Below are 69,349 nucleotides of genomic sequence, written 5' to 3' on the forward strand. Positions count from 1 at the left end.
TATGATTAAATTAAAGGCCGCAAGTGTCTTTGATCTGTGATTTGATGTGTTTGCAGGATCCTACACATGCTACGTTCAAAGAAAAGATGAAGGAGTTCATGGCCAACTTTGACAAGAACGCTGATGGGAGGATTGAGATGTCAGAGGTGAGAACTAACTGAAAACGACCTTTAGTGGTTGAGACACTTTCAGCATATCCACAACATCCCTGGTTTGGCTCTGGCTTTTATTGGGTGGAATAACCCTTTCGCTGTCCCTATATTTCTTCTGTGTCTTCACTGCCAATCTTCAATCAAGTCTCTGGAATAATAATCATTCTGTCTCTTTGTAGTTGGCTCAGCTTCTGCCCACAGAGGAAAACTTCCTGCTCTGTTTCAGAGAGTTTGTGGGATCCAGCGCAGAGTTTATGGCTGTAAGTTTGTATATATTCATATTTGTCTATTTTCTTTACCTTATTTATGCTTTTTATTTATTCATAACTATATATATATTAGCTATAGAGTATACTTTAGATATACACTCATCACAACTGATTCAATTTAATGATGGTCAAGAATTTATATTTTACAATGGATCAAAAGCACACTATTAGCCTTCTTCTTCTCCTGTTTCTCTTAATAAAACATTGTTTACAGACTAACTGCTTAACTTTACTGAGCTGTGAAATTTCCCCACGAATGCCTCAAGTCAGCAGCACCGTCTCAGCTCATCCTGTGAGAGACATGTTCAGCTGCCTCGCCATTCCTTTTGTTTCCCTGCCAAGTTAGGACGCCTGTTTCTTGTGAAAACAGTCCAGTAAGGCTGTAAATTGTTAATTGATGTGTCTGAAGTTAAAACACTGACAAACATGGTAGAAGTTGTACTTGAAACAGGGCTTCATTTCATATTTTGGTTCTGACAGCATGAAGTTGACTTAAATTGTCTTGTTTGAATTAACTGAATTCACCGTCCTTAATACCCGTAAAAAAAGAAAATGTTCAGTGTAACAGTTATTATCAAACCAAACATGAACTTTAGTCTTAAATAGTTCTCTGATCACTCTAAATCAAAGATAGTAGGACCTTTAAACAGCCGAAATGTAACGCCTTATCAGCGAGTAAACAGTTGCATATTTAACTATCGCTTCGTCTTCGACTGCATATGTTGAAATAATTAAAAAGAAATGTTGAGGCATCGAACATCTGGTCCACTGTGATTGAAAAGAACCACACACGCTTGGTGTACTCTTGGGTTGGGCTGATGGAAGGCTTCAGTGGTGTGATGTTCAGGCTGCTCTGTGTGTTAAAGCTATTCTCAGACAGCAATACATTATGAATGGACCACAGCTTTCTGCAGTGGAAAGGCAGTGAGTGCTGGAGGGGTTTAGGTATCTATCTTTAATAAGGGCTTTGACAAATTCTATATTTACACAATGTCAGATGACAACTGTGTTTTTTTCTGTAAATCAGGTAATATATAGAACGAATGTGGGCAGGTTTTTCCTCATGGTTATTGTGGTTAAAGTAGCACGCATTTTTTCTGACCTCTACTGAAAGTACATATTCTTCTCCTGCAGGCCTGGCGGAGGTACGACACTGACCGAAGTGGATACATAGAGTCAAATGAGCTGAAGGTAAAACATAATATGCCATACTCTGCAAGAAAGAGCATTAATGTAGAATCATTTGAAGTGCATGCTTAATAGGCTGCATAGCTGGTCTGACAGCGCTCTCACTGAGAGTTGTGGATTAATAATATCAAAACAAAAGATAGTTGTATGTGCACATTTCTCTTTTGTAAACACACCAGACCTTAGTTTAGATGATAAGTAGCTTCCGTGTAATGGCAGTGCTATAATTGGTGCTAATGTCTCTGCTGATGGAGCTACTCTGAACCCGTACACGTGTTGTACTCTGCATTGAAAATCCTCACGGTCGTGTGAAAAACCAAACCACGTAGCGCATTTAAAAACAACTTGCTTGCTTGCTTTCACATCCTGAGCTGTGTTGACGTTAACACCATTCATAGTCACCATAACTGCTAACTGCCATCATAATCACTGACGGATAGTTTTTTTATTCTCTCTTCAGGGTTTCCTGTCCGACCTGCTGAAGAAGGCTAACAGAAACTATGATGACAAGAAGCTTATTGAGTATACACAGACAATTGTGAGTATTATCAAACTCAACATTATAACTGCAAGACTCCAGTCTTTAAACAGTTGTATCAGACTTTTCACTATGGAACCATATTATTCTACTTATCCATATTTATATCAACATTATAGTGCAACCATATATATTTTAAAAACATTTACTGTATTTTAACTATGCCTTATTTATTAAATGATTCTTCAACGTTCTCAGTGCCTCTAAGAATTAACATAACATAATCAGTACTATGTTGAATAATATATTCTCACATACAGACATTTGGATATGAGGATATGAATTTAGTCGTATTTTTCTAATGACAGATTTGTGTAGAAAGAGTCCGACAACCATGTTGCTATATATTTGTTCACCCGGATATATATATATATATATATATATATATATATATATATATATATATATATATATATATACACACACACACATACACAGGAGTATATTACAGCTATGCCCATATGTTCAAAATGTAGCACCTGGCTGCCACATTTCTACATAATATAACTGAAATAACAACCCCGAAGGCTTTCATTTTAATACACTGAACAACATGAATGCCTGTTTTCACCCTCCAGCTCACCTGAAGTGCTGATACATCACTTTACACTCTCACTTAAACACGCACGACAGCTCATATCTTAAGACCTCCTGTTTGCTTTCTCTGATAAGTCCTCTTCTCTCTGTACAGCTGAGGATGTTTGATCTGAATGGTGACGGGAAACTGGGCCTTTCTGAGATGGCGAGGTGAGCGTGTCTCCTCTTTTACTTCTTCTGCGTGTACATTTTTAAAGGATGACATTAAGATTAAACCTTTCTTTTTGTTTAATTGCAGGCTCTTGCCGGTCCAGGAAAATTTCCTAATGAAGTTTGAGGTAACATTACTCTCAAATTGATTTCAGGCATAAAGTCACAACTACTCAGCAGCTGTCCCTCTGATGTTGAAAAGTTAGACAACACTGGGGATTCAGAATAATGCCACATTATTGGATTCACTACAAGAGGATTATGTTTAATCAAAATACTCAATGGACGTATGGTTCATTGAGTATCCTCTTATGTGTCTGGAAATAGATGTTATCTTCAATTTAACCCGTTTAAATAATTTGTATTTGCATCTTTATAAAGCTCATCCCCTAGCATAGTTTCATGTATATTCTTAGTTGGACGACATATTTGAGGGAATACATATTTAAACCATTCGTAGTTCAACATTTGTAGCAGAATGAAAATGCTAATCTACATATATGAACATCTTGAATATGTATTTTGGTCATATATGTTGCCATACGTACATGCTAGCTTGCTAGAGTAGATCAACGATTCCTTTCTGACAGCGGATTAGTCTAATCAGGATTAACTCTACTCTAGTCCCAGTTATCATAATCTGAATGGATTATTATTGGTTCTAGATCTGGTTGGGCTTTTACCGTTCTCTAGAAATGCCGTGCAGTTTCTAACAATTATCCATGTTTCCTATCTTTCTTTTACAAAGGGGATCAACCTCACAGTTAAAGAATTTGACTCCCTCTTCACCCTCTATGATAAGGTGAACACAGCATGTTTGTTTGTTGTCTTATACTATATCTGTGTTATTTTATATTTATATTTATATTTATGTTTGTTTGTTGTCTTATACTATATCTGTGTTATTTTATATGCATTTTGTGTGTGTTTGTTGCCGGGCGGTCCGATGTTATATTTCCACGTAATATCCCGTCTAATAACAAGTGTTTAGTTAGTTAGTTCTTTACTCCAACAACTACTTGCTGAGTTTTGATGACATTTTAGAGGCATTCATGGTGCACAATGGATGAATTCTCTTGACTTTTTTTTTCGTCTAAATTTCTCAACAACTAATAATCCATTTAATTTATATAGTGCTTTTCTAGATACTCAAAGACACTTTACATTATACACCGTAGACACAGCTACGGGGAGCAATGCAGGGTTAAGTGTCTTGCTCAAGGACACATCGACTAGGGCGGGGATTGAACTGCCAACCTCTTGATTGAAAGACGGGCATGCTAACCACTGACCCATAGTTGCCCCGAATGGTTTGATTGCCATGAACTTTGGTCGCCAAATTCATGTCTCCCTCAGGATTAATTGTAATAACTTGGGTGATCCTCTGACTTTTTATCCATTATCATCATCAGGTCAAACATTTAAATGTATCCATTGCCTTATCTAGCAAAACTAATGACATACATTGTGTGCAAGTCAGCAAATATTAGCATGCTAACATGCTAAACAACCATGGAAAATAGTATGCATTATAGCATTTAGCTCAACGTGCCATGTACATGCTCAAAGAACTGCTCGTACGTCTGCAGACTCTACACTGTTATTTCATGGTATAATTCCAACCTCGTTTCGTCTCTCTCACCAGGATGGGAATGGGTATATTGATGAGCAGGAGCTGGATGCTTTGCTGAAGGACCTCTGCGACAAGAACAAAATGGTAATGAATAGTTAGCCCATTGATTGATCAGTTCAGATTACTTTTCTACTCTCCAAATATAGAGCAGAGATGGAACAGCTGCCTGAGATGCCCGTGCACTGGACTGCATGTTCTGTCCACAGATGACTTTGTGCCTGCTGATTTTCTGTGCCCTTGTCCTTTGTGGCAGGACGTGGCCCCCGAGGACTCAAAAGGACTGGTGGGGTACAAGAAGAGCATCATGGCTCTATCTGATGGAGGGAAACTGTACCGCACCGAGCTGGAAATCGTCCTCTGCCGGGACTCCACGCTGTGAGCTCCTTGCCTGGGACCCTGCTGTCCTCCCCCACTGCCTCCTCCTTCCTACCTCCTGATGTAACCTGGTGCATGTGTGACCCTTAACCTTGCTTCACCACTTAAGTGAAAACAAAAGTGCTCCTGAGAGCACACGGTGTACCGCTGGCCCTGCTATTTTAGCTTTGTACCCCTCTGAGTTGTATTTCTTTTTTTGGATCTTAAAAGGCTGTTCCACAGTGACAGAGCCATAGCAATGACTACAGGAATATACTGTGTATTTATTCATTTTACTTCCCGTTTTTATTATGCATTTTTTTTACGTTGACCTAATATCTATATGTTTCTCTCCCAATGAATTTTAAATGAATACTTTTGTTTTGTAGCATCTGTTTATTTATTTATATTTATATTATATAATATTATTTGATGAGGCTTGTACTGTTCTATTAAAGATATTGAGAGAATTAATAAATATATGATAACAACTCGTGTCCCAGTTATTCTTTTGAATTATATCTTCATCTAAACAATGTGCAGTTACACCTCAGCTATCAGGAGGATCTCTCCAACTGGGCCACGGCCTCTCTCAGCGCCACTCAGAGAGTTATGTTGTTTTGGTGAAGATTACAGCTTCAGTACAGATGCCCAGAGCAAGTGTTTTCCCCAGAGGGCTCCACCTTCACTTTCTAATCTCCTGGTAACAGAAAGTGTGATGTAGAAAAAGCTTGTGCTGCTCCATTTTTCATAGAGGAGAGTCTCCAAAGCCTCAGTGCCACTTTGAGATGAAGTGAGCAGAATAGGACGAGCTGAGGGATCCGGGACAACAAATATATAGCAGCAAGTTGTTCGGACTCTTTCTACACAAATCTGTCATTAAAAAATACGACAGTGTTCAGTGTATTAAAATGAAAGCATTCAGGGTTGTTTTTCAGTTACATTATGTTGAAATGTGGCAACCGGGTTCTACATTTTGAACATATGGACGTAGCTGTAATGCACTCCTGTGTGTGTGTGTATATATATATATATATGTATATATATATATATATATACAATTTAAATTCATATCCAAATGTCTGTATGTGAGCCTCCTCAACTCCCCCAGATTAAAGATATTTTTCAATATAGTACTGATTATGTTTGTCTTTATCATGTCTGAATGACAATTTTAGTTTATATATTTACAACTCACTGTAATTACACACTTTTTTAAACATGCTATACTAGTTTACTCAAAAGGGCATTTTCTATTTATTTCTTGAGGAAAGAGGAAAGAAAGTGAACACCCCCCCCATACTTCAGCTTCATGGAATCAATTAATAATAAGCTCTTTCATCTTTAATTAAACTCACTATCGTTAAAGCACAACCCTTTCACAAACCACCATCACTGCAGCCACACACACACACACACACAAACAAAACTGTATGCACATCCTTCTGTGAATGTTCAATGTTAGACGCGAGGGCAAACAAATACACACATACACGTAAATACACAATGGCACACAGTGAAACACTGTTAACTGCTGACAACAGGGAAAAAAGAGAGTTATATTCGCTCTGATTCCTTCACACACATCAGTCCTACTCACTGGGAGCAATGAGACAAGCGAGGGAAACAGACGATGAACAGAGATGAGAGACCCTCTGTACAGCCACACACACACACACACACACACACACACTCGCACACACACACTCGCACACACATACTTTAGTCACTTCTTGATGAGTGTTTTGAAGCTAAAAACAGATACTGTGCTGGTTTCTTTCATGCAACATATTCACTATAAGGATGTTGACCAGCAGCTCAATCAGCAGTGAAACCATTCAGAGATAATAAACATTTATTCTGCTTGTGACTCAAAACACGCCATTATGCTTCTTTGTAATCGTTTTCACATTATACTGTGTGTTCTATTAATTAAGTACTTTAGACCTTGTTGGTTGAAAGTTCAACTCTGATAATTGTGGAGATTGTGTCACTATTTTCTAAGATATGAATGATGTTTCTGAAAATGGCTGTTGCCCTAGAAATTCTGTGGAGATGTTAGTAATATTTATGGATCTCAGTCTAATTGTGTGTCTCTTCTGACGTTCAATATAGAAGCCACAGAAATCACATTGCAGCATCCAATTTATACACTTAAATAAACTATATTAAATGTGTATGTGGGATTCATTGTTTGGTACTCAGCACCATATAGAGACATGGGGTCACAACATAATTACAGTACAATGTATAATGATTAATAATGAATAATGTGGGAACCCCTATGTAAAACATTTCTTATGATGATTTGTGTTCATCTTGGTGGCCCTGAGTAGAAGCACAGTTGCCTACATATCAAACAGTATTGTTAAAGGCCCTGAAACATTGCAGGTGTTTTCACTTATTCTAACTGACTGGAGAAATAGTGGGAATTACATTTGCTTCTGTGATAATCAGAATGATGACAGTAATATTTCCTGCTTAAGAGCAACAAATATAAAAGAGGGAGTTTTTCAATGAAGACATGTTGACAACTCACAGTAGTAAAAACACAGGTGTGAATAATTAAATAAATGATGGCTAAATTCCATTTAGCTGCTTTAGTTTTAGGGTCAAGGTATCGTATCACACTGTCGTAGCTCATTAGACTCGAATGCTATTAGTACCTGTGCTTTACTACGACTCATCAACATTATCTGCTGTGAAAAAAGTAAATACAGAGAAATGGTCTAATCAGCAACAATCGAAGGAAAAAACTGTGTGGTTGTAAAAGTCTCGTATTCATCCTCAGATTGCTGTCAAGCACCACTGGGTTTAGCCTGAGTGACAGTCATGTTCACTATCTTTGTAAATGAAAAATGTGATTCATGAGGACTTTCCCTTAAGCTTGACCGTTGCCATAATTTCTCTATGCAAGAAGTTGAGAATTCCTGTTAATGCACTGGATGTTCTCTCAGTCATAAAATACACATCAAAGATCTGGTCATCTGGTGTGCAGGTCTGAACCAAAAACACTCTGATGAAACAAGTATCATTGCAGCATATATCACTATAAGTGATATATGAAATAACATCTTTTGCAACAACCTATTAACCCATAATCTCACATGATTGGGTGGAGAAGGGACATTTACATAATGTCATGTGTATGAAAATAGACAATCTTCATTTAAATAGAAGGCAAAATGAGGGGTTGTCGATTTATTTTAGAAGGAATAGCAATACCAGTGAAGACACATATGCACGCACGCACTCACACACACACACACACACACACACACACACACACATACATGCACACGCACACACACACACATCACACACACACATCACACACACACATACATGCACACACACACACACACACACACACACATCACACACACACACATATACTGTACAATGGGTATTAAAGAGGCCTGTTCAACCCAAAGTTAAGCTGTGAGACGTTTCTCAGCATTACTGTCAGTAACACTTCTCTCTTATCAGTTTTTATTCTTTTTCTGCTGCTCTTTCATTTTCATGCTTTTCAGCTCAGCTCTGTTTGCTCAGTTCCTCAACCTTCAGTTGCTCTTGTTATTTTGCTGTCATCAGTTTCTTTCCACAAAGTAGTTAAAGGACAAATGTAGAATGATTGAGATGCAAAACCGTACAACTACAACTGATACTTGTAAGGAAACATTGCACAGGGTTAACATGTTCCTGAATAAACAATAGAAACTTTAACGGGTATGTTTTCATCTCTGTTCCACAAATAACTGTTTTGTGTGAATGTGCGCTCTCTCTGACATGATTAGTTTGTTGCAAACGGCGATATCTCCTTCATACACTGGCAGTACAATGTAAGCCAAGTATGTGTCCCGCTCTGTCACTCTGTTGGGGGGCCATGAGTCTGAGTCTGTCTAGTTGCAAGGCAATATTTCATGGGCATCCAGGTCCTGCTGTGTGATGTTATTCCAGGTTGATGCTCCTTCTGCACAGACTGATGGACAGTGAGCTTGCTGTTCTTGTCAACTTGTATAATAGTGAAGCTTCAATAAGGAACAGTGAGAGTGTGTGAGCTGTGTGGAGTTAAAGGTAGGGAAAGTACATCAATCATGATATTGCTAAATAATCTGACAGTTGCCTTTTGGTCAAAACACTTTTTCTGCCATGACTCAGGTACAATCAAGCATTTAATTGTTAAGCAAAGACAAAAGCATATTTAAATCTGACCTACATGCAGGTGGGATATCATCAGCATTAGAAAATCAAAGTCTCAATGATGAACTAGGTGAAGACAGGAATGGAGCCGCTATAAAAGCAGGTGTCGCTGAAATGTATTGTGTGACATTGCCCTCATGTGGAAATATCAGGTAACTGCAGCTGCCGGGGATTGGCATCACATTCTCGTTTTAGAGGGGGCGTGGCTTATCTCCGCGGCTTTACTCCGTGGAAACAGTTATCATTTCCGCCATCCACCATAGAAGAAATAACCACTATCTCTGCTTTATACTTGTTGTGGACATCCCACAAACGTCGGAACATCTAACGCCCTCGTGTTTGGGTTCATAACAACATCCGTGGGCTCACACAGATCGGTGAATTTCACCGACTACGTCTCGATAACTTCCGCTTCCAGCGCCACCAGAGCAGCAGCAGCCAGTTAGATTCACCAACGGCGTGACGTCAGTGATGACGGGTGGAGGGTCTCAACGCTGATTGGCTTTCGCAACTCAGCGTCGGGCGAAGTTTCGCGCCGCTCGGGTATCTTTTCTACAGCAGATAATTATCTCCTGTTGTTCTATTTTATATTTGCGTTGGAGGCCTTTCTTTGCTATGAGTGACAACTCTTCATGTTAATGGTGATTGATCTGAATAATTTAAAATACAAAGTGTATTTGAATATGTGAATGTGGATTTATGTGTGTGTGTGTTTTCTCTTCTGCCCTCTCTTCACCACGCCACTCTGGGCATTAACGTGAGATTATAGTCTAGAAATCTGTTGCGCGTGTCTCTGACGTCATCGCGTACTCAGGGCGTCGCATCGTGATCGTGTCTGCCCTTCACATCCGTCCACATCCTACGAGGCTCTGCTCCCAATCGCAGCACGACGATGGCCCTGCTCAAGTCTAACAAGGTGATCTACTGTTTGGGGAACATCTCCCCGGCCCTGGGAGTCCTGTCCACCCGCAACAGGTAAATAGCGAGAAGACACCCAAAGCCAACAGCGAGAAGACATTTAGATCAAAGTGGACTTGGTGATCTCGTCTGCATTTGTTTTACAGCTAATTTTATCTGAACCAGCAGACAAGCCGTTATTTTTACTTCAATGGGGTTGTCATCCATCACGTGCATTGAAGCTTCCTTGCTCTGTGATCACTTTAGCGCACTAGCTGTCAAGCTAACACACAGGGGTCAAATGATTTCACAGGCCCCAGGGTGCTGTCTCGGGTTAGCTCCTGTGCCGAGAGCCCCCATATGAAGGCGAACGTCACTGAGGCAAATGCATTCCGGGTTTATGACCTGATAACCTCACAGGTGACATCCTCTCCCCTAACGTCTAACACTGACCTCGGGGGTGGCTCGTGTGTCAATGAAGCCCGCTGCTGATTAAGTCACGTTGGTTTGACAGCAGCCAGAGTTACGGTGAAGTAGTCGCCGGTGTGTATATTAAAATAATAAAGCCAGCGTGCTTTGGTTCCTTACAATAACTTGTTTATGGCGTTTGTTTCTGCTTCGCTTTGGTTTCTAAGGAATTTTTCTTAATGATTTTCACGATCGCGTTGGCTTCAACCGTCAAATCTACGCACAGTTTGAGCTAAGCGACTTGTCGTAGTTGAAGTCGTGCGAGCTGATTGGCTGAACTGTCTCGCCTTTAATCGCCGATTGGCTCATTTCTGGCCTTGAAACTGAGATAGTCACGGATGCCCTTTCAGAGTCTACTTGGAGGGCAAACTCGTTTAGACCTGCAGCGGTGCCTTTTTATACATTATTTTACATGCATAAGATATTGAACATGTAGCGTGTGTAAATGTAGACAGTTTAATTGGTAGTAAAGTGCTGAACTCTGGTCAGTCCATTCTGTGTCCACACAAGGAGTAACTAGATTTTGTTTAGCTAGCTGGTGCTATCTTATTTATGTCGGTGTAGGTGTGTTTCAAGGGTGTTTGTCTCATCCTGGTGTGTCATGTCGAAGCACATTGGTTTAGTTTCAAAGAAGAAGAGCAAAATGTACCTTTTATATATGTTAGGCGTTTACCTTTCAAGCTCAGTAATGCTGCCCTGTTGCCTGTCAAAAGGACTTTGGTCTATTGATCACTGCTAACTTGTCTGTCAATGTGATGTGTACATAAATGCTGAAGTTCAGCTGTTCAAATGTTCTGTGTGAATGTGCATACATTGCAGGCAGAATGAGGACACATAAACCCTTGAAAATATTATACATTTTAACTCCAGAAGTACAAATCCGTTTACAATGCAACGGCACCACAAATTACAAAATGCAATATAAATATTAAATGTATAGTGCTCGGTTGTATTCGAGTTTACAGTTGCATGGCTGGACTCGAACCAGTTCACATTTGATTTTCTGGCAATAAACATGTATGTCAGTGCGCTTTAGTCACTATTTAATAAACCTATGTGATCTTTTTTTAAATGTATTATTAGTAGGGGTTTGGAGACTCTTGCCCTTTGCAAAGTGCCCAGTCCTAAATTTAGCTGCAAAGTTTAGAGGGAAACCTGAGACAATATGTGCAAAGCAGTATCGTTAAGGTCGCTATACACAACTCTCATTTATCAAGCAGACGTGTACCATAATGCATTTAATTTGTTTGTCTATAGCCTACAACACACAAGTGGTATCGATTAATCCACCACAGTTCAGTTTCAGTAGACTACTTTTTACTGCATTTTGTATTCAGGATTTATTTACTATACTATACTAGGATTTATTTACTATAGTTATACTTATTTGTAGTTGCATAAAAAAAAAAGTAATGTTTAAAAGAAATAATCACTGCATTCATCTTTGCTTTGATATCTTCAGTGATTCTTTTTGAGTTTTAAATGCACATAATGTACAAATGAGATTGTGTTTTCCTAGATAGATCTGTGTTGATGTTCCTTATTCTGAGTTTTGGATGTTTTTGCTTGCTCCTTTCCACTTTCTTCACTCATTTTTAGATATGTTATGACAATGCATGAAAGTAAAGTTTACCACTCAAATTTAAATTTGGTAGACACAATTATGGTATGTTGAACACGTTTAAAGTGTCTAATACATTGTTACAGTCTACAATAGGCATGTGCATGATGTACTGACCAATTTTACATTTACAGCCCATCACCAAGCTAAATTATTTATATTTTGTATAAGTACTTGGCAAAAAAACGTTTCTGATTTGCGCTCTTAATCCTAGTTTACACACTCCTCTGCCATCTATTAACTCATTTTATTATGATGGGAATAGACTTGGTGAACAAGGGAGTTTGTGTATCAGACCTATATCAACTGTTACTCTAGTTTTTGGACGCTGGACACTCTAAATGGATTATGTTTTTATGTAACTTGTGCCCATTGACCATGTGTTCATGAGTCTTTACGTCAGTCACATGAGGAGTTCAGTACAAGTATTCGGTCCACAGCAGGTCACAGGAGCAAGCCTAATACATCCATCCCATTAGTGGGACCGGTGTTGTATCAGGGCGTGAACTTGAGAAGCGGCTCATTTCATGACTTTGTCAGGAGGTATTGGTGTTTATGAGGGGGATAACTGTTTTTCAGTGCAGTGTGCACATATTAACTTTTGATTCTCTTTAATGTGTGCTATCACATCCTCATCCCTATTCATCTGATTGTGTGTCTTTGCAGCTCATGGTGGGGTGGAGTGCAGATGGGTCCCCCTGATCCCATCCTAGGGGTGTCCGAGGCCTTCAAGAAGGACACCAACCCCAAGAAGATGAACCTGGGAGTCGGAGCCTACAGGGATGACATGGGCAAGCCCTTTGTGCTCAGCTGCGTCCGCAAGGTTTAACTGTCACCAATCCCTCCAGTGAATCTACTAATGCTATGGTTTTCTCATGTCACACACATGCACACATAATTTATTTTCCCAATGCAATTCAGAGGTTTCCCTTTTACTTAAGTGTTGAAAGCCGTCATATCATTGATTTTGGATTTCTTATGATAATGAACTCATAAGAGCCGCAGTACGGGGAGATTTGTGTTTGAAGGGGACGTTCTGTCTTATTACCACGAGAAAGTGTGTCTGCATTTGATATGTGTCTTCACACACTAAATCATAGAGGCAGGGAATACCAGTCAAGCAAATTTGAGTAGTTGTGATTTATACCGTTTTGATTGTCATGCGTTCCCTTTAGGCAGAGGCTATTATCACAACCAAACAGATGGATAAGGAGTACCTCGGCATTGGTGGTTTGGGAGAGTTTTCCAAGTCCTGCGCCCAACTTGCTCTCGGTGCTGATAATGAAGTCATGAAGAGTGGGAGGGTAAGTTAACTACTCCAAAAACAATCTAGTTCAAATCAGTTCTGACAGTTTTTTTTAAAGTCAAAATCAGTGCAGCGGGTCTCTTCTCCAAACAGTACATCACTGTCCAGACCATCTCAGGAACTGGATCTCTGCGCATTGGAGCCAACTTTTTGGTGAGGTCCACTTGCATTGATCATTATCACACAACAACACTTTGGGTCAGGCTGGTTATCTTACCAGAACTTTTTTTGTCACAGGCTCGATTTCATGGAGGTCCACGTGATGTGTACCTGCCCAAGCCATCCTGGGGAAACCACACACCCATCTTCAGAGACGCTGGCATGGAGCTCAAAGCATACAAATACTACGACCCGTCCACCTGCGGCTTTGACTTCAAAGGAGCTCTCGATGACATCTCTGTAAGATTTAAATTATGAAGTAGTCCGGAGTGAGTGAGGGACATGTGTGAAGAAACATTTTAAAGTCCAATTTTTATTTGTGTATTTTGTTTATGTTTTTTGCCCCCATTGTTGTTTACAAGAAAAATATTATGAGTGGTGTTGACATGTGGTGGCTAGACAGACCATTGTTAATCAGGTTCTGGGTAGAGTCCACATTGTAATCAGTTACTGCAATGAAAACACTGTCAACTAAGAGTCTGTATTACACTTACATATTGTAAGTTGACTAACCAAAACCGTTTTGTTTCTTGTCAAAGAAAATCCCGGAGCATAGTGTGATCATGCTGCATGCTTGCGCCCACAACCCCACAGGTGTGGACCCTAAGCCGGAGCAGTGGAAGGAGATTTCTGACATTGTGAAGGTGAGAATGCATCATCTCAGTGAAGCTCTGAAATATACGGTGTGTTCAGGACACATTTTATTTTATCCCTAAATCAGGAAACCTTTGAAAGTTCAAAAGCCACAATTGATAAGTACTGTACTCTATCAAACTGTTGTACTTGAATGATTAGAAACTAATTGTCTCTATTTGCATCTCTCTCTTGTGTTCTCCCCGTTTCTTTTACACCTTTTTATAGAAAAGAAACCTGCTGGTGTTTTTCGACATGGCCTATCAGGGCTTTGCAAGTGGAGACATCGATCGTGATGCCTGGGCTGTGCGCTACTTCATCGAGCAGGGACACAACATCCTGCTGTCCCAGTCCTTCGCTAAAAATATGGGGCTCTATGGTCAGTCAGAATTCACTACATGCTCTTAAATAAACATTTGTGAAAATGATCTGCAGGTATTGGTGCAGAAATTAGATAAAACCGGTGATTATGTAATTATATCTGGTTAACTGTGATCACACAATTGTGGCTGCAGAATCTATTTACATTTCTGTTGCTTGTGTTTTACCACCACCCAGTAGTAAAGAGTAGAAACAAGTAGATGGTGGAGCAGGATTTATTCAAATAAGCATTCAGCATTACACTATAATGTGAGGCAGATTAGTTAAATTCCTCTTGCCCTTCAGCAGTCATCTAGTGAACAGTCATTAGGGGGTAAGTGTTTGTCTGGAGAGTGGCTTTTTTCTTCACCAAACAATGTTTCATAATGTGAACACAGTGACATCTAGTAAGTCACATTGACGGTGAGATATCAGTTAGAATTTAATTTTGAGAACTGAAAGCTGAAGGAAATAATAAAAGTTGCAGGTCTCATTTTATGAATAGGTCAACACGTGTCTATTTTGTGACTCGTGTAACCTTAATGTTCTACAATGCGACTTACTGGTTACAAATTTACAATAGGATGTTCTTATTTTTTAATTTTATTTTTTAAATATATGTAGTGAGGCCGTCATTGTATTGTTCTTTGATTTAAGTGAGGAATTATAGCCTTTTGCCCATTATGACGGCTGCTCCTCATGGCTGAACTTGATTGAAAGGGTTAATTCATCAGTTTTTACAGTTTCTCAGCCCTGACTTTGTCATACTTTGTGTTGATATTTACAGGTGAGCGTGTGGGCGGCTTCACTGTGGTGTGTAACGACGCAGAGGAGGCAAAGAGGGTGGAGTCTCAACTTAAGATTCTCATCAGGCCCATTTACTCCAACCCACCAATGAACGGCGCTAGAATTGCAGCAACCATTCTCAATACACCAGATCTGCGCTCACTGTGGTATGTGTTTATAGATCATAAATACGCACATATTACCTGAACCGGAGGTGTAGTCTGGATACTTGTAAAACACTTCTTCATCTTCCATATTCACCAATTAGATATGATCCCAAATCTCTTTCTTGACCTGTTGGACCATGCTGTCATTTATTCCAGGCTGGAGGAGGTTCATGGTATGGCTAACCGCATCATTAAGATGAGAGAACAGCTGGCGGCTGGTCTGATAAAGGAGGGCTCCTCCAAAAACTGGCAGCACGTCATCGACCAGATCGGGATGTTCTGCTTCACAGGCCTCAAACCCGAACAGGTACTAAGCATTTTTTAAATATTCTTAAACAGAATTGTTCATTTGCGACATTGTTTATAATAGAGTTTGTGTTCTTACCATGGTTTGAAAGGTTGTTGTATAGAAAAACTCATTACCTTGTCATCTGTATTGAGTAAAATTAAATATCTGACGGTTTGCTTTTCTCTCAACATCTCTACACACATCAACAGATGAGCTTGTCATCTTAAACCACATGAGCTACATCAGGAAAACTGAAACAAATTGTTTCTCATTCAATATTTCCTTGATTGAACCGAAATAATTGTATTAATGTTTGTCAAATGACACATTGATCATTGATCATGAGTCAACAGTTATCTCAGGTTATTTCACACAGGCCTTGAAAACTGCTGCTCTTAATAGAAAGAGAAAAAAAAGTCTCACTAAGGAGCAATTAATTATAGGCCCATATCAAACATCCCATTTTGAGTAAAATTATTGAAAAGTCTGTTTTCTAACAAGGGTTATCAATTGTCATTAGGAATGTTTGTTTGATTACTGTCATGTGGATTTTGAGTTGTGTGTGTGTGTTAATTTATTTAAATGTTTTCCTTCAGGTTGAGCGCCTGACAAAGGAGTTTTCAGTGTACATGACCAAGGATGGCAGAATTTCAATGGCGGGTGTGACCTCTGGGAATGTGGGCTACCTGGCACACGGGATCCATGCGGTCACCAAGTAGACTGGATCCTGCTGACAGAGCTACATAATCAAAGCAGCAGTGTTACTGAGGAGCATTGCACGTCATTTATTCTGTTTCCTCCATTCCACCGTTTAGAAAAGAGCTCTATGTTCAGTTAGACATTTTCTTAATTGGATTTCATCATGAGTTCAACTTTTTAGGTTTCTGAGTCACATTTCACTGAACAGACTCCCCAAATTGTAAAAGACAGAATTTCTCCCACTACTGACAGATCATCTTTGCTTATTTATGATGTGGAATCGCGTGTTGGCTGTGCATTAACGTCCTCCTAAACCTGCAGTGGGCCCTCTCACTGTAAAACATCCAGGAATCAACATGGCAGTAAGACTGTGCACAAGTTGAGATGTCTTTTGCTATGTGAAAGCCCGTTGAGAATGTGAGTTCTTTTGTTTCTTAAATATAATGGTGAAGTCGTAGCACTTAAAAATTTGAAAGGCACCGTTAAAAGTTACAAGATTAGACCGGCATTCAATCAGGGAATCAATTAACATACAGGCTAACCTGCAGTTGTCCATCTGAACTAACTAACCATCCAGTAATTTCCTCCTTATCTTTGTTTGCGACGTCCCAATCGTTTTCCCTTGTATTCGCAACTTTTTTCAGTGGGATCTTGAACCATCTGTGGTTTTTAATCTAGTTGGTGGCAGGGCAGCGGTCCTTTTTTAATGCCTGATACACACAAGCCAAACACTGTTAAACTTAAGCGGCTTTGAATGAATTCCACCAGAACCCTAAACTCAAAGTCCGATTTTTATTTATTTTTTCAATAAAAGAAAATACAAATCATGCAGTCTTTGTGATTTAATATAAATGAGTAGGGCAAGTGATCATGGTGAACTAAAGAAGAAATATGCACCTACTGCTCAGTCACACGTGTATGTGTACAGTGTATGAGTCTGTTCATCAAGAAATGTGGGGTTTGCCCCCAGCCTTCTCATACTTCTGAAACCTCTGGCACTACGCCTCCATGTTTTGCATTCTGTCATAAAATAATGGCTCATTGGGCATGTATCTTATTGAACAAACAATAAATGGTTATAGAAGAATGATCTGTTCTAATGTGCTTTTTGTTTAAGTCTGAGTTACTGTTATCCTTTTCCTTACAATTTACCCACCTTTCCATCTATATATTTTATTTTATTCATCCCCAGGGGGGGATTTGTTTAAAGCAGCAGCAAGCGTGTTTACAATAAAATAAAATAGCAGGACATATTACATTTAAGAATTTATATCTAATTGCACTTGTCAGGAATGTTCTCTGTGCTTACACCTTGCTTATGTCAATTGACTATTTTAAATATATACTGTATTTTAGTTGTATAGGTATACATATATATTTAAGAAATGTTCCCCCATATGTCATGCTCTTCTGATCTTAAAAACGTGGTGTAATGATCAAGATTTGCATTGTCGTCCTCTGTATCGGTGACTAGAGGTGTTTGTGAGAACATGGGCCCATATTGTTCATGCTGAGTTGTGGGATCCTACATTTTGATGCGGGGCCCCTCTACAACACTGGGCTGGAGGATGAGGTAATAAAGCAGAATGATGAGTAGCAATGGCTCGTCGTTTATCAGACATTTAACTAACTGTATTAACTGCCGAAACATCACATGAGACTTCCTATACATTCATTTCCAAATGTCCATATATAGGATTTTCCTGTCATCGAGGAGTAATCAACAGAGAAAACTACAATACCCACAATTCCAGTCATGTGACGTGTCACGTGCCCCTCCTCGTTCTACCGACAGGCTCCCATATCCCAAACGGCTCATTCACCAACTGGAGACTTCAACTCAAGGTACTGTGATTCATTTTCAGCTTTTCGCTAAACGGCGACTAAACTAGAGCGAGTGTCGGTCACGTGACGTGGGGATGTGTGTGTGTAAGTGTAAGTGTATGTGTGTGTGTGTGTGTGCGCGCGTGAGGACTTGGTGAAAAGACCTCTTGTATCCAGCTACGGTTAGGTTTGGTGTAACGTTGGCTAGCTAGCTATTGGACACCGTAACAAAGGGGTTGACTGCGTTGACAGATGTTATTGTTATGTTCATGAAAAGCAATAATCTCGTCCCATTAAAAGATGGGGTGTTCAACCAGTAACTTACCTCCTGGTGCAGCCGAAGCAGAGCCACCAGCAGCTTCCCTCGTTGACAGTCACGTTAGTGTTACTTTATGTTCTGCATTCCTCGTTTAATTAAGCGTTTTAATGAGAGATTCAACTGTCGGCCGACATGTCTTTATTGTTTGGGATTCATGTTTGTTCTTGAGCTCATTGTTTGTGACACTTTTCTTTACAGATGATGTCAATAAATAAAGTGGCATAGGATACGTGTCAGGGTCTTCACAACGAAGAAAGAATGATCTAATTACCTTTACCTAGTTTGACTTGTATGAAAGGCTTAGCCATCTTCCACTTGGGGTGTATTGTTAAGATTCAATGCACATCAGCATTAATGTCAGCTATCATTACTGGTAAATAGTTCACTGTGTCTCCTTTACCAGCCCTCCATGCCTCTGAGTCCTGAGTACGTACTTCGTTTGTTATCGAAGATAAGATAGAAACAGTTTAGGAAATGGCTCATTAAAATGTTGATATACTCACAAAGTTGACATTAACATGAAACATGTTAGAAATGGTTTACCTACCTTGACTTTCCACATAATATTATCTGTAACGGTAATTGTTGATTAAGAGAAGAACACTATGTGTGTACTAATGTTTCCTCAAGAACAGCCTACAGAAAATTGCTGTGCTTAAAATGCTTGACATTTTGTTCACAATAATCTAAAGTAAGTCAAAGAACCACGTTACAGTAATGGACGTGTTGTATCAGCACTGTGCATGTTTAAAAATAAATGTATTTACCAATGTGACTATCTCTAAATGCAAACCATATCTAATTACAGATTACTGATTGGATCCACCATCATACTGATACTGGTGATAACGTTGAGATAGATCCGCTGCCCCCTGACTGCTGTGGTATTTAAGATACCAGATTTTTCTGATCAGAATTTCCTCCACTTGGATCCCGAGAGTTGGAGACACATTTTCTGGGTTGTTGACTCATGGCGATTAATACAGATGTCGAGGACTGGGGCGCCATTGGGAGTAATGACTCTGGAGAAAGAGCTTGGCTCTTGCAGAGCCCCAGCGTGGATTCTGTCCGGCACCTTGAGACGGAAAGGAGTGGGAGCGGGGGCGTGTCGTCTTGGGCAGCGGTCTTCATCGTGGTAAACGCAGCCCTGGGAGCTGGTCTACTCAATTTCCCTGCAGCCTTTAACCTGGCAGGAGGAGTGACTGCAGGAGTTATGCTTCAAATGGTGAGGAGATCCCCGTGAGGCACTTAATACTGACTGAAGTAGATCAAATATCAAATACCTCAATATCGATATTGTTGGGTTGAATATCGGTGCTCTCACAAAATACGATTTGTGCTAAATAACAGTCAGTAATGTGGATATAAGGACTAAGTGGGTAAAGACAGATTTGAAAAATGCTAGACAATTCACACAATTACAGATTTACTGTAATGCAGCTTTTAATATTGGGCAAGACGACTTGTGTTATTTAGATATCCAAAGTCCAAGACCATCTAGTCTCTGTCACCATATCAAAATAATATTAATGTATTGCCCAGCCCTACATAAGTACTCAGACTATTAACATCTAGTGTAATGTGATCAAATGAGCTGCAACCCACAATTCTAATCATTGTTTAGCTCGTAAAATGTGATGACAAATGATAATCAGACATTTCAAGAGGCCAATAAGAGTTTTATATTTGATTACTGTATCTACCAACATATACCTTAATAAAACACAACAGAGGAAATATTAAGAAGAGATGAAAGGGAAAAAAAGCTGGTTTGATAATCTAAATTGGAATCTAAGACTGAACCTGGCTTCAACAAAAGATCAGGCACCCGTTCTTACACACGACTTTGCCCTGAATGTTCGCGCTGATAACTGCTGATCATCTGAATGTATTTTCTAAGTTCTTGTGACCAACTTAGAACTGCAGAGAGACAACATCAATCTGGAACTATAACACATTGCTTCCCGTTTCTTTGTTTCAGTTTATGCTGATCTTCATAATCAGTGGACTGGTGATCCTGGGCTACTGCTGCCAGGTCTGTACCACTGAATCAGGAGCGTCAGATTCAGACTTCCTGAAAGTCTTACTATGCATCTGTTCTACAGCCTTCTAAATCTGAGTACCTTTCTTTCTCTCAAGTATTTCTCCCTCAGTAGCATTGTGCAATACCGTTGTGTGGTTGTATTCCTGAAGCGCATTGCACAACAGCTCAGAGTTCCACTTCCTGATGGCTCAGACTTGTGCTTAGATGTTAAAACACAATGGAGAACGAGTCCAGCCAAGTTTGAGTTTGTTGAAAACATTTTAGTTGTTTGTTCTAACTGAGAAACATCTGCAGAATATTTATGGATATAAATGATGTGGTACTTTGGTAATAGCTGACTTCATTGAGTATGATGGACTGACTGTACTCAACAGATTAGAACCATTACTTTATACTCTATATGCCTTAAACTGCAGGCGGTTACAGTCAACAGTGAGACTCCTAGTGCAGGTTTACTTGTGGATATATCCGATGAAAGGAAATTGCCATGGAACAAATACACTAGTAAATATTATACTTTTTTATTTTTATTGTTGGCAACTTATCTGATACCTTATTTGGACTGTTGCTTTAAACTCTGCTCATGCTGTTGTACAACTGCATTAAAAGATGAGCTTGCCATATCTTAAACCACATGAGCTATATCAGGAAAACTTGTCAGCAAAGACGAACTGAATCAAGCTACTGAGGGAACACAATTAACACAACGTGATCCTGGAGGTGTTTTAACAATGCTGGGGAATGTTTTCTTGACTCTGCATTGCATAAAAACCACAAGTCCCTTCAAGGGCTCAATAAATATGACCATAATTCAAATGAATATGCATTATCATCTCAAGATTGTCATATAAATCACAGTGACTAAGTAGCTAAAAGGTTTTTCTAATACATTTACTGCTGAATCCACTTTTTAATTATCCGATTGCTTTCTTCAGGTCAGTAATGAAAGCACCTATCAGGAGGTCGTCAGAGCCACTTGTGGGAAAGTAACAGGAATCGCATGTGAAGTCGCCATTGTTGTCTACACCTTTGGGACTTGTATCGCTTTCTTCATTGTCATTGGAGACCAGCTGGATCGCTGTAAGTATTGTCACACCTATAAGGTGAATCACCCATGAAGCTGCCCTCTTATTCGATAGGATTGGGTAGAACATATTTTCCTAAACCTCTGATGGTTAAAGATACAATTTCTCAGAGCACAGCTTTGTGTAATTGTCATTACATATTGTTCAGTCACCTACGTTTCCATGGACGTTTAACCACATTTAACTGTGACCTGTGTGTGTGTGTGTGTGTGTGTGTGAACAAAGGAAGATGTCTGTGGTGGTAGTGTGTTGCTGGGCCATCATTGATGAGGGCAAAGAGCACCAAGGATGACACCGCTCAGCTTTTCCTCTCAGTGAATGTGACCCTCATGTGACCGACTCTTACATATACTCACACTGAGACGCTGACAGTGGAGAAATACTCCTCTGGCCTTTTTTCTGGAAATGGACTGCGACCTTCCACCTATTTAGAGATTAAAAAAAATTAGTGGAGTGGTTGTGACTTTAATTATCTGCTTAGCTAAATATCTTCCATGTGTACTGCCGTTTACAATTACACTCTCTACTCTCGTCCAGCATACGTTATACTGCCTCCTGCTGGCTGGCTGTCTGTCCCATTTGTCTGTAATTCCTGTATTTTGTTTCAGTGGTGGCAGCAGTGGTTCATGACACAGATGATGTAGTCAGTGGCCACTGGTACACCGACCGCAAGTTCACCATCTCTGTTACTGCAGTCCTGATTATTCTTCCTCTCTCCATCCCCAAAGAGATTGGCTTTCAGAAGTATGCCAGGTACAAAACTGTGTTACTAACTCATTTTACTCTCTCACCAAGGATTGAAATTGGTTCATGTTTTCTTAGCTTTGGCCTCGTGTCATGATCATGTCTGGGTTGTTTTCTTCATTGTAGTGCATTGAGTGTGATGGGAACCTGGTATGTGACCATCGTGGTCATTATAAAGTACATCTGGCCAGATAAAGATATGATTCCGAGTCACGTTCCCGCCAGGTGAGTCTGCACACACTTGATGGCATTCTTCAAAATGTTTGCCTACTTACTTAAGCACTGTCCACCTACTCATTCAAGCAGAAACATCTGCGTACTCGTCGTCATGCTTTGCCTGAGTTGCTAAATCGTTGTGTTTTTTTTAATAGTTCTGCTTCCTGGACTGCAGTTTTCAATGCAATGCCCACCATTTGCTTTGGTTTCCAGGTATCTCTTCATTTGTGTCATTTGAGATCATAAAACTAAATGTCTTTGTTTCAAACAGAGTTTGATACTGATGACTGATTTTTGTCTTGCCTGCTTCCTCCTGATCTTGTTCTACAGTGCCACGTCAGCTGTGTGCCGGTGTTCAACAGCATGAGCAGAAAAGAGCTCAAACCTTGGGGAGTGGTAGTCACTCTTAGTATGATAATCTGCCTCTTTGTTTACACAGGAACAGGTACTGTCAATGTGTGACTTCAAATATAAATACCTGATAACCTGTCAATGCTATTTTGATAGCATTATACGGTCTAAACCATCCACTTAATTGGTTTTCTTGTCTCAAAGTAGTTCCTGGCTATCAACATGTGACTGGTCTTAATGTGTATAAATGTCAGTTTAAGTTATCCTGATATCAATAGTCAACGACTGTGTAATGTTGTAACAAGTCAGATGGCTTGTGCCTGTTTGTCAATACTTAAATGATTATTGTGTTTGATCAGGTGTCTGTGGCTTCCTGACTTTTGGCTCCAACGTCAGTCAGGATGTGCTGATGTCGTACCCTTCCGACGATATCGCTGTGGCCATCGCAAGAGCTTTTATTGTCATCTGTGTCATCACCTCCTACCCCATTTTACACTTCTGTGGGAGGTAAGATTTTGTACAAATGTGCACGTTTCATTTCCACACTTCTGGTCTCCCTATTCGGCTTATTGTGTCTGTCACAGCTGTTATTGTTATCTCCGCCTGGAGGAGAAAGCTATAGGTCTCGTGTGTGCTTGTGTCCCTGCGTCCGTGAGTGTGCACCTCTGTGTCCGTCCACAACTAATCTTGCATTCTGTTGCAGCATTATATTTTGGTTGGTGTTATGTTCTGGAGGTATGCTCACGGGCCTCTTGTGGTTGACTCATACTTTATCAAAACATTGATTCACTGATTTATACTCACATTGACTGCCTGCTGACTGTTAGGAGCAGCGAGTGATTACACAGCGTCAGTGTCTCCAGGCTCACAGCCGCTTCTCTGTGACACACAGAACCAACTGAGGTCATGTCCATGCTACTACCTTTACATTTTGCTGAGTACATCGCCGCCGCTGCTAGGTGGGCAGATAGCTTAATGAGTTTAATTTAGTTTTTGGCTTGATGGAATGCCGTGTCTTATGCGACCACTTCGAGCCGATTGCCTGCATTCTTCGCCGCTTGTGTTTTTAGTTTTAATGAAGTTTTTTTTACGACGCCTCACAATCCAACGATGTCTAGTCGTGAGGTTGGCCAATTGTGGGTTGCATCATTACATCTCACAATACAGCAGTGGTCGTTGGACAAATCTGCCCTCTACTGAGTGCACCTTTCTGGTTGAGATTGTAATTTTATATTTTTTTTAATTGCACTAGCATGAACAGACTGTTGCTGTATGATTATTTCTACCTATGGTGCAGTGATTTACAGCTACGGATGTGATACAGAATGCGATCAATGCAATACTAGTGTGTGATAAAGACAATTCAGACAATGCAGCATTCCTTCACCACACTCTGGTGTACTCATGTGTCCTCCCAGGGCAGTTATAGAAGGACTTTGGCTGCGTTTCCAAGGCGAGCAGGTGGAGGTGTGTGTGCGTCGTGAGCAGAGGAGGAGGATCCTGCAGACGCTCGTGTGGTTTGTTGTCACGCTCGTCCTCGCCCTCTTCATCCCAGATATTGGTCGGGTGATCTCGCTGATCGGAGGATTGGCAGCCTGCTTTATATTTGTCTTCCCGGGTAACACTTTCCTCATGGATTGCAAGGTTTCAGATTTCTGTCAGATTTGAATGTCACACTGAAATGTCTGTCCAATGTCTCTTTAACAGGTTTGTGTTTGATGCAAGCCAAGCTGTCAGAGACTGACAGCCGAACTGCAAGGTGAGATGCCTGCAGGTCTGTTTCTTTGCAAACGGATTCAATTATATTGTGCAACGTGGTAACAAGGTTCTCAGATCTCACCCCACGAGGAGCCTCTTGCTGTAACTGGAGGTGGTGGTTGCATGCTGCATTGTTCCTTCCTTTTTCTACTATTTAGTTAGAATGGTTCAAACACAGGATGAACTTTCTTCCAGGGATTAATGAAGTATAACTTAAAGATGCATTATTATCTCACTTTGGCCACAAGGGTCTCGAAAAACTCCTTGAAACAAGCTTCCACAATATCACTAATTTATGTTGTTGTTACATCCCACTTGATATAAATAGACATTCAGCAGACAAAGAGTAACATAGCATTAAGAGAGACCAGAGCTGCAACGATTAGTCAATTTAAAAGATTAGAAAATGAGTCTGAAATTATTTAGATAAATTAAAAAGAATTAAAATGCCTAATTTATTCAAAAGGGCTCGTTTACAGTTTAAAACATCAGTAGTTCCTTATATTCTCCAGCTCCAGTTTTATAGAAAATGTAAACTGAATATTGTTGGGTTTTGATTAATTGTTTAAATATTCAGCCGATTATCCAATATGACCAAAAGGAGAGATGATGATGATGAGATCCTTTCACGTTGACATTTGTTAAGTGAATCCACTTCCTTGATAAGGACTTTTCTTTAACGCTCGTCTCTCTGTTACAGCTGGCATGGATCAGTGGTCTTCGGTGTTGTCATGGTTACGATTGGAGCGTTCATCTTTGGCCTCACCACAACTAACTCCATCTATCAAGACGTCGTCAGCTAAAAGGAAGTTTTATCTGAGCCAGCGGTGTTTAAGACAGGGGGGCCCAGGGGCTCAGTCCTATGCTGCGATTCTGAACTACTTGAAAAGATGGAGAAGCATCTCATGACAGTCATTTTTTTTAAATCCTCTGCAGCATGTCCCATTCCTTGCTCCGTACTGAGTTAAAGCTCCACAGCTCTTTATTCAGTCAGGTCGTAAGTAGTCAGAGACACAATGCCGAATGACTTCAGACACTTTGCCTTTTATTTTATGTACAGTTTGAATTGCATGTTTTATGTTTTATGGTGCTTTTAACAGTGGAGCAGAGATTGGTTCCCCCGTCTCTGGATCCTGTACGGGCAACATATTCCTCTCCTGTTTACAAGAGCTGAAGGACTTTTGTATAAAAAGGTCTTACAATCAAATTGATTTTAATAATGAAATTGTACCAATTTGTCTATTTTAACTTGCATGTCAAAGTAAATGTTTCTTATTGAAAATGACATGCCATGGCTCCGAGGTCTAATCCGGGGCCAGACTTTAGGTTGCCACCGCTGATAGTTTGTCTGCATATTAAGAATTGTCTCTTCTCCAAAGGAACATTGAATCGAGTGATACGTTTGCACACACAATCATTGAGTGGTGTGATAACTGCTGGGACAGTTTGAGTCTTGTTACCTTTTTTATTCTTTGATAGTTTAACAATGAACGTGAATTCAGGAAGGAAGTACTATGATGATTTTATACTTGGCTTTGAGGTGAAATCTTATTTGTTTTGTGAAAGTTCAAAGTTACATACACTTAATCCTGCCGGCCTTTAATAAGATTAGTTATTGCGATGTGCACAACAGCTTCGACGAGAAGTACCGCCACATTTAGGACATGAAAAACACAATTCCCTGCAGAATGGGTTGAACAAGTATACGGTGTTAATGAATGTATGCAACAATTTATAACCTTCACAGAATTCAGTTTGTACATCATTTCAGTTGGACTTGGTGCTCAGGCTGCTGTCACTAGTTTTATTTACTTGAATCTGTTCACACCTCATGAACTAAGTAGTGAATACTTTATTTGCTCCTTTTTTTTTTTAAGATCAAAGTGTGAGCCTTTTTATGCCACAATAATCAAGACCATATCTACTTAACACTAAAGATGCTCGCAACAATGATTGTCGTATGTCGTTTTGATTGTGTTTCAACAAAGCTGCAAATGCAGCCGACACTTTTGAAATCACGAAAATGTTAAAAGGTTTAGTGACGTAATTGGTACTAAACTGAATGGATTTAATTATTGGTTTTACTTATGTTAAGCATGTTATAAAGTAAGATTCAATACAGCCTTTTGATTTACGTTATGAAACCCAGCAATATAAGGTGTTTTATTTGTGGACACGGGACAGTTTAGGTTAAAGGGATTATTTCTTAAAGCATTATATTGTCTTAGTCACTGTTTTACCATCACATTTACCATGTACAAAATAAAAAAAAGCTAGAATAAAACTTTTTTTTAAAACTAATGCCGTCTGAGGTACAAAACTTCAGACTCAGACCGTTATTTCAATAAAACATCTTTATTGTTGGAATAAGAATTTGTATTTTTGGTGCTGCAGACAAGAGTTTCTGGTCATTAGTGAATGCCGGTTGCATTTATGATTCGTCACTGATTTACTATATTTTCAAGACCCCCCCACCCTCCAAGGCATTTGATCATTAAAAAGTGTCCCTGTTGTCCAACACAGAAAGTCGACCTACAAAAATTTAATTTAATGGCAAGTTGTAATAGAAATATACTGTGATATTTCAATAAATGAACTACAATCAAGGCATGTGAAGATATGACAATCCATGCATCCATCACTAGCAGTTCAAAACATTTAATAAAAAGACAAATACAGCTTGGATTAAGACAGTTCTTTCATTAAAGTTGAGCAATGGCCCATTACTCGCACACTTCTGCCTAAAATAATGCCACAGAATATCGTTTCATTTGATCAGAGGCAGTTCACGTATTTGGACAAAGACAATTTCTGTTTACGTTTCAGGGCAATGCAGTAAACCCATCAAAACAAGACAAAGCCACCGACGAGTTTAAGGCTAAATAGAACATAACTTCAATCAACTGAGGAAGTGCTTTTCCCTGACTGAAACCAGACGTACAGCACAAAACCCCAAAAGCAGGAATCAAATAAGATTCATGTATTGATATTTGTATCGATCTCCTTTTCAGGAGACCACAAAGAATATCTAAAAATGGATTACATTTCTCAAAGCTGGCACTTGAATAGTTTAATTCCATATCTAATGTGGAGCAGAGCAAAGCCAACAACACATACGTCTCCCTCCGAACACTCAACACACTTCACTGCAGGTATGAACAATAAAAGATAAGAACAAGTGCCAACAGTCTCTTTCCCTCCTAAACCCTCTTCCCTGAGAACAAATTACCATCTAACAAGTGATGAGTGCAGGTATATTACAGGCAGCAGTTTCCATCATGGCTCAGTAGGAGCCATTAGTGATGAAAGACTGGAACATCTGGAAGGCCGGACCTGGAGCCCACTGAGGAACCATGTGACCTGCACCCTGAAACAGAGGACAGTGGAATTTCACTGAAATGCAACCACACCATCACAGTGAAATAGGACAGCCATGCTTCTTATGGCACACACCGTCGTATGCATTGAATGCGTTGCAACTGTTATGTGTTCCTTCTGTACACATGACATTTTTTTCTGTTCCGATGTGAGGGCCCCAAGAGGATGTCAGATGTGTACAGATTGTAAAGTCCTGAGGCAAATTTGTGATTTTGGGCAATAATAAATGGAATTGAATTAAAGAAAGTGGTGGTTACCTTGACTGTCAGGAAAGTGATGTTTCCATACTGCTGGTAGAAACCGGCAATCTGGTCATCATGAAGCCAGTTCTGGTACTTAGTGGTTGCCTGAGAACAACATTCATTTAAAGTAGTATTAAGAGGCGTTTGTGCTTGTAGTATAATCTTTCCTAAAATTAAAGTTCCTACTTTCAGGCCGAGGTCTTCCACAAACCACTGGTCTCCCAGGAAGTTGCAGGCCATGTCGGTGTCTCCGTTGTAGACGAGCGCCTGCAGGCCCAGAGAGAGCAGCTTCAGATACACCTCCTTCATGGTTGGGTACAGGTTGCGGTATTGCTCCCCAACGTCATCACTATCAATGAAGAAAAGGTTTAGAGTCCATTATGATCACGGTTGACGTGTTGTACACCTCCTACGCAACTCCACACATTCCCAAAAAGATGGGAATGTCGCCGTTACAAAGTCCTGGGAGCAGAAAATAGCTTTAGTGGATGTGCACATGTTGCCTTTAAAAACTTGTTGACAGCAGTCACACAATCTGAATGCTTGCTTTGGCCATGTACAATCCTTTGGTTTATGACCAAATATCTGCAAGACTAATGACATTACCATCAGCCTCTTTTGCAGTTTTTAGTTTATTTAACCAACCCAAGGAAACATGCTGATGTTAGCATTTAGCTCAAAGCCCTGCTGTGCCTCAGAGAGGCTTAGTCTTGTTTGACTGATCTGCACACTTTTTCCATTTAAAATAAATATTATATATATTATATATATATATATATATATATATATATATATATATATATATATATATATATATATATATATATTGGAGTAAAATGCACATGTACCAAACTGCTGCTTACAGATGCAAATGAGCAGTTGGTCATTTTGCAACTTTTCTATGAACACCACATTATTCCTGTGTGAGAGGTGAGATGGTCAGTTTATTGTGCGTATAGACTGATACAATAAATCGTTTTTGACATGCATGTTGGATAGCTATGGATAACCTACTGCCAAACATGTTTGTAATCTTTCCACAGACATTTGGTATTTTTAGTACCCCAATAGATTTACAGGAAACAATACTAACAACAAGGAGTCGCAGCTTGTTTAGCTGCAACATACCTGCAGATGTCCCACGCTGGCAGTGTATCTGGAATGTGCAACGCTTTCCTCACGTCGCCTCTATTCAGCCAATTAATCTGAGCCGTACTGTTGATGCAGGGAGGGACATCATGCAGAGACACGAAGGGAGACACTTCATCTGAAAACTTCATTAAAAAAAAAAGAAGATTATTATTGCCACGAGACAAGAATAATTTTAAAGCACAGGTGCATGGGCGAGCAGCACTCACCTTGTGGGTGTGTTGAGGTTTCCTGTAGTTCTTAAACAGGTGACTCATGGTCCTCTCATAGCCTCTGTGGAATCTTCTGCCGCCCTCGCAATCCAAGTAAAGGGCATACTCATTGAGTCCGCTATTATACACAATACCAAAGGCCACGTTAACCTGAAGGGAGACGAGGACAAAGTCAAATCTGAGTCATTTGGTAGCACCAGTAATGCCCAGCTGAAGCGTAAAGAAACGGTGCACACGTACCAGCGTATTGCAGAGCTCGGAGCTGGAGTTGTAGAAATTACAGGCCCCCTTGTCACAGCAATTTATGTTCAGATCTCGCCACAAGCTGCACGAAAAAAGAAGGGGAAAAAAAAGCGTTACAATGACATCCACGTCACCCAGTAGCATGAGGCACTCCAATACGCTATCAGTTACATTGATTTGTGTCAGAATTAAAACTACAAAAGTAAATTGTGAGATTTTTTTCTTTGGACTTCTGGCATTCACCAAAGAAAAGGACTCTTATGAGAACAATAACATACTCTGCTGTTCCTCCTTACAGACCGATTGTTTCCTTTTATTAACAAGTCATTTACAGTCCGAAGGCATGCGTTTAATGAGACTTTGTCTTTCAGTTCTGTCTTTGGAAACCTCATGTTTGTCCCAATGTTCCACTGAGTGTCAGCTGTCATTTCCAACCGGAGGTAATGCTTGTTGTGTGCATCATTGCTAAAAGGAACCAGGGAAACACACTAGCATCCGATTACATTTTAAAGTACCACTTACTCTTCTCCAAAGAGGCCGTGGTAGTAACCAAAGTAGATCAACGTTTGGTCATTCAGCGCATAGCTGCTGAGCCCATTTCCCACTGAAAAGCCCTGAAAACAAAAATGTAGTCACGATAAATGTGTGTAGCTAAAATACATGTCTTCTTTACTGTAAAAGTATTATCTGAGTTTCACAAAACAACATCTCTTTCATGAAACTGCATTCTGGTGATAGTACCGATACTGAGCAGGTGATGGTGCCGATGAATAAAACCTGAGGCTCAAGAGAACTTTACCCCAGAAGTGGAAGTAGTATTTTGTTCTATTACTTAAGAGTAGCAATATAACCGAGCATGTGTAGAAATACTTTTTTACAAGTAGGTCATATATTCAAAAGTTTTACTTATGTAAAAGTTGAAACGTATGACCATCAACATATGCTTTAAGTGCCAAATTTTTCTTATTATGCAGAATGGTCTATTTTAGCATCACATTTATATCAACATATATTATAATTATTGATGAAATATTGTGTTAATTAATGATGCAGCTGGGAAAGGTGTGGCTAAAGTTGATTACTTTATACAGACAGCTTGTAAATTCCAATAATCTTAGAATAATCCGAATTTATTTGGTGATTATGTCTTGTTTTATTTATAGTAACTGATTAAGTTATCAGACTAATTAATGTTGGCAAAAAGAATACCAAAAAGGACAACATTTAGTATAAAAAGGTGCAGATAAAAGGAAATACTGAGGTACCTCAACATTGTACTCACTTGAGTAAATCTACACTAGTTACCTTCCACCACTGCATCTCACCTTGAAGTTGATTTTTGCCGCTCCAGTAGCCACACGCAGGCTCAGGGTTGGTACATAAATTCCACCATAACTTTCCCCAAAGATGAAGAACTCATTTCGAGTGAAATGTGGGAACCTGGCATAGAAGCTCTGCAGGGCTCTGTAATTATCATCAGCAACCTAAGAAAAGAACATGTGAAACGGAAAAGACTGGTCCCAATGCTGTCCATAATGTTCACCGACAGTCCCTGAACTCACCTGGTCGTCGTCGGTGGCATACTGTTTGTCATCAGAGTAGGAATATCCCACTCCTGCAGGAGATTCTAGATACAGCACATTGGCAATCTTGTTCCAGCTGAATGTGTTCTCATACACTGTCGCTCCGTTATCATTTATCTGAAAAAGAAAGTCATCAAAGCCTATTCAGTACTTCGTGTACAAAACTACGTGCACACTAATGCAAAAGGTACCCACTCACATGAAATGGGCCATTCTCGGACAGGAAGCCATCAAGCGAGCTGCAGCCTGGGCCTCCGTTCAGCCAGAGCACCACGGGGTCTGTGACCGGGTCCCTCTGAGAAGTCACAAACCTGCAGGAGACCGGGGACCACGGTGAGTTCAGAACAAACCTCCGCTCCTGCAGAGGAGGTATGCGAGGCGCACGGAGATCCGCAGAGTGACAGGCGGTTCCTGTTTCTTACCAATAGTGGAGGAACTTCCCGGGCCGTGCCTGCAGGTGACCCGACCACTGCCGGTAGTTCGGTTTGAACGACATCCCCGGCAGGTGAGTCACCTCATCCGGAGCGTACTGAGCCCGGGAGACGGCCAGCAAACACACCAACAAACCAGCCGCGAACATCCCTGAAATCTACTCACTTCTGTCCAAAAAGGACCCCACGCTACACAAGAAAGAGGTTTCTCTGTCCCAACTTCCTTCCACAGCGGAATCCGACTGAACAGGACTACCCCGAACGTCATATGACTGCTGCTGCGCGTCACGTGACCAGCGCCTGACTCGATGGAGCAGCGATAGATATGAAGCGGGTTTATTGAGTTGTCGTCGTCGTTTTGTAATTACATTTATGGTACAACTCGAGGAACATACTCATACCAAAGCAATACAAAATGATCTTAATATAATATTTACTGTCAAATTAAACAAAAGGCAAATAAATGGCAGTGACAAAATGCAAGTGTGTATATTATATTCGTACCATATCTATATATACAGAAAATAAAGAAACAAAAACATTGAAACACAAATTGAAAGAAACCACATTTAAACTAATTTTAAAAGATAAACATTGAGAAATAAATACAATCATCAGTATAAAGAAGGAGATCAGAACGAATAACAGTTCTTCAGAATGACTTTAACTAATGAGATTAGGAGCAGGTCCCTCTATTACCAACTGAGCAACAACCCTGGTTAACTGTATGGTTTTGGTCATTTAATTTAATTGTAAAATATCAAAGAATAATACACATATAGGAAACACACTTCTGAGTGTTACTGGACTAGTTATAAAGCTTCAGGTATATCATATCACATATCAAATTCAGCTAATATATCTTCCGGGGTGCCTTTTTAAACTTTTAAAATAATTGTAGTGAGAGAGGATTTGATTGTGGTCGCTTTAATGATCGGGCTTTTATTGTGAAGGCAGGTATACACAGCTGCTTGAAAGATTACGCGCCGAACGCCACACTAGTGGGGGAGGGACAATCAGTAACGTGGGGACGTTCCCATAAACATTGGCTTTAAACTGCGGATGCGTGTACCTGCCCACTATAACTTGAATCTGCATTTAAAATATACCGTATATGCTTAAAATACGACCGGGTTTCTTCCTCTGGACCGCTAACGTTAACTTAGTAACGTGTAACGTTACCGCATGGCCCGACACTTTCCAGGTGAGTTAAAAATGGCTATTTATCTTAATTCCCATGCTTTGCGCTGAGGTGATGTCGACAGCCTGCTGGCGTGCATGCTTTATCGCTTATTTGATCAATCAAATGTGTGTTTAAACAGTGGATTTCGCTATGGAAGAGGTAAAAGATACACAACATGTTAGTGTGTCCCGGTGTTACACTTTTCATTATAAACCTGCGTCGGAGAGAAAAAGAGCTGTGATGAACGTAGAGACGAAAAGGAAGTGGCGATGTTTGTTTCTCTCTTTCCCCCCCCCCCCCCCCCCCCCCCCCAAAGTGTTCCTTCCAAGATATAACGTTATTCAAATCCATATATAACTACTAACTATAGCTCAAACGGGAAACCCAGATAAGACTTTTATTTTGAAGAAGAATATTTCTGTTTGTGTGAAGCGGGCTCTGCAGCTGATTCAAACATCACAAACAAGGAGGTTCCCGGGATTCATTTGATCTCCTCTCAGGTTTAGGAGAATGGATCCAGAAGGTAGCCCACATAGTCCAGACGCAGACCAGATCCCCAAATACCAGAGGAGTCTAAGGAGCCTTCATATGCTCGCAACGAGGTTTGTCCGGCTGTTGCAAGAAGCTGAGGGCGGACTGCTGGACCTGAAGGACGTAAGTGAGCTTACAAACCGTGAGCTTATAATAAAACATCATAAATAAAATTACAGTTCATTTGGTCATATACCAACAGAACACTTTAAAATAAGACGTGTGTGTGAAACGCAGATGTGTATTGCCTGGGTTTTCTTGAAGTGACCGCTGAATGTTTCAGTATAGTTTGTTGAGACACACAGATCATAAGATTAAATATAACACAGGATCAGAAAGAGGAGACTCAATCGGCTTTTTGTGTTATTTCAGGCCGTCAGGGTTCTGGCTGTTAGACAGAAAAGGAGAATCTACGACATCACAAATGTGTTGGAGGGCGTGGGTCTGATTGTGAAAATCTCCAAGAGCATTGTAAAGTGGAAGTAAGTTGTTTTTTTATTTTTATTTATTTTTTTATACTTTGCCTTGTCTGGTATGTGTCGCAAAATAGGTTTTACAATATAAATATGCATATTTTTATTATATTTTTAAGTGGCACAGTGCCAGGAGACAATGCATACAGGGTAAGCAACAGATTGATGGAGCTGAGGGCAGAGTTGATGGACTTGGAGCAGAAGGAAAGTGTGTTGGACCAGCAGAAATTCTGGGTTGAACAGAGCACCAGGAACACAAGAGAAGACTGCAGTGAATATCCTTTTTTACTAAAACATGACAACGAGTGCTGCAATGTATGCGTTTGTTTGAAATATGTTACTTTTCTTGCTTTAACAGTATAGTTAAAACGAAAAATGAGATGCGGGACATCATTTTGAGCAGATTTAATGTGGTATTTTAAACTGAACCTTGACTCAAACCAACTCTGACCTATGTGAATCATGACGATATCTGCAACTGCTTCAGTGGTAAGTTATTCCTGTGTACATTCTTGTGTCAGCATATTTTTGACAAATATAGAGGTGTTGATAATCAGTAGAGTTGCATACACACCCTTGCCCTGCTTTTGGACAAATGTCTCCTCAGCTAATTTTCCTCATGTCTGCTGCTGCTGATTTCCACTGATTGACGCATTTGTAGAAAACCTCCAGATATTTAAGATTAAAAACCAACAGCCTCTTTCAACTTTTTAAATGTACACCAACAATATGTGGACATTGGGGACTTTTAATGAAGTCCTCCTATGGTTAAAGTCCATCCAGGGTTACAAACTATTCTCCTCCGTTTTATCTGCAGTATCTATAACTGTGTTTTCAAAGCGCTGAACAGGTAAGTTGTAGAATTGTCAAAGTAGATTGCTGTTCAGTCAACTGATGTATTTTCTTAGTTGGCGTGATATCAACTCAGCTGTATAAGTTAATGATGGCACCTGCATCACCACTACGGCTGACTTTGTGGCATTTGGTTCATGTAGAGGCAAAAAGAACCACTAACATTTCTCCTTACTTGTGGCAAGTAATGACCAGAATAAATTGTTTGAAAGAATTCTCTCTTCTTTCTTCAGGCCACACTCTCTTGGCAGTACAAGCGCCATGTGGCACACAGTTAGATGTGCCCATTCCCAAAGCTGTAAGTTCTGCATCAATTGAACCGTATTTTTTTTTTTTTTTTTTTGTTGCTTTCTTTAATGCAGATGTAATGATTTGGTCTGTGCATACATCTTCTTTCAGGTCCAGAACTGCCCAGCAAAGTACCAGATCCATCTGAAAAGCATCAATGGACCGATAGATGTTGTTCTTCTTAACAAGCTCTCTGTCAGCTCTGTTCCTGTCGTTCTGCCAGTCCCACCGCCTGAAGAACTTTTACGGGACGCCAAATCAGCCATGTCCGCTTCAGACGAGACAGAAAGCAGTATTGCTCCGTGTCAGGCTTCAGCGAACATCAGACATGGCAGCATATCAGTAAGGACGTTCATGGAGGACATGCTGCACCTTCAGTCATCGTCACGTTCAAATGCTGAGCCGCACAGAACGGATACATCTAAATGTGAGTGCTTGAGATAATACGATTTCTGAAGTGTGTTTTTGTGGAAATCTAAAACTCAATTTTAGAAAAATAAAAAATTAATAATATGAAGTAAAAGCGCAATTTTTAATAATATTGTTCAGTTCTGGACCAACATTACTGCTAGTAAATTGGCTTTTTAGTATCACTTATGCTCCCTATCTGAACTGTGAGGGAGATAAGACCGACGTGCGGCTCTTCCTTCGTTGACGGATGCAAACAGTTTATCAGTTATATATCATGGTGGTATCTGGTTCTGCAGCGTCTCAGTGTGCTTGATGATTTCCTGCATGCTCACACAATCATGTTTCCATGCCTCATGCATGCTTCTGTCATTGCTAATGGCTCTTACATTTATGTTTTTTTTTCTTCTTGTTTTTATCCAAATTTCCAGTGCGAGATTTATCAAAAGAACTGCAGGACCTACTGCGCCCGACCAAAGGTAGGGCCCTTGTTATATATTGTGTCTTTAAATTCTTCCGTCAGTTTATTTGACTGTATTCTGATGTCAAGTATGTCTTCCCTCGTTTCGTAGAAATAATGAATGTAAATCTGCTCAAGGAGCTTTTAGCCTCTTAAGGTAAGTTAAGGTAGTTTTATTTTCTCTCTTTATTTTATATATATATATTTCGTATTTGTGTTAATTGTGTTTGCCTCTGCTCTTCAGTTTTTTCTCCTCTCTGCCGTCTAACTCCGCCCCCATCTGAACAAGAATACGTCTATAATCTGGATGAGAGTGACGGCATCTCTGACCTCTTGGACATCCCCACGCTCTGTTTGACCATAAACTTCTTTGTTGAGGACTTCAAAGAAAACAGTTTACTCCAGAAATGTACATTGTTGTCTGGTTTTAATTAGTTATGTTATTATACCAAATAATAAACAAATGCTTTTGAATATTGTGTCAAACTCATTAATATACTGAGAAGCAAAAACTATATAAATACTTTGCAATACAGTCCAATACATTAAATTATTGGCACCAGAAAATTGGTTTCCGATATAAAATGGGAGCGATCATCCGAGGTCCAACTGCATGTATGCTGTTATTAAACATTGGATAGTTTAGTTTACGAGTACAATATACTAATTCATGAAATAAAATAATTACAATATTTCTTAAATTCCAATAGAGAGGAGTATAAAACAACATCAAATATAAATACTCAACATCAAACCTCAAAATTGTAATTGTTGTACTTCCACCCCCTAATTCAGTACAGGTGTCCTCCACCTGGAGGGATCTGACCACGTAACAGCCGCGCGTGCTCCTGTTGCTGTGGCAACGCATGTTTGAGACATACTTCTCCGCGTGCTAACTGGTGTGCTAGTTAGCTAGCTTCTCAAAGCTCCGTCTCTCAGTATTGTATACACACGATGGTGAGCAAAGAGTCCTCTAAATATATCCACCACAACAATGGTGCACTGACTCCAGTGACGTCATTAACTATTTGCTACCTAGCGGCCTACGATCACGATTAGTTGCTGTGTGCATTTCCTGTTATGCTAAGCTAACGCTAGTGTGTTCAGAGAAGAAGATGTTGTCATCGGAGTGACATTCATGAGAGGCAGACGGGTTGCTGCTTCTCCACAATAACAATGGTAAAGAAATACGCTCGGTTGATAATAGAAAGTAGTTCTAACTTGTTTATTTTTTGTTGACTTTTGTGCAGCCACCCAAAAGCAAAGGCTCAAGTAAAAAGCCTGCGAAGGTCAAAACGCCCACACTGATAGATGGATTCACCAAGGAGGAGCTGTCCAAGGAGCAGGTGAGAGATCAAGTGTGTTCCACTGTGTGGAGTGAGGCTTGGATATTGTAAGTCAGGAGAAAGGAAAGGTTTTTGTTTCAAAGCGATATGTACATTAAATGTGTATTTCAGTAAGTTGGTTTTGCACTTAGATGCAGCTTTTGTTATAAATTAAATAATGTAATAATTACATATAAAATCTCTAGGCCCATGGCCAGAAAGCCCTGCAGACAGAATCAGGATTATTCTTCTCAAACTTTTGTCTCGTTGAAGGTTGTAATGCCTTTTTATTTAATACATGTTTTTGCTCATTATTTTAACCTAAAAAGGTGTGACTTTGTTTCAGAAAATACACTCTTTTTTTGTGTTGTGTATGTTTGTCTCTTAGCTGTTTGTAATTTGTTGACAGGGATGTATTTTATTTTAATTTTACTGTATCTCTGTTCATATATTAAGATGTATATTGAAATTGATATAACAATGTATCTAGAACTAAAATCAAATCGCAAAATGATTACTAGAGTCAGAAGCCGAGATGGCAATTACTGATACTTTGTTGATAGTACTGATAGTTTTTTTTTACAATAACTTTACAAGACTAGTTTTGTTCTCAATCATAACTGCTCTCTGTTTTACTTACTGCACATGTGTATGCTGCGTTAACAGATTCTCCTTTAAAGATTCTCCGACTTTCCTCCAGAGCCACAGAAGACATTTATATTTCTGATTTATATTAGTGCCCCTGCGAACAATAAATTGGACTTTGACATTTACAATTTGTGGGGTGTCCCTTTTGGAATAAATGAGGTTATTGGCTCGCGGTCATCTAGATTGTCTGGCTTTGCCCACATTGAAATACATTTCTGTATTTCAGATGGAAGAGCACATTGTGCGTCTTCGAGAGGAGCTAGACAGAGAGAAGGAAGAGAGAAACTACTTTCAGCTGGAGAGGGACAAGATCCACACATTTTGGGAGATCACAGACAGTAAACTCGAGGAGGTTAAGGCAGAAAAGAAGAATTTTGATACAGACATAGAGGAGGATGAGGGGCGCCACCAAGTAGAGGTCAAGGTGAGGTTAATGCAGGTGTATTGTAGTTATTGTCAAACGTCACCCAAATTCACAGGCTAGATTTTTACCACGTCTTTGATTTATGTCATAATATGCTATATGGATCTTTAAATACAGTCCATAGATGCAACCTTTTTTTGATCCACAGCAAGTGTATTTGTTATTCTCAGTATCCCACAATCCATTGTTCATCAGTAGTTTCTATAGTGGCATGTATAGGTTTACCTATCAACTTAAAAAAAAAGTTCAGACACTAGTACTAGTTTATCATTTGGTAAGCAAAGATTATCCTCTGACATATTTAAGGGCTGCATTAATTATATATTGCACATTTGATTCATTTGTTCCACTAGGTGTATAAGCAGAAGATGAAGCACCTCCTGTGTGAACACCAGAACACAATATCTGAGTTGAAAGCAGATGGTTTAGTCCACACACAGGCGGTCCAGGAAGAGCAAAACAAATTAGAGACTGTGCTTCATAAGGACATGAGGGCCGTCATGGTCGACATGCAGGAGCTTGACAATGAAAACCTTGTCAAGGAGCTTGAACTGGTTTGTACACACTATTTTATTTCTACACTTAAAGCTCTGTGGATTTAATGTGTCTCTTTACTTTGATATATTTCAACAATTAAGCGTCAATGCTACAAACACCACTTTGCTTTTTATCTCAACAGAAACACCGTGAAGAAATGACTAAAACAAGTGACATCTTTGAAAAGCAAATTTCAGGTAAAGAATTAATCAACACTCTGTGCTGTGAAAACTAAATGGCAGCCCTCATTTTGTGTCACTATTTGAGTAGAAGTCCAAGCCAAATATGAGAAAAAGATGGAGTTGCTGGTACAAGAGCTGGACAACATAATGAAAAATGTGACCTGTGAGATAGAAGATCAATGGAACAGCCACATCAACACTCTAATAGAAGACCACAAGAAAGCCTTCATGGAAGTTGATGCACTGTTTATCGGCATGAAACAGGATTTAGATATGAACGAGTCACTCAAGGTATAAGTGCTCACATTCAGAGACATTTCAGATGTTTTGTTTAAACCTACCACACATTATTCATTTAGTTATTGATGAATATGTTTTCTTGGCTTTTCTTAGGCACAAAAGGAAGGGATGCACACAAAACAGAAGGAGAAGGACCTGGTCTGCCTTTTGCAGGAGAACAAATATCTGACAGAGCTTCTCTCGAAAGTCAAAGAGGAGAACGCGGACATTGAGAGAAAAATGAAATACTTCGTATTGGAAAAGGTTGTTGGGGTAGTATTTGTGATTATTTCTTTAATTTGTTTGTGGTTGAAACTTTGTGCACAATACTTGCTGCCAGTGCCCTAATTGGTCTTGACATGTAGCATCCTGTACATGGTCACAATGTCAAATTGTAAAACAGTTTTTGACAGGATGTCATTGAAAAGGTTAAACAAAAGAAGCTGGATGAACTGAAATGCGATTATAAGACACTGGAACAGAAACTCTGCAAGGTACTTGCTAAGATTGAGTTGCACTCTATCATGTTGCTCAAATGTGAGCTTAATTCATGTGACCAAATGCTTGTTTACTATTGGGTATTTGTGTGAATGTTTTTGCATTTGTCTTTGTCTGTGCACATGTCATACAGCTTCATCTAGAAAGGGATGAGCTGGAGAAGACGTTCACTCAGAATATTCAGCAGGTGCAGGATGAAGGAGATTGGAAGAGCATGCAGCTGGAAAGGAGGCTGGAAGGTCTGATAGACAGCCTGGAGAAGACGCAGGCGCAGCTCCTCTCTGTGCTTTCTGCCTCGAACATGGACCAAACTGCTCTTCAAGGGGTCACTAACAAAATTGAGGTGAATTTTCTTTTAAACATTATGTATTTTATGCACATTGCTCTCTGTACAAAAACAAAAGAATCATGTTTTTGCTTGTAGACAAATCTGGACTCCAGTAATTATTCCATCAAGAACTTGGAGTATAAAAAAGCTCAGCTTTCCCAGGTTAGGAGTTTGTTTACTTCCGGGAAAGTGTCATGCATTTGTTAAATTAATGATGATGTTGAATACATTTGTGTAGTAATATTCATACGTGTGTATCCTGCAGGCCCGTAAGGATTTGCTGCTGACCTACGAAGCTAAGCAAAGGGCTCTTGGTGCCTGTGGAGGAGCTTTGTTTAAAGCCATTTGAGGTCAGCTGCTAACTGGGAAGTCAATCATTGACCTTGGGTTTGTCCCAAAATGAGACGCAATGAATCCAAAGACTGACCCATTAATAGTAAATCTCACTTTCTTTGCATAAGCCCTGTTTCTCATGGTGTTCTTTGATATAAATTACTTCACTCCATTTGAACTAGTTTGTTTAAGAAAATAGACTATTTTGGAATATTTATAATTTTTTCTTTTATTCTTTCATAGATGGTTCATATGGATAACATTGGCTGTGTCTGTCAATATATAAAGCTGTAATAATACCAAAATGAACCTATAGTTAAATACATTTAAATATGTGATTTAAAAGAAGCTTAACATAAGAGTCAAAAGCTGAAATGGCAGTTACTGAAACCTTTACTTACTCTAGCTCTACAGGACTAGTAGAGCTGTTGTTTGTTGTCATCATGGCTGGTCTTCCATCTCTATTATTTGCATGCTGTGTTCACCGAATCATTAAAGATTTTAATGACGTAATAGTTTTTATACGGTAAAACAGATTCTCGTCTCAGCTCCATTGAGACCAAATGTGTAGTTACTGTGTTTTGCTCCTTAAGGAATAAGGAGAAAAGTGCATTCCTGTTAATCTCGACTGGTGTGAAGTGCTGCAAAAGTAAATGAGCTGACAACAAACAACAATCAGAATATGGGCTGCTCTGCTGTGGTCTGTTAGAGTTAGACGTGTCTGACTGGTTGATGGAGCATTTTTACTGCAAGAAGAGCCATGCATGACTTGCTTCTCCAACTAGCAGTTCATATATTTCAATAATATCACGTCATATTTAAAAAGCAGATAATCTTCTATATTTAGGTTATTTGTGCAATCTGACTGTACTTCAAAAGGGATGTGTTTATCGCCCTCTATACACATTTACAGTGTGGTTAAGTCCTTTACAGTTCTGGTTATAATTATTTCCGTAAATGATGTACCAGAATTACAGCAATGATTGTTTTTGCATTTATATTTATCTGTTCTCAGAATGGATAAATATACATGATGGTGATTGTGGCCTTGATGTCACTCTCAAAACTAAAGTGGGCGTCATTCTAGGTCACATTAGGGGACACATATACAATCTTATTGGTTATAAAAATATTTGTGCATAAGGTGGAACCAAATTATTAATTTGAGAACTGATAATTACCTCTTGGAAGGAATGTTCGTAAGTAGTAGCAACGGTTTTCAGTACTGCTCAACACAATTGAATTTGATTGTTGGAGTATGCAATATGTAGAAGAGGGACATTTTATTTTGACGTTTGTTATTAGATTTAATGGAGAAAAAAAAAACAAGTTGCTGAAAGGGTGTGTTATTGTCAAGTGGTTACTACTAAACATTGTTGTAAAGAGGAGTGAAATTATGTAATTTTCTGGATTAAAAACGATTACAATAAAGGATTACAAAAATGCAAAATAAATAAATTCTTCATCTTCTAATGTCAGTAAATTACGGCAAAGATCATTTCAGAGGTAATTTGAGGCCTTTATCATTTGATACTCCCACTGGAAGTTGGGGGCTAAAAGTTGGACTCGAACCAAGTATTCCAATCTCAACAGCCAGTTTCACCAGCTGATTGCTGGCAGGAGTTTCCAGCAGAGAGAGAGGAACATATGGGGTGGATCCAGTTTCTCATTGAATATTCCTGTGGTCTAGTTGCACTGAGTGATCGCCGTTCCCTGCGGTATCAATAATACAGGAGGAAGATATTGTCCCAGTGCAGGCCACAGTATCATACAGCTAAAGCAAGTGCAGAGAGGGGGTGGTCCTTTCACTCAGCCCTCTTGGGTTTCAGGGCCTGCAGACAGCGGTCTGACTCTGGGGAGCCGGCTGCTGTGCCCTTGCACAGGGCTCAATTGTAAGTCTGCCTGACCGAGGGATAAATTTGTCTAAACAGTGACAGCCTGCACAGTCGGTAAGACTACACCCCCAACAAACCCAGAGTCACAGGATGCGTCCCAGCTGAGAGACAGCTCAATAGGGAATCAGTCAGTGGGAGACATCGGACAGTTAGAGAATGGGATAGATATCCTGGGCGTGATTAACATGATCCAGATTTTCACCTTGTTTGAGCACCTGAGTGCTGTGACCTTCCTGTAGCCTCAGGATGCCCCAAAATACTGAACACAAACCAAAATAATGAACATCTAAATACAAGCAGTGACCCTAAAGAGGGAGAGAAATGTTTTGTTTCAAGTGATTATGTACACCCGAGCTGCTCTCTCTCTTTTCTGCACATTGTCATAGAAAATGGCTAAGCAACATATAGTAGCATGTCAACTATAACTCATGAGAGAGAGATGGTGAAACAGAGAGAGAGAGAGAGAGAGAGAGATGGTGAAAGAGAGAGAGAGAGAGAGATGGTGAACAGAGAGAGAGAGAGAGAGAGAGAGAGGTGGTGAACAGAGAGAGAGAGAGTGATGGTGAAACAGAGAGTGCCACTCAGAAGCTCTGAGTGTATTGATGCCGCTGAGTTAGAGATGCTGATAAAAGCTTGAAAGGATACTTGAGAAACGAATGGTTTGTAACTGTTGGTGAGTTTTTAATACATTTTTCTCAAGTTTATTATTATTGTGAGTTACCACTGACATTTAAAATAATTTAAACAGGGACAGATGTATCCTTTGCTATTCTTGTTGAACTCCGATGTCTTTAAGAATTGTGTATTTCACTGCGAGTGTGTGAATATGTTACCTCAGATTCATAACTTTTCTTTGGTCACTCTTTTCAACATCACATACGGACCTACCTATAGCTATATAGCCTGCGCCATTGTCTCATAGTTAAGTACATTACTGATACTTGTTTTAGTAAACATGCAGTGAGAGTGGTAAGGTGATGTGGTGGCCAGTCATTAAGGTTTAATATCCCCTTTCAATTGAGATACTTTACTCCTTGAGTCTATCGCATTGCTAGAAATGAAAAAAACACAGCCTCCGTTTAATCACGTTTTAATCAGTAGTAAAAACAGCCTGAAGGGAAAGATGGGACACCACTGTGTCACTGTGCATGCTGCCATGAGATGAAGATGGCAGCGAACGGGCCAGGGATGGCCACTGTTACATTCACAAGCATCATAGTTTGTGCTGTTTTACTGGGACAAGGATCCCCTGAGAAGACAGGTGAGTGCACCATCAGAACATTTAACCTAATACAATATGTATGTGTGTGTTTAATACACAATGCTAGCTTTAGCTGTCTCTTATGGGACTCTTTCAGGAGGCGGTAAAGAGGAACAGAGAGACACTATTCTTAAGGAAATATTTTCAAAATGGAGTACAGGAACTGACTGGAATCCACAGAAAGCTCCTTCAGAACCACACGAGGACCAGTCAGTGCTTCCTTGGGTGAGGAATATCATGGGGAGCTTAAAAACACTCGGCGTACTTCCAAGCAAGAACCTGCCAATTGACAGGCAGCGTCTCTCCGGCTTCCTCTACAACATCTCTCTGTACCTCCAAGAGATGGGTTCTGAGCTGGAAGAGGCACCGGCGGACGAGGAGCAGCTGTGGGAGAAACTGCTGCATTACTTCCTCCAGTCTGAAGGGAGTGCTGCCCTGAACCAGTGGAACGGCCGGGTCCCACCACGACCCAGCGTCAAAGTGCAGGACTGGTTTTTGTCCCTGAGGGCCAGCCCTCACTGGGACTGGCTTCTGGTGCTGCTGCAGAGTCTGATCAGTCTGTCCGAGCGTCAGTCCCACAGGCCTCTCTTGACTTTCTTATCTCAGAACTGGAGGACAGTGAGTGCGGTGTTTGAAGCTGCGCTTCAGGCTCTGCTCAGTGGGACCTATGGTCAGGCCAGTGCAGGCCTGCAGGGCTTCATCTGTGCTCTAAAGGGTCGTAGCGACTGTGCCTTCAGTGTTAGTTGGCTTCAGCAGCTGCTGCGTTTCCTAGAAACACGCAGCTGGAAGCCTGTTGTCAGTTTACACCCAGCAGGGGAAGGTGCTGAGCACAGTAGGAGCTCAAGTGTATTTGGACGTTTAAGGCCCTTCAGCTTGCCTCCTGAGGCCATGAGGCAGGATGGGTTGTCTGTAAATGCATCTCTGGAAGATGCGATGACCGCTGAGGATGACCCAGACTCCATGCATAGCTTCCTGCTGCAGGCGTTATCACGTTCAGGTGGAGGAGAGCGAGGTGGCCACTTGGCACAGAATAATGTAGCTTTGGTGCAGAGTTTGGACGGGTTGAGGAGGGGCCTCCTGCACAGGGTGGGTAGTTCTGTCTACGGTAACTTGAGGAAGAAAGTGTCACGGGTTACCATGGCGCTGCTTGATGATGTCAGCAGCCTGGTGGATGTACCACAGCCCAATGCTCGGAGCCGATGCTCAGTTGGTGAGTATGTGGAGCAGTTGGCCTCATAAGAGATAATAACTTATTGAAATGAGACAAAAAGCAGAGTTAAAAATGTGGCAACTCAGACCAAAAAACAGACATAATCAAGTGTTGTTTAAGTTACATGCAGTCATACCCACAAGCTGATCATAGAATCATTAGCTAATTATGAAAGAGCAGCCTTTAATTATAGTTCACATGGCAGATGCTGCTGTATGTTGATACACGTATACATTTAAAAGCTTTGCTAATTGACTAATAAACATGTCTATTCAAACATATTTTAGGTTTAGAAGTAAATCATTGTTTCTAGTGTATTTGTTGTCATTCACAGAGGAACAACCCTTGCTAATAGCCTCATAAGTTTGGCCCTGGTTTCACCTGAAAGCTACAGGAGAGACAGTGACAGTTACTGACACTGCTTTAAAATCTTTGTAATCATCCTGGCCGGTGAAAGCATCTGTTGTTAGCCCAGCTAATCTCTTTATCCTCTCAGTGATGCCAGTAACACTATCTTGGGCATTGTTAGCTGAGCTGCACTGTACACCAGGCATGGTTGTGTACTGCAGAAGCAGTTGCTTTTTCCACCACTCTTTTCCTTTGATTTTCTGTTTGCCTTTCATTTGTCTTTTTCAAGGTGACCTTAGACAACTGATCTTATGGTAAGGTATTTTAAACCATTATATGATTGCAGTCCAAATATATGATTCTAGATTCACATTTCTTCCATTGTTTTGTCCATGCACATGTAGGGGGATAAGACATAACGTGACCTGGAACACTCAGGCTTTGGGCTCCCAGGGTCTCCCAAGCTCCCTTCCATTCCTCTCCTGCCCCCCCAATGAAGCGGATGAACTCAGATCACGACTAACACCGGCCCAAACATCTCCAAAACAAGGCCCCTCTGCACGAACAATCTCCAAACAAAAATACCTTCATGACCTCTCTAGCACACCTCATTCCTCCCAGCTAAACCAGCCACTAGCAGTCAGAACGAGAGAGATCTACAACCAGCAGAGAGAGATTGAGTACTCCACCTCTATAGAAATCCTGGAGGCAGCGTGTAATGAATCCATCCCAGGCTTGTCAGGCGTCTCCAACTTCACTGTGTTCCTCTACTGTAAACTGTTTGAAGGGGAGAACGGGTCAGTTAATCCTGCAGAGGCCCAGCTGGGGCTCGACCTGCATGCCACGTGCTCTGATGCAGCTTGGTACCTGTCTGCTGCTGAGGAGGACTTCCTTTGGGTTCACGTCTGTAGCGGGTTCTTCGCCCAAGAATTCAACAACACAGTCTGTGCCAACTCCTCTTTCTGGCTGCAGAGAGCACAACAGGTAATAGAGTTTTGTATGTGTTTTCCGATAACTTTTTGCAAAATATCTGTGGCATGAAGGCCATGCTGTGTATATGTACTTGTACATTGCTTGTTTTTTTTATTCATAATTTGTACTTATTTTAACTTGAATATTTGCAGACGGCAGTGACAAAGGACTACCATTTTTTTAACCTGACAAGTATAGACGACCTGTGTGTGCAGCTGACAGGTGAGGCAATAGGAAGTCCGGTACTCGATGAGAACTGTGTGGCCCAGTTGGGCAACAGGTTGCTCAGTGCTGAGGCTTTCAGGCACTGCTTCCTGCCCAACAACTCCGTCCTGATCTCAGCTGTGTGCGGGGGACCGCCCCCTGACTCACACCAGACCTTGCCAGAGGGCAGCTGGGCCGCAGCGTACTGCTCTAAAATCCACAACTTCTCCCTTGTTGACACCGTTGAGGAGGCATGTCAATACAGGGCGTGGGATGTGCATCATTTCACCAACTCCACCATCCTGGAGCTCTGTGAGCAGACACATGGATTGAGAGAATACATTTGTCTAAATGCCACACTCTTCAATCAGCTGTTAAGAGCAATGCCTCAGTTTGCTGATTTCTGTGCTGATCTGCAGGCAGAACTGGAGAGCAGGAAGTGCCTCCTGCAGAGGTTTTTTGACATGCTCCCAGCGCCCTATGAGTTTGACACATCGCAGCTGTGTGTGGACCCGGCTCCTCTGCTGGTGGAAGCTCTACACAAGCTGAGTGTGTGTGAGGTTGAGGGAGGAGAGCGTGAAGGGTTTTTAGTGGCGCTGGGATATGTGTTGCGAGTCCTGGACTTCATGGTAGGCCTCTCTTCGGGTCTGGATGAGGGGGAAAGAGAGGCCAGACAAGGTTTGAGTCAGGCTATCCTCCTCTCCAGTCTCCTTGACAACACCTCCTGGGCCACACTGCAACCAGAAGCCTCCATGAGTGTCCTGCACACCGTGGGAGTCTTCCTCCGCAGAGAGCAGAACGCCAGTCTAAAAGAGGATCTACTGAGCTGCTTTAGTGTAAGATGGCTGAATGGCACACTCACACACAGACTCTCACACACACTGAGCAAAGAGTGAATAACTTGTTTTTACTGTTACATCAGCCTGTCTTGTGGGACCTCATCCAGCAGGACGACAACTCATCTGCTCTGAGTTTTCTGCTGCAGGTAATGGCCTGTGCAGCTACATTCAAATGTAAACTTCAACAACAGATCAGTCCCCTGAACTTTATATTTAGGTGATTTACTTTATCTCACCAGGAGTACCTCCAGATGCCAAGAGACAGCATTCGCACTCTAGTGATGTCCGCTGAAAAAGATGCTGTGAAGAGATTTCTCTCTCATATGCATCAAAGTTGGGACCAGCTACAAGTTGAAACCGTACAGGTTTGTTTTCATACTCCCAACAAAACACTTAGTGGACTGTTATTGACCTTTTATATTAAGCTAACTGTCCAGGATTAAATCCCCTTGTTCTACTCTATTGCGCTCTCTTCTATTTTATTTGAATCTATGTCACAGCCCATGCATAGTTAAAGAGGGCTAATTTGAACACAATCACTTTCTGCCCCGCTCTTTGTTTTCTCTGTCAGGTGTCTCAAAAAGAGTTGCAGGCCATGGAAACAATGACTGCTGCTTTCATCCATAAGTTCCCCCGGGTGACCCCAGAATTGTTTGTGGACCTGTCTCAGTTCATCCCCTTCATGTCTGTCTCTGACATCATGAGCTTCCCGGCCTCCCTGATAGTCAACGACAGCGTGTGAGTCAATGACACATACAATAGCACTTAGCGTTTAGTTTTTATATGTCTTACTGTCCTGCAGCTAACGCATTCTGAGTCACTCTTTAGGTTGACAGCCATTCGTGACCACAGCTCAGAAATGAAGTCACTGCAGAAAAAGGCCTTTGTAAAAAGACTCCTGCAGTCAAGTGTGGTTGGTGAGGTCCCTACATGGCCACCATACTTTCTCAGCTCCATCCTCCCGCTTCTGCCTTACCTGCCAGTCAGTCATTTTCAGCAACTGACATCACAACAGGTACAACTCTTTACATAACTGCTGTATATCTCTCACAGACGTTAGTCATCTCAGACAAGGTCAAGTAAATAGCAAAGCCATTCACTGGGGTTCTTCAATTTGTACAGATGACAAAATAAAGACAACATCTAAATAAATATATTAAGGAGAAACAGATGCTTTCATACAGGACACAAGGACCAGAGAATGGATTTATGAGTATTAAGGATAACTGAATCATTGCTTTGGCCTTCACAGTCACCAGACTCAACCACTCTGATGTGAGAGTTTGAAGCAAAGTGCCTTCCACCATCATCAAACACCACCTTTCCTTTAGTTTTTCATTGTTTCAAAATTGTATCTGTTGTCTCCTTTAGCTTACTCCTCTGGTAGAGTTGCTAGGCAACGGCAGTCTGGATGGTGTAAGGGGCCGCCATGTGCTCCGCACCCTCTTCAGCAAGCAGAATAATCTGACCAGTGATAACATACCGAGGTAGGACCCAGATACTTTGTGTTTATGTAGGTTCGTCTTTATGGTCACTTCCAACACACTCCAATAGGTTTCCTCAGTGATTGTTCATATTCAGAGCTTACGTCCTGCAGTTGGTGTTTATTTGTATTTGTGTTTGGCCATGGTACAATTTGTTAAACTAAAAAGTTTATAATCATCTCAAGTTTGATATACTTGACATAGATGTTGTCCCCTGTTGACATGGTTACTTAGAGACTATTTCTTGACATCCAAGATTGGCACCAATGAGTTAGGTCATAGTTGTTTTGGTGTGTGGGGCTATATAAGCTATGGACAAGCACATGAGTTCTCTTTCTACTCATTCTCTGTCTACTATTCAATAAAGGAAGAAATACCCCAAAAGAGACAAACGTAACAGCAAATGTGTTTTTTCAGGTTAGGGGTCCTTGCATGTTACCTGGATCCCGTGGAACTGGGTTCATTTCTTCAGAACTCAGCCGTGTCCTCGGCTCTCTGGCAGCAGCTGGCTCAGTGCATGTCAAAGGGGTTCATAAGTACCAGTGGCAGGGCAAGTAGCACGTGTTCTTTAGTCCTTTGCAGAAAGTCTGCTTCAAACCACTAACATCCTGAATGTCTTACTTGTGTAATTGTGTTTTATGGACAGCTGTCCTCTTGGTTGATACCAGCCGCCGAGACCCTGAACGTCAGCAGCATGGCTCCCTCAGAGCTGTCTGGCCTCAGCGGTCTGTTACCTCAGTTAGGAGCGTCCCTCCTGCTGTCGCTGCCCTCACAGCTACTCTTGGAAATCCTCTCACAACCAGGATTACACAGATATTCTCCAGCACAGGTTAGCAGGAAATTTGTTTTTCTTTGTGACTTCTTGTCATTGTTATCGTTGGTGAAGTTGTTAAACCGACCATAGTAGATATTAGTAAGCTGTAGGTTTCCAATGTAACCGTAAATGTATAAAAATGAATTGCATTTCCATTAAACTTTCTAAATTTGATTGAAAAATCCGCAAAAATCTTTTCTGGTCAGAACTGTAGAACTAGAATGAAGGGGAGAAATGGCTACGTAAATTACGACAATTATTTTTCTGTAAATGGATGTTTAAATGTGCAAATGTGGAATTATCTTATCATTAGCTATCAAATATGTGTTCGTCCGCACACATTTCAAGAACAGAAATCTGAACATTGGATAAAGCCACGTTCAGAGGGATTTTTATAATAAATCAGAAAAAACTGTCAACAGGCATACAAAATACATTACTACTATATAATGCCTTGCATTAAGACAATTTGTTTTATGTCTTACAAGTTTTCGGAAATTGTATGTTTAAATAGGCAAATGACAGATTTTTTAATGTTAACTTTTGGTATATTTAGGAGAAATCTACAGACACAAAGAGACAAAGTAGTAAAATAAAGAGCTACATGTGTATTATGGATGTGCTATTTCCACTAGTCTGAAATAAGACATGTTATGAAAGCAAAATGTAAAAATTTACCATTGTGTTAAAAACATTGTTTTTGCTTGAGGTGTCTCACCTTAGTTAACTTCCAAGTTTCTGGAGAAAAGAAAAGGATAAACGTTGATTTAATATGTGACTAAAATATATAAATACTAAATACTTGTTTTGATTGTATGTTTGTTAATCTTTTGAATACTTTCCTCAGGCTTTTCAAATGTTATCCAAGATTTCAAAGGACACCTCCGTAAGTAGACATTTTTTAAATATTTCTTTGCTGAATTTCTGCCAGCTACACTTTCATCACTGTGTTTGTCCTCCCTCCAGCTCACCATGGACAAACTGTGCAGACTGAAGCCATTACTCTCTGGGCTCTCTCCTGCTGTGCTCCAAGACCTCCATTGGCCTGAGATCAGTGGAGCTGCCCACTGCCAGTGCTGGAAGATGTTGCTCACTGAGCTTAAGCCCGGGCACAGAGCCATGCTATACAATGCAATGCAGGAGGTGACGCAGCTATTATCATCCCTACAATTAGCTGTGGCTCACCTTGTTGTCACTTGATGAGTAGATTGACACAATAGAGGTGCAAAGGATCATATTTCCTTTCTACAGATACAACTTACTGGAAAATGAGTAAAAACTAATAACTGTGGCCTGAGATACATTAATCCAATCTAATGTGGTATCCAGATAATCATGCACAATGGTTCCAGAGAGTGTTCATTTGATCTACAATCTATAAACTTATTTGTGTTGCCTTTTAAGGTTTCCAAGTTACAGTGTGTTGTGTGTCAACAGGCTCTGCACAGATACTCGCAGAACATCACTCAGCAGGCACACTGTCTTTTACCGTTCGTCCCTCTGAGGAAGCTGACAGAAACCTTAAATGGAGAAGCAGTCCTGAGAGATGTCAGCCTGTACAGAGACATGCACTGGTCGCCACAGCAGGTGCACACTTTCCTTTAGCCTACCTTTGTGTGCTATTTCACACTGCATTGATATGACAACAATGGTTTGGCAGTTCTCTGACTAAAGAAGAAAATGTTACCAGCTTCGGTCCCATTAATCTGCAACTCATTGGATATGCTTCAGATGAACCTTTCAGGATATTAATACTCCACACGCATCAGCTGCCATCAAGCTAATTAGTTTGGATGTCGTACAATGGTGTGGAGGAGTGTACCATAAATTAATAATGGCTACCGTAAAGGGATTTTGTCACAGCAAAGAGTTTGTTTCACCTCCCGTTCTTGGCCTAACAAGACCTCAGTCAAATCAACAAAGATTGCCCTTTCAGTCAGTAGCTGCACTGAAATATATTGTGACACTTGATATAAAAACATTGTATTTGAATAACCTTAAAGGTAAATGCTTCTATACCCTATGTTATTTGTGCAACACAAATTTGATAAAAATCCTTTTGTACCTGAAATGTATGACGCTGTACACAGAAGACAGTGTATCCAACGTGGCACAGTCGTACCAGTGATACACCACCAGTGTTGTATTCCATATTCGGTCTGGTAATTTTTTTTCAAGAAAACATAAAGTTTCATCGTTCATAAATACAAAACAGTTGGATGGAACAACTAATACAGTGACAATTTTGCTACTTGACCAGAGGTGAGTCTGATGCTCAACCTCATGTTAATCTGCCTATTTAATTTGGTCTGTAAATATTAACTTTTAATAGTCCAGTCGCACAAAATGAAAGTTTATGGAGTGTTTAAAATAGATACAGTTCATCCTCTGGGAAACATGAATGTTTGAGCCTAACACTGGTTTTAAAGGCAGGGTGAGGGTCTCATCAAAAACAGGATGAATCCTCTGTGAATTTCCAGGGTGCCAAAAATCAGGAATATCAACTTTCACAGCAGTTTGAACAGTCATTGTGAACACGTCTTGCTCTGGACCAAAGTGTTGCACTCAACATCCTGGAAGTGATATTTCACCCAAAAGCTTTAAGCATCGAACACTCATTCAGGTGAAAGCTGGCTTGTACAAGTTTGTTCTTCACAAAGCATTCATTTTATTTAACAGGATGACAACAGTGAGGCACTCACTAGAGACTCAAAACATCCTCTGAAACGGGATCAACAGATTTAGACCTTTTTGCTTTTTCTAGTATACCCACGATTTTAATACTCACGCCTTTTACCAAAATACGAGAAAATATTAGTCAGGCTTGTGTGCAAGCACACGTGTCTAAAAGGGACTAAAACATGCAAAGAAAAGAAATACCGATACAATTGTTTAGTAACTATAATTTTCTTATTTTATCAAATTGTTTTGTCAATTGTCGGCTCTGACACCATTTTTTTTTATCTGCACAGGCTCAGCTTTTGTTCAAAAAGATCCACACATTAAAAAACATTACCAGCAAGATGGTGAGGTAAGTAAGGGTGTATTGCACCAGAGCATTCAGATCTACTATTACAATCATTAATTATCATTATCATAATTTTACCTGAAGACAGAATTAAAGATTCAAAAGTAATTTTCAGGTCTGATGCTCACTCAATAAACAATTTAAATAACAAGCTGTCCTTTACTTCTAGGGAGCTGGGTCATATTGCCAGTGGAATGAGTTGTGACTTTCTGAGGCTTTGGAGCAACGATACAGATTTTGTGGAGCTGCTTCAGTTTGTTAGTGAGCTGCCTGGAGGCATGAGACCTGCTCTGGTGAGGAACACATCACACTCCTCAAACTCTTATACCGGATCACTGAGTGTGTTGTTTCTATTTTCTACATCAAATTACAATATCACATTTCATTCTAACAAGTTCAGATGTGTTTTGGCTGTGTTAACAGCGAAAGTGTTTCATAGAGGAATTGAAGGAACAACCTAAAATCAACCTCAGCACATTAAGCTCCGGGTTTGCTGCAACTATACCGTAAGTATCTCCATACTTATACCATAAATATGTCACAGTTTATCCAAAGTGAACTACATTTACACCTCTGCTCTGCCCTTTTCCAGCGTGACGATGATAGAGGACCTCTCCAATGCATCCTTCAGGGCCATTCTGGACCACATTCAAGCTCACTTTGCTGATTTTCTGAGAATACCACATTACAAGCAGACAAATTTAGCTGAGAAGGCTGTAACTGAGCTGGTAAAACACTAACGTAAACTATACGAATACTGCGTTTATCGCATATTCTTACATGATGTGCAGGACACATTGCTTTATTCAGGAGGAAAAGTGATCAGACACCAGTTGGTGCATGTAATTTATACGCAACATTAAGTTCAAACAGAAATCTTAAATTAACCTCTGGGTTATTAAGATGATAAACCAGCACTGTGAGCCTTCAGAACAGGAACTCATAGATGCTATTTCTGGTTAAATTGAATCAGCGGGTGCTTCAGTGATGGTGACTCATGTATTTGATGTGTAATAACACATTAATGTGGCACAAAAAACAAACTACATTTATTGGTTTAGGCTTCTTAAGCATACACACAAACGTACAAAGAGAGAAACAGATGGAGAAAGAGATTCATAACTTTCTGCATCCCCTTAAAAGCTTTTCACACGAGTGAAGTCATAGCGATGTGAAATCCCTGACAGGATGTGATGCTCTGCAGGGCTCCTATCAGGCTGAGGGGGAGATTGATGGCACCACCCTTGACGTCCTGGGGCCTTTACTGCCTTTCCTGGACCGGGACAGTTTGGCTCTGGTGGACAGAAGAGCACTTGCTCTGCGGCTGGAGGAGATGAGAAGTTTCTGCCTTCCTAAAGAGGCTCTGAGAGATATTAGTGCGCTGCTCACTCAAAAAGACCTGCTTGGGTAAAACAAAATAAAACAGCTGGAGAACATTAACATATCCTGATTATGACACTTGGGTCAATATTATTGACCCAAGTGTCATAATGGCATATTATTGACTCAATAATATGTTGAGAGCTTCATTTCCATCATTATTTAAAAAATGTAATTTATTGGCTGCAGACAACCAACACTTCACAAAGGACTTTAAAAAGTGATCTATTTAAAAAAATATATTTTTCAGGAAAACCAGGCAATGATGATTTATATTTCTAAGTTATGATTGATAAGTTGTCCCTAATAAATAAACCCTAAATAAATAAGTTATTGAGAACACATGTTAGTGTAGATTGGTATGCAGTCTACAAGCAAACATGCTTGCATTAAGACATGGATTACATGAACCAGCAGTAATGCTAAACTGGGTGTACTTTTGTGTACTTGTTTATCAGGGAGCCATCCAAATGGCAAGTTGGGGATGTGGAGCATTTGGGCCGGCTGGTGTTTTCTCTCTCTACAAAGCAGATCAACTCCATCCCACTGGTAAGTACACAAAAGCATCAACCCAAGCAAATCATAAATTTCATTACACTTAACTTGACACTTCTAAGGCTCAGTATAATGATATGTGTTTCCCCTGTGCAGACAGTGCTGACTAAAGACACAGTGGAGCAGGTGCTGCTGGGTCAACGGCGCTGGGAGGACAGTGTGTTGGGTAGAGTTTGTGTGACTCAGTGTATGGACCAGCCTAGTCAGAGACGGCTGACTCAGAGTCTCATTCGAGGGATTGTCAAAGCACGGAGCCGGAGATCAAAAGGTTCAATATATATTTGATTGTAACTTGTTGTGGTACTGTGGGTGATGCCGTGTGGAAGTTTTCATTCCTATCATTGCGCTGAATTGACTGCCGTCTCTTCGAGCAGTGCCAGTTCCAAGCTGTGCAGACATCAGAGGGACGTTTCCATCAGCTTGGACATCCACTCAGCTCAGCCGTATGTCACAGGAGGATCTGAAACAGTGTGTAGAGGTTTTCGCGCAGGACGCTTCAATGAGCTCTGAGCAGCGCCGAGCCCTGTGGCTGAAACTCAGGAAGGTCAGTAACACTGTGAAAGACCTCAGGAAACTAAGAAAGCATCAGGTCATCATCTTTCCTCAAAGTGGTACATCAGTTATTTCCACCATCAGACATATCTGAATATTACAACACAATTATTGACAAAAATCAAATTAAATCCTAGCTGATAATCTCCAACCCAGAGAGACAAAGAACGCAGAGTAAAGCGTGCAGTGTTTTAACAGCAACATCAGTTGTGGTTGAAACATGTTCTGGTGCTTCACTCAATCCAGTCCTTCAGTCCGGTGAGAGAGCTGAGAGCAGATCAGATGCTGTCTCTGGGTGCCATGGTGACCGAGATGGGAGAAAGAGACCTGCAGGATGCCAGTCTCACTGATCTGGGTGTGTTGGCACATCTGGGGACACTGACAGACTGGAGCCCTAAAAAGGTTTCACATCTTTTATTCTGATGTAAAACTTCAAGTAATTGAAAGAATCTCCTCCTGAATACTTTAACATGTCTGTTAGTGTGTTTGACATTTTTGGTTTGCTCTTTTACAGATGAGAGCGGTGATTTTAGGTATGATGCGGAAACGCAAAATGAAAGTGGAGCAGTTAACAGCTGTTGATCTGGCGACATTTGGCCATCTGATGTGTGGTCTCTATCCCTCAGAAATCAAAAGACTGAACCCCTACAATCTCAGGTCAGTCAAATACATGAAGTATAAACTTCCTCTAGCACACAACACTAAACAACGGTTGCTAAAAGAAGGCTCACACTCACACTAAATGGCATCAAATTAAAGACGAGCATAAACAAAGATGAACAAAGGGGATGAATGCTGCTAATTTGTATACACGGTAAGTATATTTGAAACCTTAGTACTTAGTAGTAGTGATAAAACGTCCTTCTAATGCTTTCTGTTTCACCGACTGTATAATTGATTTCACACCTGCTAACGCTAAGTAACGGGAGGCTGGTGCACATTTCTTAGCAGCACAACCCTCTTATAAAAAATGTTGTGCCCCAGAAGTGGATAAAGTCCCAAATGATTTCCTCCCACTACAGTGTGGCTGTGCTGTTCCTGCGGGAGACGTCTCTGCCATGCACAGAGCAGCAGATGGAGGAGTTGACGAGCCGTTTGTCCAGAACCGAGGCCTTTGGTCCAGTCAGTGCTTGGGGACCAGAAGTTTTCACCGAAATTGGGACACTGGCAGGTACAGTAGAATATAATATCCCCGGAGGGTATAACGATTTTTGCGATGAACGTTTTTTAATTGTTTTCTTCTTCAAAGAGGGATTAGGGTGGGAGGAGAGAATGACAGCTTTTGGATGGATAGATGCAATTAAAAATATCCCTGAGGGTTTAAAAGTTTAGGAAAACTCTTACACTTCCTGTGATTTGATATTAGGATCATTGATTATCTGACTAGACCATGTTTGCGTCTCTGTCCAGTGGGCTTGGAGGACATGGTGCTATCAGCTCTGGTACAAGAACAAGTGGAGGGAATCACCCCTGAAGCCATCGCCCTGATGTCACCAAAAAAGATGGCAGTGAGTTTCAACCATGATTTGTTTACACAAGAATGTGTGGATAGAGTCATCTATGAGGAGCCTCATTGAAGCATTTGGCTAAATGGTATCACATTTAACTTTCACTAGTCTCATGAACTGTAAAAGATATCACCTAGTTTCATTGTCCTGTTGTTGCACATGCTAACTCACTGTCACTTTGTCATGACTAAACAGAGGCCATTGTTAATGTTATTATGTTTATGTCAACATGTTGGCTGTGAAAAAGACCTTTTAAACAACTATGAGCAGATTTATTTTCATAAAATGAACTTTGCGATTATGTAAAAATGATGTCAATGATGATTTTCAAACATGAAATGTTTGTCAATTTTTTCTATTAAATGAATTAGGTCTTTGCTAGAGACAGTGTACCCTAAATATATATTGTGGTGAGTGTTAAATATTTAGATGTGTTTTTAGAATGTCCAAAGATATGTCAGAAAGTGTGATTAAATGAGAGTGTTTCCTCTCAGATGACAGTGTGAGTCAGTTATGTGTGTTTGCTGTGTGTCTGTCAGGTGGTGTTCAGTGCAGTCCAGATGTCGTGGCTGAGTGCGGAGCAGGCGTGGGCTGTCTCTGAGGAGCAGTGGGCACAGCTGGACACGGAGCAAAGGCACGCGGTCGGACTCGCTCGATACGAAGGAGACGTCCTGCTGGAGCTGAGAGGTGTGTCTGGAAAAAAAGATGATGTGATAAAATGTTCTTTTAATAACCCCCTTCATAATGAAGCTTTTATAGTTATTTTATTTGTGAGTGCATATACTTTTATCATGTTAGTCTTGTGTACACTCACCAATTTATTTTTTTTACGTTGTGTTTATAAGGGGATGTTTGTCTGCTTCCACAGGGAGAAACTCGTCTCCAGCAGCAGACAGCTTTACGACATCCTCCCTGGCTCTGGGCCTCTTGCTGTGGAAACTCATTTAAAATACTGGAACGAATATAATTGTCCCTCGACCTCCCTTGGTATCATCATATTTGTACTTCAAATAAATATTTTGAACTCTTCCGTTCTTTATGTGCGTTGGTCTTTTAATTTACATTTGCTCTTGATTGTGCTCTGCTCTTCAAGTTTCACTTTTATGTGACCTCGACAATATGTTAATAACTGTATGTACTTTTGTTAGAGCAATCAGAGGAAAGAATGCAATGATTCATTTTTATTTGACAGAGGGTTTTCCAAACTATGAAAATGTGAGCAAACATTTCCCTTAAACTACAGACTATGGGGTCTATAAAATACCTTTTAAATCTTTTCCCCCTCATTGTCACATCTGTAACATAAACTGCCTACCATCAGGACCTGTGACCTCTAAGGGGACCTTCTTCCTTCTTCTACCTATACGGTTGTTATTTTATGACATAAATGCTGTGGATTTCAAGTACAAAATGTGTCCTCTCTGCAATCATTTATACTTCATGTCTGTTTCATCAATTATTAACTTTTTAATTGATATAAGAGATTATGTATTGTGTAGCATATGTGAGAGCAAAGTACGTGTGTTTTTATAAATGTGTTTCCATTAAAGACACAGTAGTAAGGGGTACGATTGAATACCATAATTATATATTGACTGGCCTGCTGTATCTGTAGTCTGAGGATACACTAATCCCTCTTGATGCTTAAGCATGCAGATATTTTGTATTTTTTGAGTGTGGGTACTGCATCTACAGATGAGTGAAGAAGATGCAATAATTAGTCAGCCTGTGCAATGCTAATATTGAACTTTATGCTTTCAAACAACAATAATATGCAACCCGTCTAAGGCGCAAGGAAACTGGAATGTTCAAGTGCCGTTGTATGTTTTACACTTTCAAAGAAAAATTTAAAGCTTGGTGAATTAAACAGAATTTGAAGAGGTTACCTTTGCAGGTTACCGAGACGCTTTTGTCCATATTTTAGTGCAGTTTAAAGTTCTTAAATGGGATCTAAATACCACAGTCTCAGCTAAATCAGGATGTAGGAGGATTATCAACCGGGTAAAGGGGGCAGCACTCCCAAGTTTACTGCCTGTCAATTGTTCTTTTCTGGTAAATGAATTCATTGGACATATGTGACAATCGGACTCACTAAAAAACAATAGCAATAAAGGAGGTATGTAGTATTCGCTAATTGTGTGGCCTTGTGTTGTTAGCCTGCGTAGTTATGATAATAATGCATTATGGCAGCTAATTATGACTAGTGTGTGGTCACATGGTGCATGTTTCTTTTTAAAATAAATAATTTCATTTTTTCAGAGAGAGAGAGAGAGAGAGAGAGAGAGAGAGAGAGAGAGAGAGAGAGAGAGAGAGAGAGAGAGACGCCTGGGAGGCAGCTTTATACCAGCGTAGGAGTAGTCCATTGGTTGAGCTAGAGAAATAAATAATAAAGCTTCCATGTAAAGTCTACATTGTGCTTTAGTGAAGACTTGGAGTTGACAAGGTACACACTGCACAGTGGCAGGGAGGAATGTCTGGAGGTCAATAGATGCCTAAAGGCTATTGTAGCCTACTGACAACTACAGTTTTGTCAATGAAGATGTCCTTTCCCGGCATCGTAGTTGGCATCTATCAAGTGACTTTACCATAAAAAACACCCATAAATCTGGGAATAAATATCTTATTTGGCAGTTGCCAGTCTCACTATGAGGATTAGGGTGATATGCCGCGTGTGACCAGCAGGTGGGGGTGTCGCAGCGCTGCTGGCCAGTAAGTAGGTGTTGCTCCATCTCCACTTTGTCCACGGCCGTGACGTATTTCCTGGGGCTTGTACGGACCACTCAGCGGTACACCAGAGGGGTATCATGACCATTTATAACCAGCAATTCTCCCCTATCATTTTCTCGGTCGCTTCACCGTGCCGTCGTCGGTTCTAACACCGAAGTCAGAGACAACAACAAGCCGGGTCGAGCAGGATGTAAAAGGAAGCTGGTAAGTTGAGCGGATTGTAAGTTTCCCGTCTGCGCGAGCTTGTATTTTTTACTTGTTTGGGCTGCGTGGTCGGCGAGTTTCCCTCTGGTGCCACCGGGACCCTGACACCGGACAGGACAGGACCGCCCGTCGTCCTCCCGATCCCGGTTGCTGTCAGTTTGTGCGTGTGTCGGCTCGCGAGGGAGTGAGGGAGCGAGGGAGCGAGCGAGGGAGGGAGGGGGGGGACTCACACACACACACTCGCGCACGCCGAGGTGACGTCGACTGCGCCGCGTCGGGTTTCTATGGTTCTTCCTGCGAAAATAATCGCGCCGCTCGCGCTTCACACTGCTCGGTCGGAGTGAGTAGTAACATGTGAGCTCGGAAGTGTTCGCCAGGGGTGGATGAGAGGAAAAGGGGAGGCACCTGCGAGGCGGAGCAGGTCAGCCGACCGCGGTGTCAAGTTGTACTTAACCACGGCGCCGCACAGTTTCAGACACATTTGTCAGGACTCCTCTTCATCGGATCAGCTCCTCGCTATGACTCCTTGTTGTTGTCGCGGACTTAACGCGTGAGGTGAGTCAACCGACCGCAGCCTCGCTCCCACCAGCTGATTTGTCTGAACCTCTTGACTCGAGCTCGCGCACGTTGAAGCGTTTGGCGTTACAAACAGGCCGACGCGGAGGGAAGTTTTCCTCCACCCTGACTGGGGTTTAACGCACTGCACGCCTTGTTGTTTACACGTGCAGCGGCTTATAGGAGACGTGCACTTAAAAAAATATATCATTGTACTCTAAGGTATCAGCGAGTATGGAGGCACTTGGAGTCCCTTTGGACTGAACTTTGACATCAGGAGCAATCAGTGATGATGTTGTCGAGTCGGACTGTTCCGTGTGTACTCTCTATCTGATGGATCGATATGAGGACGAACTTTCTGTGCAATGCATCGTTTCTCCTGCTATTGAGTGTCACAGCAGCACACACACAAGTGCACTCATCCTGTGAACTCTACTCCTCGTGTGTGTGTGTGTGTGTGTGCTTCCTACACTGTGATGTTACCTCTCCAGTGATGCAACACTGGGTTGTTTGATCATTATGGATGCACACTGACTGAAGGTGGGTGAGCCTCTAACTCCATGAGCAAACACGGCATCGCAAAGACACCACGCACTTTGTTCAAGTGTTGCTTGTATGGTGTGATGATAGGTTTCAGTAATGTCTCAAAGTTGAGTGAGCTTGGCATCCAAATGAAATGCACTTACTACTTATCTCAGGAAATCTGAACTTCTGACCATCGCTTCAGTTTTTATTTATTTATTGTTGCTTGCAAGCACTTTAATTGGGCTCTCAGAGTGAACCCACTCAACCTCAAATGGGGTTTGCAATGAAAATAATCATTATATGAAATACAGCTTGCGAATAACAAAAGTCCACTCCTCTCCAGAGTTGGACACTTCCACCATTACGTTTCCTGTTTTTCTTTACTTTGAGCTCCTCCAGGCTACCAACAGAGGTCCCAAAGCTCTCACAGTGCCACCGTTTTTTTTCCTTCATATTTTAATTAACAAAACATTGAATTTTTAAATATCACAACTTTTGCATTATGTGTATTATTCAGCTTGTAGTAAAAGTTCTGTCAGCCTTTTTCCAACATGTACAACGAGACTTCTGCAAATACAAATGTATATGTTCCTAAATCTCTGAACACTATATTTTTGAAAACATTAGAATATAAATCTCCACATGGTATTTATCACTTGAGTTTACCATCTAAAATGCTCATATAGCAACATAGGGGACAGAACCCAGATCTAAAGTCACACACACTCTTTTGCTGATTGAGAATTAAATATTTTAAAACATTTTCTTGAAGACCCTGATTCATACTTGTGGAGAGCCATCTTATAAATCTGTAATGCAAGTGTACAAGATGTTTTTTATTTAAATTCAAATAACGCTTAAACCTTAAGCACTCATTTGAGAATAAACAAGGAAAATGTCAAATAAAATAATTTGGAAACCAGCAGGCCAAACAATAAACACATTTAAAGTGTATTCTTTGGGATAATGATGGTCTGAATTTCTGGATGTAACTACACTAAACACCACGTGTTGTGAAATAGAGGCTTGGTAAAGTGTTTTGCTGTCAAGGTCTTTGTAATTTAAGGGGATGATAATTGAGCACTAGTACCTCCACACACTATCCTGGATAGTTACTCTGAGTAAATGAGGCTTTTTGCAGATAGCGAGTAGGCTGCTGCCTGTGCAACATTTGTCTTACTGCGCTGCCACGAGAGCCTCTCATATCACAATTTAGAAACTGAGGTTCAGTTATATTTTGCACTATTTAGCTGCAAATGTGATTTTGAGTGGCGTTCATAGCATGCTGAATTAACCAAATGTTATCATTATAACTGTCACTTCATCAGGCACACGCACACACACTCACACGCACGCACACACACACACACATACACAGAGAGCTTGCACTGAGCTATTGATTTCATGTACGTCACAATGAGAATCCGCAATGATTCTATGAAATTTGATGAGAAAAGGTTTGTGCATTTGAGATCATTTGTATCATTAAAATGTGATTAATAAGCTGATGAGGAGTAAACCGTTTCCTTTTTAAAATGTTCCGATGAGTTTGGTGATGAGGCTGGTATCATTTTGGGTTTAATGATGCATGGCTAATTATAACGCTTGGCTTGTCCTTTGTCTCTCGCGAACAGTAAAGTAGTTTGGCAGTTTATGCGCCATGGCGTGCGGTTTTCACGCTGACGTTAAGCAAACTGAGTGGGTGAGTGCCCAGATGAGGTAACAGCCGTCTGGCCTTAAAAGTCAGCGTGTGCCTGCAAATCAAACAGAGGTTTGGAAACGTTCAGACTCTGTTTACCTGTTGCATCGAAGGACGGAGGACAATTTTGAGTGAGTTGTGCCATCAGATTTATCGCTATCTGTCTTTATTTTGCTTAGTTCATTTTCATTGCATTTTATGTATTATCATTTTAAAATACATCAACATATTTCAATTTAAATCCGATTCAAACATCAGCAATTTTTTTTTTTTTAGTCCTCAATTTTAAGTAGGAACTGAACAGAGGATACAAACAATAAACATGGAACTAATGTTGGGAGTGGATCCTTGCTACTTAATTTAGGCTGATTTGTTTGTTTTGAAGAGGTTTAACGGAACATAATGGAAGAATTACAAAGGTGGCGGAGGGATTTGGGTTTTACTGAATGTTGTTGGTACATTAGGAACCGCGAGAACCTTTTGAGACACTTACGGCACCTGCTTTGTTCTGCTTTATTTGTTTTTTATATATAGTCTCTGAGCTTTCATCCAGGTATTTGTGAAAGGAACATCTACTGTGACTTGGCTGGCACAGATTAGCAGGCTGTCGTAGCGAATCACAGCCGGGCTGCAAAGTCCCGGATCGCTAATGAAGCAGCTCTCGAGGCTTCACAACACATTGAACCAAGCCCATCATGTAGACGGCTACCTGTCACTTACAACACTGGTCATCAAGTCATTTCAGCAGTTTTGAGTGGTGTCTTTTTCACTTTATGCCTTAAAACATTTTCCATCGGTTCTTTTACATGAATTGGGTCATTGCAGAGGGTTCGGTGGATTTAAATATTTATTTGAATTGATCAAACACGGCTTCTTTATAACGAACATCTGAGGGTTGTCTGCAATGTAGTTGATTGAAATGTAATAATTGATAAATGCCATCAATACAAATTAGATCTACACTAGCTGTATTTGTTTAAATGGTGTATGTGAAAGAATACTCTTGAAATTTCTGAGTAACCAGCTAGATGATAACATCAGCAACCAACGATATTTTCTTAGTCTAGCAAAAGTAATTCTTAAGTTATGACAATAATAATTTAATATTGAATGCTTTATGATTGAAACTTTGCTTTTTCACTATACTTGAATAAGCGAAACAGTTGTCAAAACTGAGAAATAAAATGTTTGTTGGTATTTAATTGTAAATGCAAATCCAAGATTAACCCTTCTCAAACACACAACAAGTATATTAGAAGTTACATATGTAGTACACATATCTGTAAATGTGAAATTAAATTAAACATGTTTTACATGATTGAGGAGTTTATGACCCAAAAGTGTCCTTTACAGCTGGAAATGAAATGGTGAATAGATATTATCTTCAAACAATTAGTGAATTTATCTGTCGGGTTCTAAGTGTGTGTATATATTTAGTCTATTAAAATATACAAAATGAACAATATTTCTTAATGATGAATGTCCCACCTACCTCCTAAACTCCTCATTCTTGTGTGTGTGGCATAATGAGTTAAATCAGAGTATTTTTTGTTCATCTGATGCTTGATTGTATAGTCCCTGGTGATGAGAAACCCTGTCCCGTAGTAGACTTGAATCAGGAGAATAAATGTGACCGCATACGATAGGAAACATAGAATAGGATCACTGTATTCAGTGCTGTACAGTCAACTCGGGGCTCACAATAAGAGTACGCATTTTGGGTAATGGTCTCAACAGACTGAAGGTACTGCTGATCCTTCTGGTTTGAAACAACAGTTAAGAGGCGCAATTGTACCAGCAGCAAACAATTACACCATGAACTCTGGCTTCTAGAGCCCAACTCGTATGATAGATTGCTTTGTCTGATTCATAAGATTGGTTTAGAAGTTTGTGTTTTCCTACAGCTTGGCAAATACACATGAGCAAGCTGCAGAGTCATACCCACGCTCAAATCAGACTATTTAATGCTGGAGTCAAACATTTTTCGCTGACACTTTTTAAGTGTCTGTGTGCTCTTGTTGGCCGCTGCCATTCGGCGGTTGTCTCAGGCATTTAAGCTCCGCCCTTGAGTGGCTACCGGTTCTTCTGTGATCCCTCAGCATCCAGGGCGTATAGTCTGGCTTTTGCAGCCACACTTCTCACCTCTTCAGGCAACCCAGTACACCTAAGCATTTTTCTTTCGTAAAATTCATCTACCCGGTCCTCCCACGGGAGTGCACATGCCACATTCTGCTGCTTTGTGTGTGACCACAACATGAGGCCTGGCCTTGGCGCCCGGCTCACTGCTTCCTGTGGGATTATCAAATGCCTGTACTTAGCTGGGCTGTAGTACGTCTGGTTCAAACTGTTGTTGGTGTGGCTGTTATTCCCTGTGCACAAAACGGATTCAGATGTTATTTAATGTGCTTTGCCTTTTCTTGTTTCTTAAAAACTGAAAACATTTACACCAAATTCATTCCCCTATTACTGTTCTTTTGTGTTCTTCTCTTGGGTTTCAGTTTGACACCAAATTACCCTTGTCTCTTCTTTTGCTTCCTCTCAGGTGAGCTGTGACTGCCCGTCCTTCTTTGTCTCCGTGCACCTGCATGCACCGTGGGCAGCCCTGGCTCGTTGGAGAGACGCTGTGCTCAGAGACTGTGCTGCACTCGGAGAACCCATGGCTTCTGGCCCTCCATGTCCCTCTGTAGGCCGCAGGCTCAGGCTGCTGGAGTTGCTGCTCTGGCCTCTGTTGGTCTTGCTGGTTTCTGGGCTGGAACCAGCAGTGGGTCAGAAGGTCTACACCAACACATGGGCTGTCCACATACCTGGAGGTCAGGAGGAGGCTGACCAAGTTGCCAGTAAACATGGGTTCATGAATTACGGACATGTAAGTAATACCATATTTTTCTATTCTGCATTTGCATTGTTATACATTTTAGAAAGCGCTTAAGGTGATACAGCTACATTACATTTTGATGATGCAAACATAGGACGCATCAGCTTCCTTCATAAAAGGAGGTGAGTTTGCTGCTTTTGGACACAGTGTGCATAATATCTGACTTGTTCATTTCTCTATTATATCCCATCAATGGCCAAATGTGCTGTTATTTATGAATGTAATTGTGTTGTAGTTTCCTGTTGGCTCAGAGATCATAATACAGTAGTAGTAGAGTATGGCTTCTCTTTTTCCATTCAAAGACAAAACACTAATATCTTTGAAAAGTATTAAAAATTCCTGATATTTCCCTGTGTGAAACCCAATATGCATCCTATTGTGTGACTGTAGTGTTTGATGTAATCACCAGGTACTAAACATCTTGTCAGTTCCTCGTTGTCATAAACAAGATCTTTTACAGCCCATTCAGTTTGAACATTGTTTCGTGGCAGTAGTGTTGCATGAAGCCGGGTGCTGTGGTTCCAATGCACTGATCAAACAAACATGTCACAATAGATTTTTCCCATTCTGGTTGTTTGCTTGTTAGTGGTTATGACAATAGTCCAAAACCACAACTACATGTCAAGCTGGGAACAGATTCAAAGACTACTGAAGCCTACAAAGGCTACTAGACAAATCTGTGTTTTGTTTGTTTTTTATGTATTGACGAGGGTCAAACACATGCTGATATTGTAATGATACATATTTTTATATATTTATTTTAAGCACTAAATAAAAAAAGGAGTATAGATTTATTTTACTGCTTGAGCAAATTGAAAAATGTGCTGTTATATAGAAAAAGGAGATGCATCGAGAATTGTTGTGCATTTGAATTGTTGACCGGTGAATCGTAATAGAATTGTGAGGCCAGTGAAGATTCACACCACTAGTGGCCAACATGGACTTTTAATTGCAGCAGAGAGAGTTTGAGGTGAGTCTTTGAGCTGAACTTCACTTGAGCCGTGGGCGAACACTAAAAACTGGAGGTCTGGATTGTAAAATCACCCTCTCAAACTAATTGTCCAAGTTATCCTTTTACATCGTCATGTCCTCTCTGGAAAAAACTGTCAGACTTGTTACATTATTTTAGTCTTCAGCAGGACTACGTTTAACATTTTTGTTTGCCATAAAGTTAGTCTTCGTCTGAAGTACTATTGTACTATTATCTTTGTGGGAAGTGCTTGAGGCTGAAACATTACAGCTGAACTGTTTATTTTATATATGTGACATTACACAACAGTTTAAGATCATCTGTTCCCAACTTGTTTTTAGAGGAAATGGATCCGCAGTAGAACTGTAATTTGCAGATTGCAGATCATTGCACACTATACCTGTTGGATTTACAGGCTTAATTACAATAAGTGTGACAATCCACTAAATGGTGTGTGTATATCAGAATGTGAAGATTGTTTTCTTATAACAAGGGAATCTTCTTGCACATGTTTATTCCACAGTCTCAGCACGTTTCCGTGTTCTGCTTTGCACCATATGGTCTTACTGGTCATGACCAGGAATGTTCTCTGTGCTATGAATCACAGCATGCAGACTGATGAGTAATCCTACACACGTAAATCCTTAAACTATGTATTGTCTGTGGACAGTGAGGACTCCAGACACTTGCAATTACACCAATGTACTTGCAGAACGACGTGCTTGAGACGAGAAGCGGTGTGGTTTGGCCAGTCTCAGCTTTAAACCATTTAATGATATTTTCAGGGAGGGGAAGTGGGCTAATGTTTCTGACCAGCGCAAGTTTGACGAGCTAGTCTTGATGCAGCGTTTGAGATGGGACAATGTCGGAGCAGGGGCCGGTCTCACGGAGCAGGCTTGATAAAGTTAGCTGGATAAATGCCGAGTAAAACCTTGAACTCTATCAAATGCGACTCATTGATCATTGATTCAAGTAAAAACATATTTTCCAGGGTTTTACTTAAAGCAGTTATACTACTTATGAAACCTGCTTCACAAGTTCTATCCCTGAACTGGTGTTATTTTTTTGTGCCGGTTAAAATGAGCCCGGTTTCAAGCCACCACATTGCCAAGGAAACTGACCCGGTTCTGTAAAATGAACCATAGAAACATGCTCATGCTGCTAAGGCACCCAATCTTGTTAAAAAAGATGCCCAGAACTATCAAATTCAACCTGGCTAACTTCAGGCATATAAGGCATCCACCCTCTTAATGCACGCTATGCTCTTCCCCACACAACATTACAAGCTGGTCTCAAGAAAGCAGGACAACTCTGAAACCAGTGTCTTCACAAAGAGACACTGACACATTTCACCAAAGGGCTGATGGCTATTACCATTGCCATGTTGTCCAAGTTATTTCATTTGAATAGTTTTTAAATTATTCAGACGCTTGCCTCATCTTTAAGGTTTTACTTGGGCTTACACCTCAGACACCGAGCCAGGATAGTAGCGGCAGGACTGTCTCATTGTATGTGCTGTATTTGGTTGCACTGTAGTGCTTGATGAAGCATTGTTTTGATAACATTAGGTCATTTGTAATAACTTTCCCAGGGACCACAGATTGAAATTAGCTGACTCTGCCACAATTATATTAAGGTGGAAACTAAAATGTAACTTGCTGTGCACCGTTCCTTGTAAATTAATACAATATGTTCACAAATGACATGTTTTTATGTGCATGTGTTACGCTTCTGGCGCCAAATGAAAAAGTCAGTTTGAAGTATATGAGAGAGAGAGAGAGAGAGAGAGAGAGAGAGAGAACCACGTTATTCCTCTTCTGGATTCTGTGGCGTAGAAATGAAAAATAAATCTGTTTAGAAACAGTATAACATTTAAATTTAATGTTGCACTAATTTGTTGATTAATTGATCGGCAGCAGACTAATTGGCAGCGATTTTCATAATCAATATGAGTCATTATTCTGAATGCATTTTCTCAAATGTGAATGTTTTGTGGGGTTCCTTTTTTAATCCTCAGTTATGAAGGCATTCAATGACATCACCTTGGGCTTTGGGAAACTGATGAGCATTCGCTACCATTTTCTTACATTAGTAGACCAAACAATTAATTGATTGTTTTATAAAATACTCGACATTAACTGATAACAAAATCAATTGTTGCTTGCGGCCCTAATTAAGTTGACTTCTTTCGACGTAGGCTTCAGGAGGCTTTCTGTTGGACACATGCAGTATCAGAATTGGCAACATGACACGGCCATGATGGACCTCAGAATAAATGACATGAAAGTCACATCTGTTCGGCCCTCGGCGTGTTATTAATGCATTCTGCTCATTAACTTTGAAAGGTGAGGTACAACCACAAGTGAGGACACCAATAAACAATGCTCTTGACTGCATTCCAGCACGTCACTGCACACTGATTTTAAATGAATTCTTTAGAGCTGGGAACAAACAAATCTGTTACGGTTGTTGTTTTTTTTTGCCGACAGCTGAGGGGGAAATGAAAGTTGCTTTGTGAGCGGTGTGGCCGGGCACGGTGAGTCTGAGCTCTCCGTCTGGCTCCGCTGCTGTGTGCAGGTGGTGGCGTTAGGCGGGAGAGCTTGAGGGGAGGATCAAAGACTGCAGCTGGGCCGGTTTTACAGCTCTGATGATGGTTGTTTTCATCCGCCGTCACTCATCCCACTCACACTATGGCAAACATACCTCTGTACCCTAAACGTGGTTTAATCCTCCATCAGGACACATGAAGCATGTTATGATGGTGTAGACACGTTTTTGTGAACGCAACAATCAACACATCCGATACATTTGTGTGTTACCCCAAATAATGAACATGTTGAGTAGATCATTTCTTCACTTGATTTTGCTTATTGGTGATGCAATACAGATTTAATGTAACATGACCTAATGCTTTTAACTGCTTAATACATATACTGATATGTGTTTT

The 69,349-nt window shown here is 40.6% G+C and overlaps 8 protein-coding genes across 10 annotated transcripts in view; 7 read left to right on the forward strand and 1 right to left on the reverse strand.

Annotated features, from left to right (window-relative positions):
- The window catches only part of LOC117751179 (calretinin-like), a 10,953-nt gene extending 5,581 nt beyond the window's left edge, over positions 1–5,372 (forward strand). Inside the window, exons 3-11 of the mRNA XM_034562814.1 lie at positions 57–146; positions 332–412; positions 1,556–1,612; positions 2,070–2,147; positions 2,839–2,894; positions 2,983–3,022; positions 3,643–3,696; positions 4,540–4,611; positions 4,781–5,372. Coding sequence (XP_034418705.1) covers positions 57–146; positions 332–412; positions 1,556–1,612; positions 2,070–2,147; positions 2,839–2,894; positions 2,983–3,022; positions 3,643–3,696; positions 4,540–4,611; positions 4,781–4,906 — 654 coding nt within the window. The 3' untranslated portion in view covers positions 4,907–5,372. The remainder of the gene's footprint in view (positions 1–56; positions 147–331; positions 413–1,555; positions 1,613–2,069; positions 2,148–2,838; positions 2,895–2,982; positions 3,023–3,642; positions 3,697–4,539; positions 4,612–4,780) is intronic.
- Positions 5,373–9,593: 4,221 nt separating this feature from the next.
- Positions 9,594–17,556, forward strand: LOC117726624 (aspartate aminotransferase, mitochondrial-like). Of its 2 annotated transcripts, XM_034526896.1 has the most exons (11): positions 9,603–9,725; positions 9,854–10,059; positions 12,737–12,893; positions 13,246–13,374; positions 13,470–13,529; positions 13,614–13,775; positions 14,075–14,179; positions 14,397–14,547; positions 15,316–15,481; positions 15,638–15,788; positions 16,367–17,556. In XM_034526896.1, the coding sequence occupies exons 2-11, from the start codon at positions 9,977–9,979 to the stop codon at positions 16,487–16,489; spliced, it is 1,287 nt and encodes a 428-aa protein (XP_034382787.1). In that variant the 5' UTR covers positions 9,603–9,725; positions 9,854–9,976; the 3' UTR covers positions 16,490–17,556. The 2 variants fall into 2 exon arrangements, with proteins under 2 accessions (XP_034382786.1, XP_034382787.1); XM_034526895.1 differs by having other exon boundaries at positions 9,594–10,059.
- A 678-nt stretch (positions 17,557–18,234) lies between these two features.
- Positions 18,235–26,470, forward strand: slc38a7 (solute carrier family 38 member 7). The gene is made up of 12 exons (XM_034558220.1): positions 18,235–18,314; positions 19,421–19,837; positions 20,594–20,647; positions 21,592–21,736; positions 22,350–22,494; positions 22,612–22,710; positions 22,857–22,914; positions 23,032–23,146; positions 23,412–23,559; positions 24,471–24,670; positions 24,760–24,811; positions 25,511–26,470. Exons 2-12 carry the CDS (start codon positions 19,583–19,585, stop codon positions 25,611–25,613), a joined length of 1,374 nt encoding a protein of 457 aa, XP_034414111.1. The 5' UTR covers positions 18,235–18,314; positions 19,421–19,582; the 3' UTR covers positions 25,614–26,470.
- Positions 26,471–27,452: 982 nt separating this feature from the next.
- Positions 27,453–32,322, reverse strand: si:ch211-122f10.4 (lysosomal protective protein). The gene is made up of 11 exons (XM_034558207.1): positions 32,040–32,322; positions 31,817–31,928; positions 31,597–31,734; positions 31,360–31,518; positions 30,557–30,648; positions 30,032–30,116; positions 29,789–29,941; positions 29,559–29,704; positions 28,617–28,779; positions 28,446–28,535; positions 27,453–28,177 (listed from the first exon to the last, which is right to left on the reverse strand). The coding sequence occupies exons 1-11, from the start codon at positions 32,195–32,197 to the stop codon at positions 28,094–28,096; spliced, it is 1,380 nt and encodes a 459-aa protein (XP_034414098.1). The 5' UTR covers positions 32,198–32,322; the 3' UTR covers positions 27,453–28,093.
- A 724-nt stretch (positions 32,323–33,046) lies between these two features.
- On the forward strand, positions 33,047–36,717 carry LOC117748463 (transcription factor E2F4-like). The gene is made up of 10 exons (XM_034558244.1): positions 33,047–33,252; positions 33,732–33,885; positions 34,135–34,244; positions 34,355–34,510; positions 34,681–34,724; positions 35,321–35,385; positions 35,487–35,802; positions 36,215–36,262; positions 36,356–36,400; positions 36,488–36,717. The coding sequence occupies exons 2-9, from the start codon at positions 33,742–33,744 to the stop codon at positions 36,397–36,399; spliced, it is 927 nt and encodes a 308-aa protein (XP_034414135.1). The 5' UTR covers positions 33,047–33,252; positions 33,732–33,741; the 3' UTR covers position 36,400; positions 36,488–36,717.
- Positions 36,718–36,820: 103 nt separating this feature from the next.
- Positions 36,821–42,180, forward strand: gas8 (growth arrest-specific 8). The gene is given in 12 exon segments (XM_034558233.1): positions 36,821–37,422; positions 37,494–37,589; positions 38,443–38,640; positions 38,994–39,194; positions 39,320–39,374; positions 39,448–39,650; positions 39,753–39,902; positions 40,052–40,132; positions 40,270–40,479; positions 40,561–40,626; positions 40,730–40,779; positions 40,781–42,180. Coding segments are annotated over 12 exon segments (1,359 nt in total). The 5' UTR covers positions 36,821–37,419; the 3' UTR covers positions 40,827–42,180.
- Positions 42,181–43,258: 1,078 nt separating this feature from the next.
- On the forward strand, positions 43,259–58,097 carry LOC117748471 (stereocilin-like). The gene is made up of 30 exons (XM_034558257.1): positions 43,259–43,365; positions 43,791–43,953; positions 44,051–45,163; positions 45,801–45,825; positions 45,916–46,495; positions 46,636–47,523; positions 47,610–47,672; positions 47,766–47,891; positions 48,098–48,264; positions 48,355–48,541; positions 48,898–49,013; positions 49,428–49,560; positions 49,657–49,839; positions 50,672–50,710; positions 50,791–50,967; positions 51,262–51,411; positions 52,797–52,855; positions 53,022–53,145; positions 53,276–53,358; positions 53,445–53,580; positions 54,057–54,259; positions 54,691–54,781; positions 54,884–55,055; positions 55,162–55,331; positions 55,586–55,741; positions 55,854–55,996; positions 56,362–56,510; positions 56,750–56,847; positions 57,387–57,534; positions 57,716–58,097. The coding sequence occupies exons 2-30, from the start codon at positions 43,854–43,856 to the stop codon at positions 57,793–57,795; spliced, it is 5,859 nt and encodes a 1,952-aa protein (XP_034414148.1). The 5' UTR covers positions 43,259–43,365; positions 43,791–43,853; the 3' UTR covers positions 57,796–58,097.
- A 1,497-nt stretch (positions 58,098–59,594) lies between these two features.
- Positions 59,595–69,349, forward strand: part of furina (furin (paired basic amino acid cleaving enzyme) a) — a 74,003-nt gene continuing 64,248 nt past the window's right edge. The window contains exons 1-2 of one of the 2 annotated variants that reach the window (XM_034557317.1): positions 59,595–59,778; positions 65,100–65,423. In XM_034557317.1, coding sequence (XP_034413208.1) covers positions 65,214–65,423 — 210 coding nt within the window. In that variant the 5' untranslated portion in view covers positions 59,595–59,778; positions 65,100–65,213. Of the gene's footprint in view, positions 59,779–60,047; positions 60,334–65,099; positions 65,424–69,349 lie in introns of those variants that run through there. The other variant, XM_034557324.1, reaches the window with a different exon arrangement.

Source organism: Cyclopterus lumpus, chromosome 3 (genome assembly GCF_009769545.1).
Source record: "Cyclopterus lumpus isolate fCycLum1 chromosome 3, fCycLum1.pri, whole genome shotgun sequence".
Classification (NCBI taxonomy): Eukaryota; Metazoa; Chordata; class Actinopteri; order Perciformes; family Cyclopteridae; genus Cyclopterus; species Cyclopterus lumpus.

What these genes read in the sequence shown, in the direction of transcription:
- LOC117726624 (XM_034526895.1), top strand. Translation starts at nt 9,977, where the DNA reads ATGGCCCTGCTCAAGTCTAACAAGGTGATCTACTGTTTGGGGAACATC. An exon ending in GTCCTGTCCACCCGCAACAG is followed by an intron (nt 10,060 to 12,736) that starts GTAAATAGCGAG and finishes GTGTCTTTGCAG; the next exon opens with CTCATGGTGGGGTGGAGTGC. An exon ending in CAGGCCTCAAACCCGAACAG is followed by an intron (nt 15,789 to 16,366) that starts GTACTAAGCATT and finishes GTTTTCCTTCAG; the next exon opens with GTTGAGCGCCTGACAAAGGA.
- si:ch211-122f10.4 (XM_034558207.1), bottom strand. Translation starts at nt 32,197, where the DNA reads ATGTTCGCGGCTGGTTTGTTGGTGTGTTTGCTGGCCGTCTCCCGGGCT. An exon ending in ATGCCACCGACGACGACCAG is followed by an intron (nt 31,519 to 31,596) that starts GTGAGTTCAGGG and finishes TTCTTTTCTTAG; the next exon opens with GTTGCTGATGATAATTACAG. An exon ending in CCAGCGTGGGACATCTGCAG is followed by an intron (nt 28,780 to 29,558) that starts GTATGTTGCAGC and finishes CTTCATTGATAG; the next exon opens with TGATGACGTTGGGGAGCAAT.
- LOC117748471 (XM_034558257.1), top strand. Translation starts at nt 43,854, where the DNA reads ATGAAGATGGCAGCGAACGGGCCAGGGATGGCCACTGTTACATTCACA. An exon ending in CTGATAGTCAACGACAGCGT is followed by an intron (nt 48,265 to 48,354) that starts GTGAGTCAATGA and finishes GTCACTCTTTAG; the next exon opens with GTTGACAGCCATTCGTGACC. An exon ending in ACAGATATTCTCCAGCACAG is followed by an intron (nt 49,840 to 50,671) that starts GTTAGCAGGAAA and finishes TACTTTCCTCAG; the next exon opens with GCTTTTCAAATGTTATCCAA.
- slc38a7 (XM_034558220.1), top strand. Translation starts at nt 19,583, where the DNA reads ATGGCGATTAATACAGATGTCGAGGACTGGGGCGCCATTGGGAGTAAT. An exon ending in CCATTTGCTTTGGTTTCCAG is followed by an intron (nt 22,915 to 23,031) that starts GTATCTCTTCAT and finishes CTTGTTCTACAG; the next exon opens with TGCCACGTCAGCTGTGTGCC. An exon ending in ATTTTACACTTCTGTGGGAG is followed by an intron (nt 23,560 to 24,470) that starts GTAAGATTTTGT and finishes GTGTCCTCCCAG; the next exon opens with GGCAGTTATAGAAGGACTTT.
- LOC117748463 (XM_034558244.1), top strand. Translation starts at nt 33,742, where the DNA reads ATGGATCCAGAAGGTAGCCCACATAGTCCAGACGCAGACCAGATCCCC. An exon ending in GACTGCTGGACCTGAAGGAC is followed by an intron (nt 33,886 to 34,134) that starts GTAAGTGAGCTT and finishes GTGTTATTTCAG; the next exon opens with GCCGTCAGGGTTCTGGCTGT. An exon ending in ACAAGAGAAGACTGCAGTGA is followed by an intron (nt 34,511 to 34,680) that starts ATATCCTTTTTT and finishes ACTCAAACCAAC; the next exon opens with TCTGACCTATGTGAATCATG.